Here is a 72,089-nt window from a genome sequence, read left to right on the forward strand (position 1 = left end):
AGCAGCACGAGGAGCATCTTTGGGAGCTATTGGGAGTCTTGAGACGAGAGCGGATTTATGAAAAGTTCTCGAAGTGAGAGTTTTGGTTACGAGAGGTTCAGTTCCTTGGACATCTCGTTAACCAGGAGGGGATTTTGGTCGATTCGGCCAAGATCGAGGACGTCATGCAGTGGGAGGTTCCGAAATCTCCCTCGGATATCATGAGCTTCTTGGGGTTGGCAGTGTACTACTAGAGATTTATACATGATTTCTCTAAGATTGCAGTACCCCTCACTCGTCTGACGAGGAAGGGGGTGGATTTCCGGTGGGGCCCTGAGCAGCAGAGGGCATTTGAGACCCTCAGACAGCGACTTTGCGAGGCTCCAGTCTTGACTCTACCGGAGGGAGTTGAGGATATTGTAGTGTTTTGTGATGCATCCATTACAGGACTGGGAGCGGTACTCATGCAGATAGGACGATTGATAGCCTACGCGTCGTGGCAATTGAAGCTGCATGAGACGAGATACCCCACACACGATTTGGAGTTGGGAGTGGTGGTATTCGCTCTCAATATTTGGAGACATTATATCTACGGGATCCGCTGTACCATATACACGGACCACAAGAGTTTGAGACAAGTCATGGATTAGCCGAACCTGAACATGAGGAAGCGCAGGTGGCTGGACGTAGTAAAGGATTATGACTGCGAGATCCTTTACCATCCGGGTAAAGCAAACGTTGTGGCAGACGCCTTGAGTCGCAAGTCGGCTGGATCTTCTACTCCAGCGACATGTATGAGGATATCAGTGGAATCTCCACTTGTGAGCTTGATCAGGTAAGCTCGGGCTGAGGGTGTATGGCAGGAGAACTGGAAGCTTGAGAAGATTAGGGGTGAGATCACCAGATTCGTGCAGGATAGTCGGGGATTGTTGACCCATTGTGGTCGGGTTTGGGTTCCGATGTCTGGTGGGGTCAGACAGATTGTACTAGAGGAGGCTCGTAAGTCTCGCTTCTCTATTCACCCGTGGGCCACCAAGATGTACCGGGATCTGAGTTTGAGTTACTGGTGGCCGTACATGAAGCGAGAGATCGCTTGGTACGTCGAGAGGTGCTTGACCTGCAAGATGGTCCAGGCCGAGCACCAGCGGCCGCATGGCAAGCTGCAGCCACTAGAGATTCCCATGTGGAAATAGGAGCAGATCATGATGGACTTCATCACCAAATTGTCAAGAACGACAAAGGGTTTCGACGCTATATGGGTCATCGTGGATCGAATAACCAAGAGTGCCCATTTTCTGCCCATTCAAGAGAGCTCATCAGCCGAGAAGCTGGCCGATGTGTATATCCGGGAGATCGTTGCTCGCCATGGGGTATCGTTCTCTATTGTCTCAGACCGTGATGTGCGTTTCACCTCCCGTTTATGGCAGAAGTTCCACGAGGAACTGGGCACGCAGCTGCATTTCAGTACCGCATACCATCCGCAGACAGACGGCCAGAGCGAGCGGACCATTCAGACCCTCGAGGATATGTTGAGGGACTGTTTTATTGACTTCGGTGGGAGTTGGGACTCCTACCTACCCCTTGCAGAGATCTCGTACAACAATAGCTATCACTCCAGCATTGGTGCTCCACCTTATGAGTTGTTGTATGGACGGAGATGGCGTACCCCAGTCTGTTGGGGCGAGGTTGGTCACAGGGTGATGGGTCAGATCGAGGTAGTCCTGCAGACTACCGAGATGATACAACAGATCAGGCAGCATTTGCAGGAAGAGTGGTGTGGTACTACTGAAGGTCTCACCCTGGAAGGGTGTGATACGCTTCAGGAAGAGGGGGAAATTGGGTCCCCGATACATTGGGCCATTCAGGATCATTGCCAGGGTTGGCAAGGTGGCATATAGACTAGATCTTCCAGAGGAGCTCAGTCAGATTCACATCACTTTTCACGTCTGGCAATTGCGGAAGTGCATATTAGATCAGGAGGCAGTGGTGTTATTAGATGATATACAGGTCGATGATCGTCTGAATTACGTGGAGAGGCTAGCGACCGTTCTGGAGAGGAAAGTGAAGGTTCTACGGAACAAGGAGGTACCTTTGGTAAAGGTACAATTGGAGCATCGGAGGGGATCCGAGTGGACTTGGGAGCCGGAGGCCGAGATGCGGGAACACTACCCGGAGTTGTTCATCGCATCAGACTTCGAGGACGAAGTCTAGATCAAGTGGGGGAGAGTTGTAACATCCCGAGATTTATAGGTATTTTCGAGTCCTCTTTTATTATTATTTTGTCCTTTGTAGTCCCTAGGGATGGAAGAGTGAAGCCATGAGAAGCCTAAGGACAAAAGTTGCAACTTTGAGACCAAGAAGAGTACGTTAAGCGTACATAAGGTACGCTAAGCGTACTATGTGTGCCCTAGTACGCTGGGCGTACACTTGTGTACGTTGGGCGTACTCACGACAGATGGAAACCCTAATATTTAGGGTTGGGTGCTATATAAACATCCTTATGAGCTCAAAACCCTCCATCACCTCAGACTCCATAGCTTTGGGCCGTTTTCCCCAAACCCTAACCCCTTTCTTGAGTGTATGAGCTAAAAGTGTGTGTTTTGAGTAGTTGGAGAAGAAGGTATTGCATCTAGAAGTTGGAGAAGGAAGACAAGCTTGCAGATCTGAGATTACTTTGTGCTCTAGAAGCTCCAGGAGGTAAAAAGCTCTAACCTTTATGCTTGTATGATGTAGATCTTGCCATATTAGCTTTATGAAACCATTTCTTGTCCCAAAAGTCCCAAGTTGGTGCATGTTATGATTTGAACGTAATAAGTTTGTCTTTTCAGACCCTAGGAAGGGTCCTAAGTGATAAAAATGATGTCCCAGTGGCTAAAAGTGTCCTATGCATGTAGTAGAAAGGTCTTAATGGGTTAAGACCATGTATTAAGAACTTTATGGACGTCCAAAGTATTAAAGTTCGAGACTTATGGTTCTAAGACACATTTGGTCGATGGATCTGGAATTTGGGCTAAAGTGCTTAAGCCATTAAGCACTTTATTAGAGTTTTGGTGAAACTTGCATACGCCTCTCGTAATTTCTGTACGTCCAGCGTGCTGGGTCAACCACCCTAATGGTGGTCAATACAAGGCGGAGTACGCCCATCGTACCAGAGGAGTATGCCCCGCGTACCAGAGGAGTACGCCCCGCGTAACACCCTCTGTTGGGCTTTTTGCGATTCGGGCTTCGGGATTGGGCCACTTTTGGGCCAGTTTGACATGGGCCTTGCTGGACTTTCTGAATAGATGTCTTTTAGTCCAGTTTTGGTAATGGATCTTCAAATGAGGCCCAATTAAGGAGTTGGGCCCAATTGGGAAAATTGCGCCAATGATGGGCCTTGGGTATATGGACTCTTGGATCATGAATTTGGTATTGGGCCTTAGCCCAAATTAGAGAAAAGGAAAAATGGACTATGTGGGACCCTTAGTCAAGATTGATATCCAAATTTTTAACTTAGTATTCGTTATTTTGGATAGTTTGGGATTTTCGGTGAGACAGCGGTCGGAGACTTTCAGTCCAGTTCAGCACTACTTGCGAGGTGAGTTCTTCTCACTATATCAATAGGGTCTAAGGCACGAAGACCGGCCCTTTTTGGGATTGTTATCCTGGTTATAGTATGCTTGTATGTCGTTATGATTTGTTACATCGGTATCCTGGTAGATAGGATGTAGTTATGCTATTATGATCTATTAGATCGGTATCCTGGTAGATAGGATGATGTTATGCTTAGTGATCTGTATGATTTGTGCTTGTTTGTTGATTGTTATGTGTTATGAGTATGTCGACATATGTGTATATGGTTGGGTTGAGGCGGTCCTGCTTTGTGTTGAAGGCCAACATACCCAAGGCGGCCCGAATAGACTGAAGGCCCTGCGAGGTGGTCCAGTCAGGCCGAAGGCCCGGCGAGCGGTTCGGATAGGCTGTAGGCCCTGCGAGGCGGTCTAGACGTGCCGAAGGCTCAGGAGCGGTCCAGATAGGTTGTAGGCCCTGCGAGGCGGTCCAGTCAGGCTGATGGCTCAGTATGCATGTTGTTTGTATGATATTGTTATGGTTTGTATGGCGTTGGTATTTTGGGGGAACTCACTAAGCTTCGTACTTACAGTTGTTGATTTTGTTTCAGATACTTCAGATGATCGCGAGAAGGTGAAGGCGTGACCGTACATTTCCTCAAATTTTATGATTTGGATTTCTGGGATACTCTGATGTCTAAACTATTTTGAAAACACTTTGTAATAATTAATTATTTTAAATGGTTGAAAAAGTTTTAAATTTGCTTGAATTTTTATGGATGTTACAATTTGGCGGCCAGAATTTCTGAATCTTAGCGGCGACACCGTCACCATTATTGATGTCGCCGCTAGTGGTATGTACGGTATCAATTTCCAGTCCTTGGATTAGGGACAAAATCAACAGATAAGGTTTCACCTCATATTTTGACGCGGATCCGGGTCGATAGGCATTAGCGGCGACGCTTTTAGTGGCAACAACCATCTTTAGTTGCGACACATAACACGAAAGTTACGTGTCGCTGCTTAAGTGGTTGTCGCCGGCCAATGCATATTATTCTCGTAGTGTAGAAAACAAATAAGTTTTTTATATAATTCTGTACAAGCATACCAACAATAAATATTATAATTTGAAGGATGAAATTTGTTATTTTGTTCTATGTTTTTTGTTTCACTATTGAATCTCTCTCTCTCTCTCTCTCTCTCTCTCTATATATATATATATATATATATATATATATATATATATATATATATATATATATATATATATATAGGCTTAGGTTATTTTGTTTTTACTAACTATTGTGTGACAGAATGCACAGATCGGGACCATCGAATGGAATAGAATCAAAGGTTATGATCTGAGAGTCTATAATATTATAATAGGGTAACATGTACCATATAATCACACAAATTTCAGCATAAGGTCATTTTAGTCAATTAACATATATTAAAAAAGGAAAATTTCAGATTTTTAGGGATAATTAATTCCTTTATTTTTAAAAATCTGAATATTTTAAATTAATTCAAATTTAAAAATCCGATTTTATTCTGTCAGAATGACAGAATGGCAACCATAAAGTAGTAAATATATTTTCGATTTTATTCTTGCAGAATATATTTCCAATGAAGATATTTTTGATAATTAACTTGATTTAAGAATTCTAGATATTATTCATATACATCTAAGTTGGGTCTATGATTTTATTCTTAATACACATCTGAAAATAAAATACAAATTCATACATATTCTTACAAACTAATATTCTTATACATTTTAATATAGTTATACATATTCTAATAGAATATCATCAAAAATGAATACAATTCTTAAAAAATAGCCTTCTTGAATATAATTCACTTGATCTTCGCATATATACTTGTTGTTGAACTCGATTCAAAATATTTCTCTTGTATGATCAATATTGAATCCTTCTCCATGCAATTCTGAAAGAATAAGATACATTACTCGTTAGTATTACCAGTTAAACAAATATACTTGTTGTTAACAAACATTCTCAAAAAGACATTCTAACAGAATGCATTTTGTAACGCCCCGATTCCCGGGTATCAATTTATGGTTATAAATTCTCATGATTTCAAGGTCTACTCGACGAGTTGGTGGCCTGAATCGTCGAGTAGCAGCGGGTTGGTCCGCGAGTTTAAGTGACCTACTCGCCGAGTCCAAGAAGGGACTCGACGAGTAGGAGCTGGCAGATGAAACCCTAAATACCGGGGTTTTGCACCCTATTTAAGAAGACTTATGCCTCCTTTGGCCTCTTTGCAGTTCTAGAGAGCTCTTAAGAAACCCTAATTCGTGTGGTGCTCTATTGTGTGTGTATTAAGCTTGGGAGGGAGATCTTTGGAGAAAAGGAACTTGGAAGGCAAGGGAATTGGAGCAAGGAAAGTGTGGAAATCAGAATCTACCTCAGTTAGTATCTTCCAGAGGTATCAAGTCGCCACCTTTACTTCTTTTCCCTTCTAGATATCTTTTTGGTTGAGTTTGGGGCTTTTATGGATCCTTGAGTTGATAAGGTGGACTATGGGCTAGATCTGAAGTTGTAACTTCAGATCTGGACCCTTCTTAAGTCCTAGAGTCATAAAGTTTCTGGTTTGGGCGTGAATGAAGCCTTCCTTGGGTAGGAAACCCCATTTCGGGCTTGGATTGGACATTTGGAGCCTTTATAGCTATGCATGCACGTAAAGTTTGCAACTTTACGTGAAAAGCATGCCTTAGAAGCTTGGATCTGTAGTTTGGAGCCGCTACATGGCTCAAATGAGTCTGTATGGCAAAAAGGACTGAAGGGACTCGGCGAGTCGCATGGTCGACTCGGCGAGTCATATGAAGATAGGCATGAACTCGACGAGTTGGAAGAACAACTCGGCGAGTCCGTTGGAGATTGCCATAGACTCGACGAGTCGTATGAACAACTCGGCGAGTCGGATGAGATTTCCCCAAGTTATGTATGCGTGCGTATCCGTCGAGTTGCATGAAGGAAACTCGACGAGTGGCCTTAGAGTTTCGACCGTAAACCGAAGGGACTCGACGAGTCACCCCGATGACTCGGCGAGTGGGCAAGTACTTCAAGGAACTCGGCGTATAGGCGAGGGTACTCGGCGAGTTAGGGTCAACATGGACTGTTGACCTTGACTGATGACTTTGACTTTGACCAGGGTTTGATTAGCTGACTTATGGGGGTACCTTGAAAGGTTGGGAACTTATGGGTATTTATGATTGGATCATTGATGGATATAGGTGTTGGAGTTTGGGACAGTGTTTCGGGAGCGTGTTTTCGTGGTTCAGTCCGGCATTGCAAGGTGAGTTCTCCTTACTATATCAACAGGGTCTATGGCACCAAGGCCGACCCTTTATGATTTACATCCTGGTTTAGGATGGTTGCTATGTTGTTGCTATGCTAGATTTCATCCTGGTTTAGGATGGTTGCTATGTTAGATTACATCTTGGTTTAGGATGGTTGCTATGTTAGATTTCATCCTGGTTTAGGATGGTTGCTCTGCTAGAGATCAGTTAGATCGGTATCCTGGTTATAGGATGGTTGCCATGTTAGTGATCTGTTAGATCTGCCTTTTGTACTTGTTTATATATATGTGTGCACATGTTTGTTGGTTGGGGAAAGGGTTGAGGCAGGTCCTGCTGTGTGCAGTAGGCCAAGACACCCTGGGCGGACCGAGTAGACTGCAGGCCCGGGCCGGGCAAATCTAGTCAGGTCGAAGGCCCAGCGAGCGGTCTGGATAGGCTGAAGGTCCCAAGAAGGGCGGTCCAGACGTGCCGAAGGCTCGGAGAGCGGTCCAGATAGACTGAGGACCGGGATTCGGTCCAGTCAGACTGATGGCTCATTATGCATATTGTTGTTGTTTGCTTATATGATTATATGATGTGGTTATATCTGTATGGCGTTGGTATTTTGGGGGTAACTCACTAAGCCTTCGAGCTTACATTTATCGATTATTGTTTCAGGTATTCTGATGAACGCGAGAAGGCGAAGGCGTGATCGTGCACCTCCTTACATTTTCATGATTGATTCTGGGGATACTCTGATGTTTAAATTATTTTGAAAGTAAACTGTAATAACTTGATGGTTTTAAATGTTTTAAAAAGTTTTAAATTGGCTTGAATTTTATGGGTGTTACACATTTATATAAATAAATTCTAACAGAATACATTACATAATGCACTTAAATCATAGTCTTTTCTTCTATACGCATAAACATTCTAAAGCATGTATAAATGTATTTTGTCAGAATTACTAGCAACACATGTTTTATGTAATATTTATATTCTCATAGAATAAACATGTGTTTGCATTCTGATATGAAAAAAAAATCCCCAGCTTAACCCTTTTCATCAAAGACAAATTTAGAACAATCAAGTATCAAAAACAAAGTAGTATATACTTTAATTCTAACAGAATATTTCAACACAGGTATAAACATATTAGTATAACTCTAACAAAATAGTATATTGTTTACCTTAACATATTCTGACAGAATTTCCCAGATTATCACAAACTTTATACCTTCGGTAAACCATTTTATGACAAAAGGAAAAAAGTGTGCATCGTTGAATTTATGTTAAAATTTTAATTGTATCATGCAATTATAGCCTCTAGCAACTAGAAATATCAGGCAAATTAAAGAAATTACTAATTGCTATAAAAACAACTTTTTTTCGTCCAAGCTTTTCTTTGGTGTAATTACTAATTGCCACAAAAAAAGAAAATAGTAATTAGCAAAAAAAACAAACGTCCAACTACTTGGTTTCACCGTCAATCTGGGATTGGCTTTCTTTTTATATTTGGCGATATTAACCTTCAAGATACAGTGACCACATTTTACTTGATTTAGTGATTTTAATAGTACCTGGATATCTTTGACACCTTCATATTTGATAAACGCGAAGTATGATCCTCCTTTGTCTTTCCTCCTCGGGATGTATGTACCGACGAGTTTCCCAAATTTCCAAAAAGCGTTGTATAGCATGTCGTTGGTGGTGTCATGCTGTAAGTTTGATACATAGAAGGATGTAATTTTCTTGTTCGCCTGTTAATTTCTCCGGCACACCTCCGTCCAGTCGCCGCTAGTTAACAACGGATTAGGGTTAATGAATTGAATCGATAGATGGAGGCGGAGGAGTCGACAGATGGAGGAGGAGTCGACGATTATAAACCCTACCATAGCAAAAAGGATGCGGCTATTTGACTTTAATATCCAATATTTAAAGAGATAATAAATATATTAATTATCTACCATAATTAAATATGCAAAGATTATAATAATACCCTTAAATGATTTATTTAATGATTTATTATTTTCTCAATTCTCATTGGTGCATACATGCACACAATAGTTGCTAGAAACATTTAAACCTAACTATATATATATATATATATATATATATATATATATATATATATATATATATATAATTGAAAGTCAATTTTACATTATTATTTCAATTTGATAGCAAAAGATGTCAAATAAAGACTTGTATCAATATCATATGATCCAACGATACACATCAACCTGATAACTTTGTGGCCGAACTCATTACCCTTATATCATTGATCAAACGATCAAAGTTCATAGACGACGACCCCATCTCAGTTACCGACTCTTTCGCCAAAATTTTCCAACCGTCAACACACGGTCTAAACATGTTTCCTCCCGTTTTCATGACATCCTTCACTGCCTTTTCAATAATTAATCGATCACAAGTATCTTTGATGTCTATTCCAAGCTTCCATACTTCTCCCACAAATCGACTATTCACTTGTTGGTCGGAAAAGTAAGGCCAACAAATCATGGGAACCCCCTCGGCTATACTCTCAATAGTCGAGTTCCACCCACTATGTGTTAAAAATGCACCAACAGCACGGTGACCGAGGACATGTTCTTGTGGCGACCAATCTATGATACACCCAATTTCTTTTGTATGCTCAAGCAATTCAGTCGGGATCTGAGAGTCTTCATACCCACCTGTGATTGACCCTGGGCGTCTCACCCATAAAAAAGGTTTCCCACTGTTTACCACACCATGCCATATTTCTAGCAGTTGATTTACTGTAATGGTGGCTAGACTTCCAATGCTGACGTAAAGAACGGTTTTTGGAGCGTGTTTATCGAGCCACGATACGCAAGTTCTATCTTCCTTCCAGACACTGTTCGAAAAAGTTGTTTTCGGGGACATCAATGTCGTCTTCTCCCTAAGGCGAGCTTTGTGGAGAGAGTGCAATGGGCCTATGGGATAAATATTTGGACAAAGTTTTCGCATGTGTGGTAGTATGAGTGAATCCAACTCTTCGAACGTGTTGAGTATGAAACCTTGAGCTTGAGGAACAGTTCGAGCTTCATTCAAGAGGAGATCAATAATGGGTTCAGACAAGTCATCGCTACGACAAAAGCTTGCAAGATCTCGTCTCCGTATAATATGTTCAGTTCCTGGCACACTTTTTATAAGCTCATCTAAATCACCCCCTGAAGAGAAATAAAAGACGTTGTCAAACACCATTTTAGTTTTGTACTTAAATATCAAATTTAGAAGCCACTAATAACATCAATACATCGTATTTATGTTACAATTGTGTAGTTTTTTATATAAATTATTTTTTAATTTATAAAGATTTAATGAATACTCTTATAATTATTAGCTTTTTAATAATTTTATTCACGAATTATATTATTAAACCATTGTAAGAAAACAAATTATATAATTAATTCGAACTAACTATCATGCATATTATTAAAACATCATTGAAAAATATTTTACAGTAACACATTTGAATTAATCCTTCAGCTAAGATATAATAATGCAGTAGAGCTCTTTCCAATTCACATCATATATGATTCTTTACATTGTTTTAGTTGTAACCTACTAAGTGTATCATACTAGCTATTATAAAAATCTTTAGTAAAGTCAGTTTTGAAGCAACTTCTATAATGATAGCATAGATAATTATGAAAAAACTTTCATAAAGATTGAATATTTATAGATATGCTAGACTCATACTCATACTCATCTTACCATACATATTTAATAATTTAAAACTACTTGAAAGTTTCAAAAGTTTTTTGAACTTATTCCAAGTCTGAAGCTACTTGACATCTTCAATATAGTTTCATAGTTATGTCTCAACATAGTTAGAGATCCGCCGAAGCTATAAGTAAAAGTGACAAAACGTACTCATCCAAATCTAGCTTATGTGTTAAATGGTCGCTGTACACGTATCAATACATTATTTGACTAATTGGTGCATCAAATTAATTTTATTAACTTTTTTATTAAATGGTTGTTTTGCCATTTTCCAAGTAAATATGACTCACATGTATCATAGGATTCCAAATCGAATAAAGCCAAAAGTCCATCTAAATAGAGTCCAGGATTTATATTTGATATTTGTATTGCCTTACCAAAAATGAAAGAGTTGAATTATAAAATCCTGTTTAGATAATCTGATGTCATCATTCACGTGTTAGATATATGCTATGAATTAATGAAACAATTTTTAGTCCAGTTAGAAAATTCTGAGAGTTTCTCAAGCAAATTGTGTTTATGAGATCCTATGGCAATAGATGTAACATTTTCATCCACTGCCAATAAGGGCTCTATTCAACCTTTTAACGACTATGCTAATATGGAATTATGGATTCTATAATTTTCATCCAATACACATATTCTAAGAGGATGTTGGATGAATTTATTGTCATCCAAAACGTCAATCCAATGGACAATTTTTTGTTCTTTCATATGTTTGGGACATTACGTTTTTTTGTAACCTAGTCAAACCATAATGAAAAATAATTCCTAACGTTGGGCATCACAATTTAAACTTGATGGACATTCCATAAGTTTTAGCCTATGATTTCCTAGTGTATTATAGATCCTTCATTTGCATAACCATTAGAGCTTTCTTTAGGTTTTACATATTTCTGAGGACGTACTTAAAGGTATCTTTAATCTAGGAAAAATGACTTACCAATATAATCATCTTTGTAGTTTTGTTCAAATATAGATAACTTCTTTATTTTTATACACATTTGACTATTTAATTAATTATGTGTTTATATATTGTCATTATTACTGGTTATAACATGTGATAATGGTAATATGTGAACAAATTAACTAGTTAATGATTAAATATGTATAAAAAAAGAAAATTGTCTAAATATGAACAAAACAAAAAGTTAAGTACTTTGTTATGTCATTTTCCTCACTTTTAATAGTGATTTTATTTTTCATATTTGTTTGTATTATTTTTTTCAAACGTTATTTTTAAAATATCCATAATTTCCTAAATATTAATTAAATATTGTGCAATTTTAAACTTTACTTTTTAATTAATAAATATGTTTTTGTTTTGTGAAATATTTTATATATATAGCCTCTTATATTTTTTTTCTTTTGTTTTTAAGCATATACAATATTTTTAAAGTAAATAGTACCTAACAATAAAATTAAATAAATTAAATATGTAACAAAAAATATGGTGGATCTTTTAAAAAAATAAAAAGAAAATATTACTTAGCAAATAAAAAACAAAAAAAATTCATATAATGTAAATGTTTTAAAATTATTCCAACTTTTTAATATTTTTTAATTAGAGTTTATAAACTTTTAATTTTTTTAATACAACGTTTTAAACTAGTATTTACTGAAAATATTTTAAAATGTTATCAAAAAATATTAAATTGTCATACACAATCTGTTAAACACTTTAAAAATGTTGTAAAAGAAAGTTTAGAAATGTACGTATGAAAGTTATAAAAAAATTGTATGAAAATATAAAAAACAAGTTAAAAACTTGTAAGAAAATTTTAAAACATTTATAAAATATTTGTTTAAAAGCACTTGTATTAAAATTATATGGAAGTGTAAAAAAGTTTAAAACATTGTATTAGAAAAACTATAGGAAAAAAATATTATAAAAATGTTTTAAGAAATTATAAAAATTTATAAGGAATTTATAAAAAAAAAAATTGTTCACATTTAGACAACTTTCTTTTTTTCGTATACATTTAACCATTTAATTTGTTAAATGTGTTCATATATTACCATTGTCACCTGTTATAGCAGGTGACAATGATAATATGTGAACAGATTTAATAAGTTAAATGGTCAAATGTGTACAAAAAAATGAAGTTACCCAAACATGAACAAGACGAAAATGTAATTACCCTCGCAAGTCATTTTCCCTTTTAATCTATGCTACTCGCAGTAGTTTCCTTATTAACTTTATTCACAAGTAGTTAAAACACAACATTTAGTTTTATCGATCATCAAATCTAATAAGGTACCAAGTAAGACTTGTGTTTATCATCAAATTAGTCCAAAATCCATCCGACTAGACTTTTGGTATTTCTCAAAACCTTACTTGTTATATAGAATCATAGAGTATGAATTATTATAAACGTTTCATGATGTCACTTAAGACTAATGATAAACTCATTTTCTTTTAGTTTATACTAAATCTTCTACAATTTCAATCATCCAAAATTATGTAGTTATGCTATTAACATATGACATCTTAATGACATAAACAATTTATGACAACAATGTCTTCTTGGAATGGTTCTGTTAAAAATATAATTCATATTGCTACAAAGGACTATCATTTAGTATAGAACTATTAAAGGAAGTCGATTATGTTCGTCTTTTTAGAGTGTTATAACATTAAAGTGTATCGTTGACATTTATAGAAAATAAAGTCTTTTATCTGATACATTTAGATTGATTAAACTTCTGATAAATATTTATAACTCTTTATTGAGATTTATTAACTAGAGTAATAGCATTCACAATGATGAGTTCAATGAAAGTTAAATAAGGTGACAAGTCTATGTATCATTCAATGTCAGTTTGGCATTCTATGGTTTTAGAGTTCAATGGCCACTGAACTTTTCAATGAAAAAAAATGAAAGTTTTTAATTCTTAAATATATACTAATAATTACATTTTGTAATATTCTAGTGAACTTTATATAGAGTTTAATACATTGTAGAAAAAAATAGAGTTGTATGAATTGTAGAAAAATGATGTGGCAATCCATTGAACTTTATAAAGTTCAGTGCATTTTGGATTCCCTAAGTTCTGTATTGCACCCCGCTAAGTTCGGGTCTTGTGACTGTCGTAGATTACACTTAATTTATTTCTGGTAGGTTGAGAAGAACTCTTTTTTACCATTATAAACTCAAGGCTACAATTCTTAGATATTGTAAGGTCATTCATAGTTTTATCAAAAGTATAGTTCACTATATCGATGTCTTATGGTTAGTACGGGGAAAATCACCGATATAAGTTTCATACGGCTATGCACTGTTATCGACTGTGATCGGCGGAATCGCACTAATTTCGCCTAGTTTCCATCCAAATGCTTATGTATTAGCCGTCATTGGCAGAATCACAATAGATAATATTTAAATGTATTTTGGGTACCCGAGAAGGGTGATATATAACATATGATGAAAATGATTCTTATTAACTTTAAGTTAATTTCATGACTATGCAACATTTTTTAGTAAACGTAGTATTAAATTATTGAAAACAATACTTCATAAAAGTGTTATATTTTCCCTACTATATATTATATCTATTGAAAATTTCTACAGCCTTTTTGCATAAAGTGTTAAAGTTGTAGTGATTCTTTTATAAATTTTTGCTTCTTGAAAACTCACTTTTAAATCTTGTTTAAAAAGACATGTATTGATTTTGAAAAATAGAAAACAATTTTTTGTAGAACGACATCAATAATATTGAAAGGCTATATAACGAATACGAATGGAAATACCAACCCAAATCCGCTGACCCAAAACCAAACCCAACCTAGTAAGTAATTAATAGGTTGGTTTGATATTTTCAACTCACTTAATTAAACGAGTCAACCCGTCTAACCCGCTTAATTAAATGGGTAGGGTTAGGGTTGAAATTCTCATCATATTTGCAACCCACCGACCCGTTTAAATATTCTAAATATATTTTAATTTTTTATTTAGACGGAATTTCATAAATGATCCTTATGGTTTTATATTTGTCTCTAATATTGTCCTTATGAAACCTTTTCTTAATTAATTAATGGTCTCTTTTCACAAAATTTTGCACACCAATGGTCCTTATGAGTAACTTTGTTCACATATGTTGTTAGATGATTGTAAAATAACAAAAAAATGCTCTTTTATATTTTTTATATTTACTTTAATACCTTTATAATTTAAAATTAAAAAAAAAATTGGGCCCACCCACCCCACCCATACTGGTATCCTCTTTCTTTCTCTCTCTCTCTCTCTCTCTCTCTCTCTCTCTCTCTCTTCAATCCCCACACATGTTTGTCTCTTTCACTTTCCTCCTCCATACCTAGTACCACCACCGACGACTCCTTCCCCCTCTGAAGCCCATCCACCACTGGAAGCACCATTATACAAATACCTTCGAGCTGCCATGGATTCAAAACCAAAATAACACCCATAGAACATAAGAATCACCACTAAATCAACAATAACTTTTTGTGTGACTCTCTATTCTTCACCTTTTTTTACTTCATATAGAGGATCATAATCAAAAATTGAGGAAGGTGTTAATCGATTGAAGGAGTTATTGGGACGAGGAGATAAGCATACATATACACACACACAAAGGGACTCTACCTTGTTTTTCCTTTTTTGGGAGACACACATATCAATTCAAAAGGGGGAGGGATTGAGAAACAAATTGTTCCCCTAATTTACATATAGAGATTCATTGTATGAGTGACCAGAGATATAGACCAAGATATGGGTTTTTTAGGCCTAGGGTTCTTATAATAGTTATGGTGGTGGTGGCAGATGATGATAGCAGAGGAGATTTGGAATGATTTTCTGACGAAGATGGAAGTGGTAGAGGAGATATATATGGAGATAGAGGTGGTTGAATGAGGTAGTGGTGGTGGCAGGCATATCGTTGCCATTCATTTTGTGTGTGAAGCGTGTATGTTTTTTTAGTTTAGTATGTGTATATGCGTGGTATGAGTTGTAGGTAAATAAGTGAGAAATATGGAGTAATGTTTATGCGGATGAGAGAGAGTAAATGAGAGGGACGGAGAGGATACTTTTGGAAGAGAGAGTGATAGATGTGTGTGTATGTGTGTGTGTGTGTATATATATATATATATATATATATATATATATATATATGCGTGAGAGAGAGAGAGAGAAAGAAAGAAAGAAATAAAGAAAGAAAATGGGAGGGAGTCACTAGGGGTGGGGTGGATGGGTCTAATTATTATTTTTTAATTTTAAATTAAAAAGGTATTGAAATAAATATAAAAAATAAAAACAATGGGTATTTTTGTCATTTCACAAATATCTAATAGAATATATTAACAAAGTTAGTCATAAGGACCATTGGCGTGCATAGTTTTTGTCGAAAGGTATCATTCATGCTAAAAAGTTTCATAAGGACTGTAACGGGGACAAATTTAAAACTGTAAGGACCATTTGTGTAATTTTGTATTTTATTTATTTATTTATTATTATTATCTAATTTGTTAATATATTTTGATTATGTTTTATTTCTAAAAAAATGTGGGTTAGTAATCGAATAGATGAAAATGAAAGTCGAACTTCGTATAATTTAGAAATTAAACATTTATAATGTTTTATGGTTAAAATGCTTGATTTATGTTTATGTTATGGACTTATAAACCTATGCTTATATTTTTCAAACTTATTTATTAAATAGATTGGGTTGAGAAAATAATAAATTGATCAACCCAATTTCCACCTATTTACTGAAAATGTGGGTTAGGTTGGAAATTTTCAACCTATTTACTTAAACATGTTGGATTGGATAGAAATTTGCAACCCATTTAATTAAATAGATCAACTTGTTTATGATCCAACCTAATAAATTGTCACACCTAATAGTGAATCGCTAGAATAACATATGCAAGAAAAATAAAACTCTAATTATTCATATCCTCAAAATCATTACTTTCTTTCTACAGTGGTGCGATGAATTGTATAGCAAGCAAAGATTATATATATATATATATATATATATATATATATATATATATATATATATATATATATATATATATATATATATATTGTTATGAATTAAGCGTAATTAATGTAACTATAAATCAAACCAAACTAGTAAACTTTGATAAGAACTTTAATTGAGAAGAAAGAATATTTAGAGAGAATATGAAAGTTATATCTCTTATAACTTTTGGTGTATCACATTCTTTACAATGGAAGGATATTTATACTACAAATTTTACTAACATATAATTGTAACTAGTTAGAAATGTTGACAAATGTACCATGCACCAATTATTATGTCATCCACCAATTATTTACAACACCACCAATTATTTACAACACTCCCCCTTGGATGACATCATTTTAGCGTTCAACTTTGACGTACTGCCTCATTAAAAACCTTGCTAAAGAAAACCCAGTGGGAAAAAAACTTTAGCGAAGGGAAAAAGAGTGCAGTGTATAGTTGACTCCCCCTTATTTAGACACCCGTCACATTATATTCTATGCACATGTCGCATTCCGATGCCATGGACATGTTTCCTAAAGATTGCAGTAGGAAGTGCCTTCGTAAAAAGGTCTGATGCATTGGTACTGGATTGAACATATTTGATTTCAACTTGATGGTTCTTTATAAGCTCTTGAGTGTACTCAAAAAACTTTGGAGGTATATGTTTTGTCCTGTCGCTCTTGATATATCCCTCTTTCATTTGAGTGACACATGCTGAGTTATCTTCATAAATTAAAGTTGGACATATATCCTTTTCAAGTCCACAAGAAGTTAAAACTAGTTGTGTCATCGATCTTAACCATGTACATTCTCTACTAGCTTCATTTAGTGCAATTACTTCAGCATGATTTGAGGATGTGGCAACAAGTGTTTGCTTTTGAGAACGCCAGGAAATTGCAGTACCTCCATTCATGAATACATATCCAGTTTGAGATCTAGCTTTATGAGGATCAGACAAATAACCTGCATCTGCATAACCAATCAAGCCTTGTTTTGAATTGTTAGGGTAAAATAACCCTGAATCACTAGTTCCTCGAAGGTATCGAAAAATATGTTTGATTCCATTCCAATGTCTTTTTGTTGGGGCTGAACTAAATCTTGCTAGCAAGTTTACGGCGAAAGAAATGTCAGGTCTAGTACAATTGGTAAGATACATAAGAGCTCCAATTGCATTTAGATATGGTACTTCTGAACCAAGGACTTCTTCATTTTCTTCGCATGGACGGAATGGATCCTTGTCAATATTTAATGATCTAACAACCATTGGAGTGCTTAAAGGATTTGCATTTTCCATATTGAAACGTTTCAAGACTCTTTCTGTGTAATTTGATTGATGCACAAGTATTCCGTTAGGCATATGCTCAATCTGTAAACCAAGACAATATTTGGTTTTTCCAAGATCTTTCATTTCAAATTCTTTCTTTAAAAGTTCAATCACTTCAAGGATTTCTTTATTCGTTCCAATGATGTTCAGATCATCAACATAGACTGCTATGATCACATATCCAGATGTTGTTTTCTTAATAAATACACATGGACAAATAGTGTTATTTTTATAACCTTTACTTGTCAAATAATCGCTTAAACGATTGTACCACATTCGCCCAGATTGCTTTAAACCATACAAAGATCTTTGTAATTTTATAGAATACATTTCTTTGGGTTTTGCACTTAACGCTTCAGGCATTTTAAATCCTTCAGGGATTTTCATATAGATATCACTATCAAGTGATCCATACAAGTAAGCTGTAACAACATCCATAAGACGCATCTCTAAATTTTTAGATATTGCCAAGCTGATTAAATATCTGAAAGTAGTTGCATCCATTACCGGTGAATAAGTTTCTTCATAATCAATTCCAGGTCTTTGAGAGAAACCTTGAGCAACAAGCCTGGCCTTGTATCTTACAATTTCGTCTTTCTCATTTCTTTTTCGTACGAATATCCATCTATATCCTAATGGTTTCACAACTTCAGGTGTGAGGATAATGTTCCCAAAAACCTTTCTCTTGTTAAGAGAATTTAATTCAACTTGCATAGCTTCCTTCCATTTAGCCCAATCATTTCTTCTTTGACATTCAATGACAGATTGTGATTCGGGATCATCAGTCATAATATCACATGCAATTGAATAAGAAAATATTGCACCTATATTGTAAGTTTCATTTTGGTCACATATTCTATTTGTCTGACCATAATTTAATGCATTATCCTCCTTTCCTGGGGGAATTTGAATAATTCGTGTTTCTCCAGGAACACATTCATCGTGATCTAGTGCATTTTCTGCTCCTCTTCTTTTTCGTGGGTTCTTATCCTTAGAACCAAATGGCCTTCCATGCTTCAGGCGTGTTTTAGACTCTTGAGTGACTTTATCATCAGATTGTCCATGTGGAATGTCAATTCGAGCTGGAACATTGACAGCTGGTATATATGATTTAGTCACCATTTTTGTGTCAGTAAATGCATCAGGTAATTGATTTGCCATTTCTTGGAAATGCATTATCTTTTGAACTTCCATGTCACATTGCTTTGTGCGAGGTTCAAGATATGATAAAGTAGGCTCATGCCATGACACATCCTTTTCCAGAATCTTATTTTCTCCACCTAATGATGAGAAATTTGCCTCATCAAATTGACAATTTGCTAGGCGTGCTGTGAAAACATCACCTGTTAATGGTTCAAGATATCTTATAATAGAGACTGACTCATAACCAACATATATTCCCAACCTTCTTTGAGGACCCATTTTCGTCCGTTGAGGTGGTACAATAGGGACATATACTGCACACCCAAAAATTCTCAAATGGGATATATTTGGCTCTTGACCGAAAGCAAGTTGTAGTGGAGAATATACATGATATGAACTTGGTCTCATGCGTATCAATGATCCAGCATGTAATATTGCATGGCCCCAAACAGAAACATGAAGTTTGGTCCTCATTATCAATGGTCTAGCTATTAGCTGGAGACGTTTAATCAGTGATTCAGCTAAACCATTTTGTGTGTGTACATGAGCAACTGGATGCTCAACAACAATTCCTACAAACATACAATAGTCATTAAATGCTTGTGAAGTAAATTCACCAGCATTATCAAGTCTCACTCTTTTGATAGTATAATCAGGGAAATGTGCCCTTAATTTAATAATTTGGGCAAGAAACTTTGCAAATGCCATATTACGAGTTGATAATAGGCAAACATGAGACTATTTGCTTGATGCATCTATTAAGACCATAAAGTATCTAAATGGTCCAGATGGTGGGTGAATCGGTCCACATATATCACCTTGAATTCTTTCTAGAAATCTAGGTGACTCCCTTTCAACTTTCATTGGAGAGTGTTTTATAATTAACTTTCCAAGGGAACAAGATGTACATGGTTTTATGCTATTGGATTGAGGGAACTTTTGGTCCTTCAATGGATGCCCATGTGTATTCTCAATTATCCTTCGCATCATTGTTAATCCTGGGTGGCCGAACCTATCATGCCATAAACTGAATGTCCCAGGATCACAATGTTTTCCTTCGACTACCATATTTGTTCAATCATATGTATATATGTATAATGCAGAACAGAATCAAGTGTTGGTAGTTTTTCAAGCACATGGTTTGTGTCTATGATATACATATATTTCTTATTTTCAATGGTCACAGTTTTTGTGTCATATCCTTTGAAATATATGTCATTGAAACTTAATAAGTTTCTATTAGACTTTGGAGAAAATAAGGCATTTTCTATACAAAAGCTTGTACCATTTGGTAATATAAAATTGGCTTTCCCGGTTCCTTCTATCAAGTCTGCTGGACCTGATATTGTATGTATGACTGTTTTTGTTGGTACTAATTCTGAAAAATATTTCTTTGATTTCAGAATAGTATGTGTACTACCACTATCTGCTATACAAAGATCTCCAATCTTTTCTTGGTGTTGTGTTCCAGTTGGACTCATATTAAACTTCACATATAAAAGGAATAATAAGTGAATACACATAATCATAATTATTATTAAAAATAAAGTTCATTTATTGTAGGAAAGACATTACATGAAAAACAAACGAAGGAAAAACAATTTTAATAGAACAATAATAGATTTTTTTTAGTTTATGTCTTTCATGTCATTGCAGAAATCAGCAACATTTAGCGGAGTGAATTCAACATTATCAATGAGGTTTGCTTCTTTTCCTTTTTCTTTAATGGACTCTTGATAAAGTTGACAAAGATGTGCAGGTGTGCGACAGGTCCTTGACCAATGGCCTGTGCTACCACATCTATAACATGAACCATCAGATTTTTGTGATGTCCCAGTGTCATGCCTTGCCACTTTGGCCTTATCTTGTGTGTGTACATTGTTTCTTTGTGAATATTGGTAATTATTTCTTTTCTGGCCACGACCACGATTATTACCTTGTCCACGACCAAAATTATGGTTCTGATTATGGCTTTGGTTTCGATTAAAATAGCCACGGCCTCGCCCTCGTCCACGTGTATTGTTTCGATGACCATCAATATTTGTAGCATTTGCTTCAGGAAGTGCTACTGATCCCGTTGGACGAGATTCATGGTTTTTCATCAAGAGTTCATTGTTTTGCTTTGCAACGAGCAGACATGCATTCAATTCAGAATATCTTGTGAACTTTTGCATCCGATATTGTTGCATCAAAGTAATGTTTGTTGCATGAAATGTTGAGTAAGTTTTCTCCAACATATCTTCATCAGTAACCTCTTGTCCACAATACTTGAGTTGTGAACATATTCTGAACAAAGCTGAGTTGTATTCATTTACTTTCTTAAGTCTTGAAACCTTAGTGTTCTCCATTCATCTCTAGCATTTGGAAGTATAACTTCCTTTTGATGATCAAATCTTTCTTTCAAAAGATTCCAGAGAATACTTGGATCAGTAACATCAAGATATTCAAATCTCAACATTTCATCAATATGCTTACGAAGGAAAACTTGTGCTTTTGCTTTGTCTTGTGCCAAACAATTATTAAATTCATATATAGTATTTGAGATACCCATGGATTCAAGATGCATTTTTACATCTATCATCCATGGCACATAGTTTTTCCCACTAACTTCAAGTGCTGCAAACTCGAGCTTTGCAATGTTGGACATAATGTAACTATAAATTTTAAACAAAATAAAAATTAAAATTAAAATCCATTTATTTCAATAAATATTACACAAAAAAAGAAGCGGTAAAGCTAACATTGCATACAAACCTAAAAGTAGATGAAATTCCATATTATCTTCGATGTTAAAGATTGGGATGAAAAGTAACATGACTATTATAGTCATGATTATCACAAAAGGATGAATCATCTTGAAGCTTGATTTCTTGAAATTGATTTATTTGATACAAGAGAGAAAAATTTGTTGTGGGTAAAATGAGCAGGATAAAGATGTTTATTTATGGTAAAAAAAATATAGCCGTTGTTTTTGCTGTTTATAACCGTTGCATATATATTCCCGTTGTGTATATATGTATATGTATTTTATAAATCATTTAATAAGACTTATAACTAATACATAACTTTACTAATTAGAAACATAAATAAATATTAGTAAATGTTTAAATAAAATTATGAAGAATATCTAAAATATAAATAAACATTGACATATATAAATAAATATAATTTAAATGTTAGTATGCACAAATAAAAGTTAGTAGCATAATGTAAATGTTAGTTTGCATAAATAAAAATTAGTTGCATAATGTAAATGTTAGTATAAAAATTAGAATACATAAAGAAATGTTAGTATAAGAAATAAAAATTGTTAGTAGTCCATAATGTCCATAATGTATAAGTTTCATTAATTCATTAGTATTATTATTATTTTAATATGATTGAGGTTTTTATAATTAATAGTGTTTTTAATAAGTAATACATACCTTGATTAAGATAGATGTGATTTTCCACTTGTTTAATAACCTTGATTAGAGCTTTCGTGCTGATAACGTGTTATTAATTAAGCGTAATTAATGTAACTATAAATCAAACCAAACTAGTAAACTTTGATAAGAACTTTAATTGAGAAGAAAGAATATTTAGAGAGAATATGAAAGTTATATCTCTTATAACTTTTGGTGTATCACATTCTTTACAATGGAGGGGTATTTATACTACAAATTTTACTAACATATAATTGTAACTAGTTAGAAATGTTGACAAATGTACCATGCACCAATTATTATGTCATCCACCAATTATTTACAACACCACCAATTATTTACAACATATATATATATATATATATATATATATATATATATATATATATATATATATATATATATATATATAACCTAACCAATTGTCACCCATAATACCAAATCGCTACGGTAACATGCAAGAAAAATGAAACTCTAAGTATTCATATCCTCAAAATTATTACTTTCTAGAATGAATTGTATTGCCTTAAGATTAATAAGAGCAAGCATATATATATATATATATATATATATATATATATATATATATATATATATATATATATATATATATATATATATATTATAAATTAAGGTTTCCCTCATAGATGCACTAAGGAATGGAGGAAACCCTTGATGGTCTCTTTTCTTTATCAAAAGAGATCCTTTATGATCTTCTAAGACCAGTCTAAAACTCCTTTTAAATCTATAATTCTAATATAATTCCTTATGTATATTCTATTAAATCTTTTAGCTACTTATTCCTTATAACCTTTATATGAATAAATAACATTAGCTAATAATCATACTTGTTCATTTATTTCCTTTTTTCTATGGCCAGGTTAGGATCAACCAAAAAAAGTCGACAATACATTCAGTTTTTTATGACCATGCACACATTCTAACACTTATTTTTTCTTCATGGAGGGTTGTATTGCTTAAGCATGTTGATTCCTCATTATGGTCTTCCTTTTCATTATTTTCATATGTGTTCTCTCATTCTAATTTTTCTCATTTGATTTATTCTATTGTTTTCATTCGATCCTAAGTTTCTTCTTATTCAAATACAATATATTTGTTGATAATGACCTTCTTTGAGACTAGATCATATATATGTAAATTTCATAACTTCCTTATCTCTCAATTGAGAATTATAAATGAATATATAAAGGAAATACCCAAACCCTGAGGGTCTTAAGCCTAAACTCTAACCCAACACACTAACATTCCCCAAAAATTTTATAGGTATCAAACTAATCTTGGAAAGAGATAGTAGATTCGCAGAATGAAAAAGGACAAGTCGATAGAGATGCATAGTCGAAGATCAAGAACACGAGAGGCAGCTTCAATGGCTAGAACTGGAGAAAACAATGATGGCTACGAAAACACTAGATCTACAAGAGGTGGCAAAAATGATGGTAAGGGCGGCAAGATCTTGAATGAAGGTAGAAGTAATGAGAACTAGAGGCGGCGGTAGCAGTTAGATCTTGATGTAGCAACAAAGCAAAGAAGAAGGGCAACAAATTCTCATAAACGTGGAAGGAGAAGGAATCTCTGGTGGTTGGTTATAAGAGAGAGGTTATTTTTGGAGGAAAAAGAGGATATTAGAGTTGAAAACGGAAAATATTAGACATAGAAACGAAAAACAACAATGACAGCACGAGAAGGCACCTCCGATGACTAAATAAGGTCGACATCCAAGGGTTATGGTCAGCAGCATAAGGTTTTACCCTAAAGCTCTGATATCATGTAAATTTTATAACTTACTTATATCTCAATTTAGAATTACAAAGGAATATATAAAGATAATACCTAAATCCTAAGTGCATTGGGCCTAAGCCCTAACCCTACATACTAACAGTATACAATATATCCCTTGGATTCCTCACCCACTGCTAAAATAATATATTTCTTGCTTGTATCACCAATATTTTTCCTTCTTTAATCCAATATATGTATATTTTCTATGCATAGAAGAATACAAAATAATCCACTATTGATTTCTTATAACTCCATGCTTCTTATGGAGTTTCGTTTTCAACTTCTATTGTTGTACTTTGATTTTTGAATACATATATATATATATATATATATATATATATATATATATATATATATATATATATATATCCCTACTCTAATAAAAGAATAGATTTATTCTCCTACTGACAAGTGTCATTATATTAGACATCCTCATTAATATTATATGTTCCCTATCATGCCATCTGTCAACATATTAATTACCCCTTTCAATTTTTAAATTTTAAATTTCCTATCCTAATTACATTATATTTTAAATTTCAAATTTTAAAATTTTTCACTTTAATTATATTAAATTAATAACATTAGATTAAAAAATAAAATAAATTTTATACAGATTATAATGTGATATAACTTCACGTATTTATTTAAATCAACGATTATAATTTTATATAACTAAAAAAATATCTTTTAATTATAATTTATTTAAAATAACTTATTAATAATTTTGATTTTTTAATATTAATGTTTACTTAATTTTATAACCGTGGTTCTCAGGGGTTATAAACTAGTATATATATATATATATATATATATATATATATATATATATATATATATATATATATATATATATATTATATATATATATATATATATATATATATATATATATATATATATATATAATTGAACAACATTAGGCAAGAATGCTTTGAGGACCTTCTTCTCATTTAATATCAACCAAGCAACATTCATTATTGTTACATTTCCTTTTAACCAGTTTGTTCTACCGAGGGATGTAGACTTGTTAATTGCCTGTTCATGCCTAATGTTCGAAAAAATCATCAAACTCGGTAGAAGTGAACTTGCCACCCGTATATATGTCTTACGACATGTTATGTGTATATTTATCTCCTTTTCAACAATAGTTTTAAAGTTTTTGAAGATAACACATGTTTTTAATTTCATAGGTTTGATCTAATCGCATATTTTTCAAAAGAAATAATTGATTAAACTTAGGACATACTTGTTGGTGGAAGTTGGCTTGATAATTCTCCATACACCTTAATGTACTAGCTAAAGTTGCTTTGAAGCCCCACATAAAATCTTTTTTGTTACATGTTCGTTAAGGTTTTTTATGTTCAAATAAGTAGTCCATCTTTTTGTAAAAGATCATTGTCATCCTTTGTTGTTTAGGTGGCCAAAGCGACAACGATACAAGTGAGATTCTTTCTCCAGTACTTCTTCATATTGTATATAATGAAAAATAGAACATCATGTTCTTACTTATATTTATGTGTATATTCAACCCTAATTTAGAGTGAAAATGTTTAGAGTTCCATCATATAGAAACATGGATAACCCTTCTTCCCTTGAATTTGTCCTAAACATAAAAAATTGTTCTTAAGTTTAGAAATGTAATAGACACCAGAGAATAATACTTAGGTGATTGTATTTATCACATCCTTATTCTTCTTTTGGCTACCATAGCAATCTCCATATCATTCTCTATGACCATTTTTTTTACTGAAGTCTTCATCTAAAATTTAAAATCCATTCCTTTTTCTTAGTTATATGATTGTTGTAGAATGTCTAGGAACTAAACTTCTCCTTTTTGAATTTTATGATACTCTTCATAATACATCAATAAAAGTTCATCTTAATCTTCCTTGAATTCAACATAGTTAGCCCAAACATGACATTCATATTGGAAGTGCTCGAACTTATATGTATTTTTAATGCATTATGATTGCTTTGTTGAGAGGTTTTCTTCATGTACCTTTATCATGTCATCCTCTAACTTAGCCTCGAACACCACCTCATATGTCTAATTTGTTTTCTTAAGAAACTTTTGACACATGTTGATCATCTTGGATTCGTTACATCATTTTTTTATGAACAATAACACTTTTATTCACCTCATCAACCTTGAGGATACTCAATGTAACATCTGTTTCAGGTATTATTCTTTTGGCATTTGATTATTCTTAAATCTTGGATTTTGGGATTTTGGTTGAACGTGACGCAGTGGTGGAGATCCATCGTGACACGGTCATGTCATTTAAGTTGGGGCGTGTTCAAGTGATGACGAGGACATGGTGGCGGGTGGGCACTAAACCCTAAATCTCGGTCCTTACACCCTATTCAAAGGCATTAACTCCTAGGGTTTTGGGAATACATCAGCCTCAATCCCTGAGAAACCCTCCCATGCAAGCCTTATCATCCATACTTCTGTTATGATCTTTTTCTCTGGTTTTTGTGAAGTTTGGTAAAGAAGGAGTTCTCTTTTGGTTCAAAGAAGTGAAGAGCCAGCCTAGATCCAACATTTTCTTCATATCTTTGGACATTTGGAGATCTAAAGTCTTAACCTTGATCTCCAGTTCATTAGATATTGTTTTGAGTCATTTATGATGGGGTTGAGTCCTTTTTCTTGGTGTTCTTTGAGTTTGGACAAATATAGAGCATTTGAGTGAGTATTAGAACTTCTAAACTTGATTGTTGAAGGAAAAAGTTATATGCATGCTTTTTCCTTGATCTATGCATGAGTTTTGTCCATGAAAGAGTTAGGTTTTTGAGATTTGAAGAATTTGAACCATGGGAATTGATAAAGTTGGAAACTTTATTTATTAAGTCATTAAGAAAGTCTAGATCCGATATTATAAGCTTTGGACATTAAGGATTAAGTCCTTAATGGATTATGTTGTTATGGCGATTTGCCACGATGCGGTGGATAGAGAACCGTGGTGTAGGTCACGAGACCCAGTCGCGACTATTTTTCCTTTAGCGACTGCAGTGCAACCAAAGGGTCTGGTCGGGCTCAATGGTCGATGTTGGTTAAGTGTTGACTTTTTTAACCAATTTGACTTTCAGTCAAACTTAGGAGTTTGATTAGTAGACAGAGGTTGGACCTTTGTTTGGTTTGGGTAGCATGTGTAGCAGAATATGTGTGACTGTGAAGATTGTCTTTTCAGATCTTGATTTAGGTGAGTGTTCTCACTATACTGTATGACACTAGGTGTCAATATATGTTCGTTGTCTTCGTGACTCTTATTGGTTTGATGATACACTTGATGGGTTGGGCCTATTTATAAGATTGATGGGTTAGGCCTGTTGATATGTCTGTTGGGTTGGACCCTTTGGGTTGGGCCTACCTATATGCTTCTTGGGTTAGGCCCGTTATTATATGGCATGTGGTATTTTGGGGAACACCTAAGCTCTATGATTATGGTTGTACGTTTCAACGTTTCAGGTATTTCTGGTTGCAAAAGGAAGAACATGATCTGATTGTATCGTATCCACTGGAGATTTTCCGCATTGATGGCTTATATATTATTTACTATAATATTTGATTTTGGAATTTCAAACTTATAACTCGGTTACTTTTGTGGAATGATGATAGGTTGGTTTTATTATAATTAAAAGTGAAAATTTTACTCTATATTTTGGGACGTTACACTTAAGTTCTTTGAATCTTCTATCGAACAAATAACATAAAAAAGTTTAGACAAATTTTAAAAATTGGTTCCTGTGGTTTCTAAAAAAATATCATTTCAAGGATAACTATAAAAAAACATCAAGCTAGTGGTCCTTGTGGTTTAAATTTCATATGTAGTTGGCCTTGTTGCATGTAAAATGGCATGTATGCCCTTCTTAATTTTTTAGTAGTTTATTATAATTTATAATATGAATCCCAAACCCCACCTACACCCCTTTCTCCACAGTTAAGTACAACAAGAACATCCTCATCACCGACATCATCTTCTTTCTCCTCATCCCCGTAACCTAGAACTAGTATATTCAAAGAAGTCCAAAGTGGTTAATCATTTTCTAAAACGATAACTAATTCTTTCTTCAACAAATCTCCCATAAAAACTACCCAAAACTATACTGATTCGTGGGTATCTTGCTAAAAATTGTATTTTGCTTCATTGCCTCACTAAGAGACTATCCTTGCTCTCTTATTCCTTTATTACCAATATATTAGAATCATTCATGCATTATGCTCTTTTAAACTTTTTGGTTACTTGATACCCTCTTTTTCATTATTTCTCATATTTTCTTCAACATCCCTTTATCAATTTATTATTTCTATTCTATTACTTTGCTAGAATAGGTTGTTATTAACCTTAATCTCTTTGATATTAACATGCTCCACAAACTTCCATTGTGTATCATTAGCGTATGTCATCCCAAATGTTAATGTGTGGATTCCTTCGTCCATCAAGTTCTACATCTCCTTGTTTCTTAAAAATTTCTCAACCGCAACTGACCAATAATCATAACAACCATTGAACTTTAGTAGTAATATACACAAACTTTTATGATGATAAAGTTAGCATTCTGATCTTGTTACATGAGATTCATGCCTCTTGGAAAATCTCTTGCTTTATCAGCACACTCTGACGCTCAATTACACCCTTCAAATAGCTTTGGTTTCAAATGTGAAAATCAAAATTTTAAAGAGCGGCTTAAGGGATATTATTAAAACCACTAAACCGAGGGCTATTTTTAGCTTTTACATCACTAAACTAAAATAGCCCCTAAATAAACTTAGGTCATTGTAAAGAACAACTTCTCTTATGGGTATCCACAATGTAGTGAACACAACATAATTTAATGAATTACCATATCATCTAACTACTTTTTATACAACTATAATTGTTTCCTACAATCAGTGTTGTAAAACCCGGCCAACTCGACCGAGTACTCGACCCCTACTCTGAAATCGATCATTGTCTAAGTTGGTTTATAAAATCTTAGGCAAGTTACTCGGATCCGGTCAAACTCAAAACAACTTGATCAAACTTTGGATTCTATGTTTTACTTTATATTTTTACTCTATCTAATATTCTAACTATATAACTAATCTAAAAAATACCACATAAACATATCATATACACTTTCTTACTCTCACCCTAAAGTTTTTTAAGATTAAAATGTTTATTATTTGAACTAGTTTACCATTTGAACATGTATACTTTTATTGCTATTTGTCTATTTTGTGATGAACTTAATAACCTACTAATGTTTTTCATATATAACAATTCCTGAAAATGAGTAGGCTTACAATTTACTCTAGCCGAGTACTCCCTAAGGATGCATTGTGTCATGCATTTTTTGTTGATGGAAAACAGACATGGACATTCTTACCGACGGTGAACACCGACTCATGTTTCTTTTTTTGTCGGCGACAATATGCTGGATGCATGTTTGTGTCGTTGTGTTTTCCGTTTAAAAGGAAGAAGATATCAATTGGGATCAATTTTATTTGAAATTAATATCTATTGGGTTGAAAGTAAAGCACATATAATATATGTGGGTACTTTTTTTGAACGGCAGTTTAGTACGCCTTAGCCCATGATCGAACTTGGGGCACTACTCTAAGAGGAAATACCCTCTACCAACCAGGCTAGCCGTTGTTGCCCAGTTGCTTGACATAGTAGCACCTAATAAGTTTTTCAACATTTTTTACAATACATTAAACTTACAAAACTTTTTTTTTCACATTGAAGAGTTTATTGGTCATTGACTCCACATTTATTAAATGTCTACTAGTTTTTTCCTTCATTCAAACCTTCCATTAAATTCGCAAAATAATATGGATGCTCTAAAAACTAGTAATTAACTATTAAACCAAACATAAATAAAAGCACTTTGTTCCTAATTAACATGGAACATTAAACTATCATAATAATATGGATCTAAAAACTAGTAATTAACTATTAAACCAAACATAAATAGAAGCGATAAAATTACAAAAATAGTCATTTTTGCTAATCTGTTTGTAGAAAAAAGCCAAAAAAACCCAAAATTACAAAAATAGTCACTAAAATCACAGATTGATTAGGGCCATCTATGATTTTGCCTTCTCGTCTGCGAACATACAAGTAGTTAAAACGGTGTCGTGTATAAACGATTTGTACGTTTGCAGATAGACAAACATGGGACCATCTATGATTTTAGCTTTTTCAAGGTAAAACTACCTTAATTTTTTTAGAGCACTCATTTTTTCTTGATTTTTGTTGGGAAAAAGTCTCTCGGAGGGAGTTATGTTATAGAAATGTGATAATAATATGATTTGTGTTAAAAAAACTGTTTTCTGATCCATCTTGTAGTTGTACCTTTGTATTTGTGAGGTTATACATTCGGTTTTTATACTTTATATTTGTAGCCAACTGATTTTTGATGCAAGTATTATGTAAATATGTTAGACAATGTGATATAAATATGATTTCTGTTATAAAACTGATTTCTGATGCATCTTCAGGTTGTACCTTTGTATTGTACGTCAACAATTTTTTTTTCACGTGGAAAAGTCCGTCCGAAAGACTTTCCCCAACAAAAATCAAGAAAAATGAGTGCTCCAAAAAAATTAAGGTATTTATACTTCAAAAAGCTAAAATCGTAGATGGTCTCTCATGTTCACAGGTAGACGAGTCCATCTACAAACGTATAACTCCCCATTGCACGAGTCTGCTTTAATAACTTGTACGTTCGCAAAAGAGAACGTGAAATCATAAATTATTATAATCCATCTGCGATTTCAGTAGCTGTTGTAATTTTGGTGTTGTTTTTGTTATTTTCTAAAAAAAATAAGAAAAAATAACTATTTTTGTAATTTTCTCAATAAAAGCACTTTGTTACTAATTATCAAATTCGATGTGGAATAAGTTTTGGTACAGAGAATATATAAATAATATTAAAATTGAAGTAACCTTATGTCACAAAAGCTCAAAAGAATTGTCTTCTTATGCCATACTTGTCAAAATACGACACTATATACTTAAAAAATAAATAAATAATAAGAGTACCTGTTTATGACGCAACCGAGTAATTAAGAGAATACACACCTTGGAAGGGAACTTCCCCAGCTTCAATAAGTGTAGGAAGATTCAAGCAACAAGTCCACAAGAAGCATGGACTTACCGTCTCGAAGAAAACCACAGGAATCGACGTCTCGATAGCTACATCCAAACCAAAACTGAAGAAAGCATCAAGTATCATCACCGTCACCGGCCGCACCGATCTCGAACTCAGGCTACCGGAAATCATCATCTCCCGGAAAAGGGGTCTACTCACAGTATCTATACCTTCCATCACCTCCATGAACCGGTCAGCGGAGACAGGATTTTCATGTTCAACTCCATCAGGGATTGTCTCAAATCGGAAGTTTGGGTAGCGGTTGAATCGTGATACGACGTGGGTATGGAGGAGGAGAGGGCGGTGGATGTGCTCGGTGTTCAGGAAGGTGACATGGATGCCGGAAAGACATAGGAGTTCGGCTAACTTTAGAGCACAGTTAACTGGTCCTTGAAATGGTAGCGAAAAGATTAATACATGAGGTTGGAGGGGGCTTTTAGCGTCGGTTACTTGATGGTTGTTCTCCATTTCTTTTCGAGTTGGAGTTGTTTGATGATTGTTTCGTGAAGAAGTTGGGTGATGGACTATGAAACTGTGGAAACAGCATACGATATATAGAGTATAAGTTGACCCTGAGATCAGGAAGATAAACGTTTTAAAAAGATATTCAGAACTTTTTTAACCAGCTGCAACATATGTACTTGCTCACTACGAGTTGAAATAGCCAATGAAGAACTTGTCATATTCTCCTAAAATATCAAGGGAATCCTTTGATCGATAAATTATAACAATAAATATTAGTAAAATACTTTTAATTAAGAAGAAAACAAATTAGCTAGAAGAAAATAAAAATGACTGATTTTAGGTAACTACATGAGGTTGGATCGAGAGGCCTTTTAGCGTCGTTTACTTGATGGTTATTGTCCATGTTTTTTTCGAGAATCGGATCGGGTTATTTGATGATTGTTTTCGTGAAGTTGGATGATCTACTATGAAACTGAGGAAACTGCGCGCATACGAGATACTGGGTATAAAAATATAAATTGACCCGGAGATCATGAAGATACAATGTGGCGAATCTAGAACAAAAAATAACGTGGTTCCTAAATTAAGTGAGACCAATAAAAAAATCAACAACATTTGGGGTCGGGTCAGGTCGGCTCATGTACCTTAAAAAGAACTGAACCAGTTCAATCGGCTCATGTACCTTGTGCCACCGATTAAAAATTTTAAAAAACTGATTGAAATATAACTGAAAAATACGTACGGTTTAACGAAAAACTAGTTGATTATTAGTCCATTGATAAAGCGGCGAACGGAGAATGAGAGTCTTTGGCATGTGGGCTTTCATTTTATTAAAAAAACTTATTTATTTATTAATATTTTGAGAGTGCCGATTAAGAGTGGTTAACTTTTGTTATCAATCTCATAATTTAAAATAACAAATTGCCCTAATAACTTATATATTTCTCTTTTTAAAATGGTTTTTTAAGAAATTTTTGTAAAAAACAAACTAAAGGTAGGTCTTTTATTTTTTCTAAAGTAGTTCCTAATTTTTCTATTGTATACATTCTAAATGAAATTGAGAACTTAGGTAGGTCTTAGGACCTACCTAAGCATATGGTGGATACGCCCCTGAAGATACACCGTGTTTTGTAGTTTTTTTTAAGAATAAAATGAAAGGATTTAAAGAGATAATAGTGTTTGTTCTTCAGGAAAGGAAATAAAAGGATTAGAAGGGATAAATTTAAAGATTTTCGACCTCAAAAACATCCATCCATTTTTGGGCTAATTATGAGTGAAAAAAATAAAATAAATAAGTGCTATATAAAAAGGGAAAATTATATATATATATATATATATATATATATATATATATATATATATATATATATTAGTTTATAACCCGTGGGAACCACGGTTAGAATGTCAATTAAACTTATATAATAAAAACTTAAAATATTAATTACTTATTTTAAATAAATTATTAATTAAGAGATTGTTTTTAGTTTTATAAAATTATAATCATTGATTTAAATAAATATATAAAATTACATCACTTTATAATTTGTATTAATTTTATTTTAATTTTTAATCTAATGTTATTAATTTAATTTATTAGAGTGGAAAATTTGAAATTTGAAATTTGAAATAGAGAATCAATAGGTTGACAATTGACATTCATTAATTATGAGACATAATAGGGTGACACATCAAAAAAGAATAAAATATGCATTAATTATAATGCCTAATATGGTGACATATGTCAAAAAAAGAATAAAACTATTTTTTTTATTAGAATAGGGATATATATATATATATATATATATATATATATATATATGTATATATATATATATATATATATATATATATATATATCCCATTCTAATAAATAAATATGTTTATTCTCCTATTGACAAGTGTCATGCTATTAGAACTTTCATTAATATTATATGTTAATTATAATGACACGTGTCAATCTACTCCCTCCGTCCCAAAATAATAGTCTACAGACAAAAACCACACAGTTTAAGAAAACATTAATTACCATTAATTTTATTAAATAAAATGACAGTCTTACCCTTCTCTTGCATTTAATTCTATGGTAGTTGCATTTAATTTTATGGTAATTTAACTAATAATGAGGGGTATTATGGTAAAAGAAATATTTATTTTTAGAAGCAGACAATTATTTTGGGACAAACCAAAAAGGAAACATGGACTATTAATATGGGACGGAGGGAGTATTAATTATCAATTTCAAATTTCAAATTTCAAATTTCTCACTCTAATTAAGTTAAATTAATAATTCATTTTCCATTTTAAATTTCAAATTTTAAATTTTTTCACTCTAATTATATTAAATTAATAACATTAGATTAAAAAATAAAAGAAAAGTAATACAGATTATAAGATAATATAACTTCACGTATTTATTTAAATCAACGATTATAATTTTATATAACTAAAAAATATTTCTTAAATAATAATTTATTTAAAATAATTGATTAATAATTTTGATTTTTAATATGAAAGTTTAGTTAGTTTTATAACCGTGGTACTCACGGGTTATAAGCTAGTATATATATATATATATATATATATATATATATATATATATATATATATATATATATATATATATATATATATATATATATATATTCTAATAAAAGAATAGTTTTATTCTACTTTTGACACGTGTCACCTTATTAGGCCTCTTAATTAATGCATATTTTTTTTGTCACGTGTCACACTATTATATCTCGTAATTAATATTTGTCATTTGTCAACCCTTTGATTATTCATTTTAATATTTAAATTTTAAATTTCTCACTCTATCTAGATTAAATTAATATCATTAAAATAAAATTTAAAATAAAATTAATACAAATTATAAAGTAATATAATTTCACATATTTATTTAAATCAATGATTATAATTTTATATAACTAAAAAAATCTCTTAATTAATAATTTATTTTAAATAATTGATTAATAACTTTGAATTTTTAGTATAAAAGTTTAATTAAGTTTGTTACCGTGGTTCCTACAGGTTATAAACTAATATATATATATATATATATATATATATATATATATATATATATATATATATATATATATATGTATACACTTTAAGTATTACGTTAATGTTCTTAGACTAAAAAATCTTGCTCCAAAAATAAAATATTGCTCGTATTTTTTCCACCTAGGACATCGGACCAATAATTTCCAACAATCGTGCCACTTGAATGGTTTCCCAACTTCCTCAAGGTAAAACTGCAAAGCTTCTTGAAGTATTTGTTCGTCGCCTTGGCCACTTTTTCGTTGGGTTTTTAGGTTGTTGTACAACCCGTTTATTTTTTAAACCCCCTTTCCTATTTCTCGAAACTTCAAATTCAGTTGATGTTTCGTACGGTAGTCGTCACCTTTTTCTAGCTCCTCTCGAAACCGTTCTAAAATGCGAAACCAAAAATGGTCTCCCGGTTGTGCGTTTCCTTGAATCGAATCCTCAGAAATGTCAGTCCAAGCTTTGACCAAAACTAGCTCTTCGTGTGGAAGCCATGCTGTCGGCTTTTGTCTTCCCGGTTGTGCGACACCCTCGCGTGCTTGTTGTTTCCCTTTACGTCTTTGTGGGGGTGGTGTGGGTTGAGTTTCGGGAACCATCTCTTCTTCTTCCGAGTCATCCAACTCATCGAAAAGTTGGCGTTGTTGTTGGGTTTGGGTTTGAGTTTGAGTTTGGGTTTGGGGTTGAGGTTGATTTGACGATTGTTGATCCGGAAACACAACAAAGTTTGAAAACATTTGCGGCGTAACATTTGGAACTTGGAGCGGGTAATATTGTCCAACATTTTGGTATTCAAATTGTAGTTGGGATTGAATGGGAGCATCGAGTTGGGGGCGATAAACTCCTTGTGGTAATGAATCAATAGCAAAAATGTTTCGAGTAGGGATGTTTAAACTCGAACCATGGCTTTTTTTCCTTCGATCAGAATTTGGGGTTTGATTGTTGGGATTCATTTTTTTTTTGAGAAGAAAATAGAGAGAATAGAGGGTTTGTTTGAATGTTGATTGAAGGTAAATAGTTGGGTATTTATAGGTGTTTAAAAAGGTAAAAAAAAAAAACAAAAAAAAAAACAAAAAAATTTGGGTTTAAATGCATATACCCGTTGGTAAAAAAAATTATTTTTACCTTTAATAAACGGCTATTTCACAAATAAATAAATAAATAAATAAATAAATAAATAAATAAAACTCTGGCCAATGACAGAGAGAGAAAGAGAACGCGAGGTATCTTCCCATCCCCCATTCCCGCACATCCGCCTCCCGCAGCGACGGTGCGGTGTTCCGTCGTGCGGGAAGGCTCCCGCCCCTTCTTCCCGCTATGATACCGTCCGGCTTCACAGTTTAACCATCATCTCCACACCGGTCGATTTTGCTTTACAAACCTCGAATTCCCGTGATCGTCCCTTGGATTGTTGATTCAGGTATGAGAAGTACAGATGCCAAATTTTGTTTTCAAACTCTTCAAAGCCGGTATGAGAAGTAATTTGATGGTATAAATTTCGTTTGACCTCGATTTCCCGTCGCCCTAATCCAGAGTAGCTTTTAATTGTGAATTCCGATTCTTTTCCCTCTGTTATTTCCGCTTACGCTGGTTGCTTTTCGTGATCATTGAAGCCTCGATAGCCTCTATTTCCCATTTGTTTATCCCATCCTATATACTAAGGAAAAGGTAGCATGACCTTCATGACCGATCGAACCCTACTAGAAACGATGGTATAATTTATCTCTGATCACTATTTTTTTCGTTTATAAATCTGAATTTTTTCATTAAATATTCTGATTAGTTTTTTTTTATCTTTTTCTGTACGAATTGTTCATATTTGCTTGTTTTCATTGATCTGTCAAGTAATTGAAACTCACTCCTCCACACATTCAGATTAGATTAAAAACTAGGATCTTCAAGGTGCCTTCTATGATTTTGACTTATTCGTTATTCTGATGTATTGATTCAGTGCTGGAAGCCAATCTAGTTGGTGGTCTTGCTTATTATGTTACTGCACCTTCTCAAGGTAATGACTGACTCCATTCCATATTTCCATTCCATTCCATTCACATTCCTTGATTTGTGATGATTTATTGTTTGTTTGTATGTGAATATCATCATCAGCTTGGCTGATATTGCAACAAATTCCTTCCATGCTCTCTTCTTTTTTTTCTTTTTTTTAATATTTTAGTTAATTGAGTAATACTTAAAGGTTTGCAAACTTTAGCTTTAAATGGTTTCAAACTTTATAATTTTTGATTTTCACTTACAGTAATATAACTTGTTTGCTTTACCAACTGAATGTTAACCTGAAAATTCTTTCAGAATGAGGGCAATATTCTTTTAAAATAAAGAGGACTTTAGTTTGAAGAAGGCTACTATTCTTTCAGAATGAAGAAGGGAAATATTCTTCACATGTAATCCTGGAAATTGATCAGACCTAGACAACCAAAAAAGGCAGGAAAGCTTTAATTTTATTCTTTTACAATGATTGTTCTCTAAGAATGAACTGGAATTTTATTCTTTATTTTTTTCATATCAGAATGCAAACACAAGTGTATCACTACAAATTACTTGGCAATGAATTTCTGATAGAAATGGCTTGAAGAATGGCTTGAAGACCTGATGGGAAAGGCTTGAAGAATGAATTAAAGAATGATCACACTCATTGTTTAAGAATGTTGTTATTTTTTAAGAATTATACTTGTTATTCTTTCAGAATGTTTGTTATTATTCAATGAATCACAATCATACAATGTAATTATTTGGTATATTATTAGTTCAAGAATCGATTTTTTGTATTCTTTCAGAATATATTTACTAGTTTATGGTTGACAATCTGTCATTCTGACAGAATACAAACGAAAAATATGTTTAATTATTTATGGTTAAAATTCTATCATTCTGACAGAATAAAATCGGATTTTTAATTTTAAATTAATTTAAAATATTCATATTTTTAAAAATAAAGGAATTAGTTATCCCTAAAAATCCGAAAATTTCCTTTTTTAATATAGGTTAATTGACTAAAATACCCTTATGCTCAAATTTGTGTGATTATATGGTACATGTTATCCTATTCTACTATCATAAACCCTCAGATCATGACCTTTGATTATATTTCATCCAATAGTCCAGATATGTGCATTCTGGCACACAATAGTTACTAGAAACAAAATAACCTAACCCTATATATATATATATATATATATATATATATATATATATATAGGCAGGTTCAAATGTTTCTCACATCTATTGTGTGCTAGAATGCACCAATAAGAATTTAGTATTGATTATATGTATATTAAATGTTATACATACTTATAATTCATTTTTATGGAAACTAATTAAATTCGTCATTAATGTCAACAATAATATTCTTTAAGAATGAATACATATCTAGAAGAATGAGAGTGTATTCCAACAGAATGAGAGTAGAATACACTCTCGTTCTTCATATTCCATTCAACTTTATTGTATTTTAAGTGAGTGAGTTCTGAAACAAAATACGAACTCATATATAAAAACATAGATACAAATTTATTCTGAAAGAATGTTATTGTTGACATTAATGACGGATTTAATTAGTTTCCATAAAAAAAGAATTATAATTATGGATATCATTTAATATACATATAATTATGGAAATCATTTAATATCCATATTTATTTAATTAAATAATTATTTAATTTACTAAATTTCGATTGCTGATATATATATATATATATATATATATATATATATATATATATATATATATATATATATATATATATATATATATATATATATATATATATATATTAAAGCATATGGATAGTTTTAACAGTAACTTTTCCCAATTCATACTTTTGACACTTTACTTTTATTTTTTTTACATTTTTGCCTTAACCTTTTCCAATTCATATTTTTGCCATTTTTAACTTTTCCCCATTCATATTTTTGCCACTTTACTTTTATGTGCTTACACTTTTGCCTTAACTTTTTCCAATTCATACTTTTACCACTTTAGTTTTATTTCTTTACACTTTTGGTTTAACAGAAACCTTTTCCAATTCATATTTTTTCCACATTACTTTTATTTCTTTACACTTTTGTCACAAAACTTTCATTTTTACTTATTTACACTCTTCGCACTAAAGTTCGATGATTCTTTTACTTTTATTTCTTTACACTTTTGCCACAAAACTTTCACTTTTATTTATTTACACTCTTGGCACTAAAGTTTGAAGATTTTTTACACTAACGCCACTAAACTTTGACAATTGTCACTTTTGTGCCAATTTTTTTTAGAAAACTTTAAATTATTTCCAACCAATTTTTTTTTAAGAAACTTTAAATTATTTCCAACCCATGCGAAGCATGGGCACTTTCCTAGTTTTAACTAAAATTAAACTAATATAATATTAAAAAATATATTAAAATTCAAAATTGAATAGGATATAACCGAAATAGTCTTCTAAGTAAAAGACTTAATTTAAACCATTATTATATATATATTAAAATTGTGAACAAAAGGAACAGTTAACCTGAAACATTTTGGCCAGTTTTGGTCCCTTAAATTACATTTCTGGTCCTTCTATTTTTGTTTGTGTGTCTCTGTTAATTTATATATAAGGAGGTTATTTGTCTCTTTTAGTCCCTGTAGTTGCATTTGTTATTGGCCTCTTTCTTTTAGGGGTATATTTTGCCATTTTTTATAATCTTGGTGGAGACGTGTTGTTTCTGCTTAGCTTCACCGCTTCTCGACCCAATCAGATTCTGATTAGTGCCTCTTCACGTGTTCTTCTCTGGGGTTAATCTGTCCACCGATCAACCGCCTCAGATGCTTCTCCATTCTTATCCCCTCTTCTCCTGTTTCTCATTCGACTTTCGCTTTCTTCAATCACAGTTGTAGTACACGATGCCAAGGCGCTTCTTCTCCACCTTCTGGCTTACCTGTTACGATCGAGACACCACCATCAAGTATTACCATTAATTGAAAAAAATTCAAGCGTTTCCAATCATTCGGCAACCCACGACGACTTCACAATTTTCAGGTTTCTGGCTTCAATTTTGAAGGTATGTGAAGTTCTACAGCCACGATTTTCATCTTTTTAGATCGATTTTTATCTGCAGCTGCTCCACCATGTCGCCATCGTGGACGATGCAGCATCGGAGGCTTCTCTCAACAAAAAACATTGCTACCAAAAAACCCTAAAAGTCAGGAACGAGGATGTCTGCCACCGATCGAACCATCTTCAGAACGACCGGTAACCACAATATCCATTAAATCCTAAATCACTTCTCTTCCTTCTTTGCTTCACTAAGGTCACTCTTCCATTTAATTTCTTTTCATTAATTTACTGTATTACTGGTTTATACAGGAGTTTAAAAAGTCAAACAATGAAGAAGCTGCAGTTCTATCTGCATCTCGAGCTGCCTCTACAGTTGTTTATGCAACTAATGCTACCGAAGTTTTCAGGTTTGTAATTTCTCATATCTATTTTTTTCAACTTTGCGGACTTATTTTGGGATGTTTGAAATAATCTGTTAAAGCTTTTTGAGCGACGACCTCCTCTGGAGTACAAACCACCTCCTGAGAAGAGAAAATGTCCACCATACACAGGTATGTCATACATGTTATACTATTTAAATTCTAATTCATACATTGTAGGTTGAAAAATCTAATTGATTTGCTTCTATTTTCATTTGAAAATGCATGGCCCAATTTGTTACCCACTTTGCTGAGCCCACTGATCCTGAATATGCTCCACCAGTAGTAAAGGGTGAAACACCTGTAAGCTTCTTCATTTAGCAAACTGTACACATGTAAATCATCCATTGTATGTTAGTTATCTTTTGGTTGATTCTTGATGTATGTGTATGAATCAGGGCCAAAGGAGGGCTAGGATTCACCGGTTACGTACAAATTTCGAGTTTATAACCTTAACACTGTCATTGTGGTTGACATTTGTTCATTTCGATGACAGGTGATGTTTCTTATGGTTAATTGCAGGGAATGCTTGCTAACGTGGTTAAATAAAAGATATTTTGTTGTATAATTTATTGTCAGTATTGTGAGTATAATTTATTGTCAGTATAATTTATTCTCATTTGAATGAAAAATGAGTATTTGATTTGTTGTGTGAAAAGAGGTTATATATATATATATATATATATATATATATATATATATTTTAGTTATGAAATGGTTAAATAAAATATATTTTGTTGTATATAAAACAGGGATCTTTCATACAATTTCTTTAATGGATCCATTCCTGAAAGCCTTGGAGGTTTAACATCACTTCGAATATTGTAAGATTCTTTTCTCTAACAATAAATATAAATATATAATTATATAAAACATATGAATTATTGTTTTAACAAATTTGGTTTAATTAGGAATCTGAATGGGAACTCCCTATGAGGAAGAGTCCCAGCTGCAGTAGGAGGGACGCCTTTACAGAGAGCAAGTTTCAAGTAGGTTTTTATTTTTTTTAATCATAAATAACTTAAATAAAAAAGAAAAATACATAATTATTTATTTACTAATTGTGGGTAATATTAATATATTATGCAGTTTTACTGATAATAAAGGTCATTCTGGGATACCTAGATTACAACATTTTCTCTCCCCTTTTGTCAGACAATAGAAGGATCGGGAAGAAATGAATAAAAGTGTCTGTAACTCAGAAGCGACTACGACATGGTAAGGGGGTGAAAATTCTTGAGTGCGTTGGAAAAGAAACTGTTGATGTTTTGATTGTAGAATCAGGAATGGAAGTTGTCTTAACAAAGTTAACAGTTCCTATCCTCTTGCTGCTAAGTAAGTGCAATCCAAATACAGAAACTCCATTTGAATGAAATCACTAAAATACCCCTATTGCTAACTTTTTTTAGAGGGCACAAGTGGTGGGTTGGCCTCCAGTTACATCTTTTTACAAGAACATTTTGGCTACAAATTCAAATAACAATTATGAGGTGGATGGGAAGCCTGGACCTGGTGCTTTACAGTCAACCTACAGACAGAATCATTAATTCCGTGGAATGAAGGGACGATGGGAATGGAGCTTCAAGCAGTGGAAGTAAGCATAAAAAATCTTATTTTTTCACATTCATTAATCTCGATTCTTGATTTTGTGATGTTTTTAAAGACACCCGTATTGAGTAATTTGCCAAAAAAAAAAAAAGGATAAAAGATAAAGGTTGTCATTTAAAAAAGATTGGTTTTGTTTAATTTGTTAATAATTTTCAACTTTTAAAAGCTCGATTTCTAATCCTAATTTTCTAATTTTGTTTTTTCTTTTTTTTACCTTGACGAACAAAAACAAGTGCATACATATTGTTTTGTAAATACCTATAATTCGATTCAGTTTTCATCTTCGTGAGAATCATATTCAATGACATTTTTCATACTAAATGGTGAAAAGAAGTTAAACTGTGAAGACTGATGTATGTATTTTTTTGTTTTTTATTTCTTATTACTAGATAAAAGAATAATAGCAAGTTTAACAAACAGACACACTTGCTGAAATGGGAACTTAAATAAAAAACAAATGTAATCAAAAGCAAATAAAAAAAATCCAAAAATAATTACAAGATTACCCCTTGGTTATTTCCATTTTCAATCCAACCCTTTTTCCACATAAGCTGGGTCCTGCACCTTTGGCAAATCGATTTCTTTTCATTGATGGTGAGAATGGGTAAGTTAAGGTTGTTAATATCATTTTTGTTCATCATTGGTTTTCAAATGTGCGTATGATCTCATAAAAAGTTATTTAGTAATGGATTCCATAATTTATTGTCTTCCATTCTTTTTCAGTTTCTTTTAATTATTTGATGCATGTATGAAGGTTCTTAGCTTGGTGTTAATGGACTGTAATAGAAATTACTTATTATTTCTTACATAGATTCAACCATTGTAGTATTGTTTTTTATAAAAAAAATTAGGTATTAAGCCCCTGATGTTTTTTGGAAGGTGTTATATGTTGGATCCTTAGATGGATCCCGTTATTTTAAAATACTCATGCCAGTTCGATTAATGCAAGTATGTTGGACATTCGCAACCGCAGGTGATTTTTTATCTATTTTTTCATCAGCTATTTTATGATTTTCATTTTTTATAAATACGATGACATGATGATATGATGACATGATGATATGTACAAAATTCTTACAGAAAAATCGGAAACATAACAGAACAAGCCATAAATTCAATCAAAATTGTTAATTTTAGAGTTTGTTCTTTTAAGTCGTACCAGTTACATTATTCGTACTCTTATTATTAGTGATACCAGTATAAGATGGTTGTTTATGGAATTGCAGGAGCTCCCTGGACAAAGGAAGAACATATGACCTTTCTACTGGGGTAAAAGGAGCTGATGCAAGTTGATTGGTAAATTGGTCAAAAGCTGAATTTTTTTTTTTGTTTTTTCGCATCAATAGAATGTTCTTTCTACATTTGTTGTAGATTATATTGTACTTCCATTTAAAACTACCCGGATATAAGACTGTGTTTTCATTGTTTTTGAAAATCTATTCAAATATAGCATTGTACTTCTTTTACTATCATGACTTACATTGCATTTCTGCTCATCCGATCGATGGCGGTTTACACATAATAGCAATGTACTTTACTTGGATATCAATGCAAGCAACATATTTCATTTGACAAAACGAACACCTTCCGTCCCGTGCAACGCACGGGAAACCACTCTAGTTTTAATTATGAATTAATCAGACTGAACAAGGACGATGTTGTTGCATTGTTTCTTCCTCAGGGCAAATATCAATCTGCAAAAGTCGACTACTCTATCCACGAATGAAGGTCCTTCAATTAACACAAAATCATTAACAATAAGAGAAGTTCTTTACATTTTCAATATTTTCCAGTGGATTCTCTGCTCAATTGTTACTCTGCCACCAAGAATCCTTCTCCATTTGAAACCATTTCGCAAGGGAATTCAAGTACATTTTGGGTTGTGGGTTTTTTGAAGCGAATAGTTACTCTCATCGTCGTCATTATTATAGATTTTAACATAAATTCTCCCATCGTTTGCGTTGTGTCTACCCTAACCAGGTTTCAGGTAGTTTCTTCACAATTTTGATAGCTTTTGATAAATTTCTTTCATTTATGTGTTTTAGAACTATGAGTTTATTGATGGTATTGATTCGGGCCATGAATTCTACTATTTCATCTTTACTTGGGTATTATCAGGCTTACTTGATTCTATGTAGATGGGTTTCTTTATTTTTGCACATTAGGTGTTTGACAAAATGTCTAAAAGAAACATTATAGAGCTAACATAACAATATGTGTTCTCCAGAGAAAGGGGAGACTCGGGGAACAAAATGAAGTCAATGACGTCTCATAGGAAGGTTCAACTGACTCTCCGGGTAAACCATCAACCGACATGGAAAAAAGAAGAATCCATTACATTTGACAATAACCAATTGGGTATGTGACATGAAATGTGAAGGGGGTGAAATTTCTGAATTCAAATTTGTAAGTGAACAAATGGACACGAGCATGATTTGAGAAGGTGGTGACAGCCATGTCTTGAAGTTGCCAAAATCTACTAGTTTTAAGACGGATGGTGTACAAAAGACTCCAATTCAGAACATTTTTAGCCTACAACAATAAATTCCCTTCTAGCTATAATCATAAGGCCAATCCCTCAAGTAAAATCTTTTGTTTTTGGGCATGATGCTCCTGTTGGTTGGTTTTATAACAAATAACTTAAGAGATATTGGGTTTGGTTTGTACAGTTGTATGTAGATGCACATTTTCTTTTCCTTATCGTACTATAAACAATATAGTTAAGCCAGGGAAACAAATTTAGATCAGATTCAGTTTGATGTATGAAACAGAAATGAGAGATTGAATTTATACATTTTTTTCTTCTTAAATAATGGTTTTAGATGAATCACCTGTTGTAGATCTACCTTCTCGATCTCTAATCTAATTGAAAAATGGTTATTGACATAGAAGCACAAGAATGTTTTCCATTTGGTTTTAAAATGTTCTTCAACTAATTTTTGTACATCTGACCTCACTAAAGTGACAAATTACCTACTAAAATTAGGATTTCTTCGTTTTATTACTGGTTACCCGTTTGGTCAATGAAATTCATACGTGACGAGGTCTATGGAATCATTCTAGGTGTCCAGTCAGCGTACTACATAATCTTCGTAAGGATTCAATAGATCCACTCTCACAAATTCCTTACACTCCGACGAACACCAACCCTTTCGACGATGTCTTCCTCCTCAGAATCCTATAACACCGTCGTCATTTTCCATGTTGAAGTGAATCCTCCCTGCTTGTTCCGCGATCAGCCTGTGTCGAAGCTCAGAGAAGCCTAACAACCCAGCTCGTCGCTTCTATAATTATGCAAAATCAACGGTAAGCTATCCCTCGTTTACATTTGATAGCTTTTACACCTAAAGTTGTGATTTTTCTATTGCAAACCCCCATTTCGATCGACAAAAACCCCATTTACAACGATAAAACCCTAAATTACGAACAGTAAACCCTTTTTCTGGTGTGTGGGTTTGTTTTGTAGATATCCAACGACAATTGCAACTTCTTCCAGTGACTTGACCCGACATTACCAAAACACTACAAGGATACCTTATGGAACATGGAACTTAGGATCGACGACCTTTTGGTTAGGAGTGCTCAAGTTGTTGAGCTGCAGAAGAAGGTTGAGAAGCTCAAGCTTCTTAGGAAAGCCGAGAAGGAACTTGCTGAGGCTAGGATCCAGGAGCTACTCATTGAAATTCAAAGTCTGAAGAAGATGTTGAAAAAGGTTGTTTTAATTGTTTTGGTTTGTTTGTTGTTTGTGATCCTGTACTTTAAGTTGGTGTAGGTGATGTAGGATGTTGGGTCATGGTGTATAGGTGGTTTTTGGGTCATGGTGCATATGGGAATGTTCTTTTGGGTGATTAGGTATTTGGCAATCAAGTTAAAGTTGTGTTAGGTGATGCAGGGTGTATAGGGTTGTTTGATGGTGTAATGGTGGTATATGGAATGACGATCCTTTTGACAATTTAGTATAGGCATTGTACTTTAGCCACATTACGTATGGTCATGTAACACCTTTTGTATGGACTAATTATATAATAGAAAGCTTGGATTTTTGTTTTTGTTTTAACATTCCTTTATGGGTTCCTTCATAGTATACTTCACGAATTGTTATATGGTCCCCAAAGAATGCAAGTTATATGGTCCACTAATTATATAATATCATGCATGATATGGTCCACAAACAATTTTTTAAGTAGCATGGTCCACCTAACAATTCCAGGAGGGACAAGAGACAAGGGACCATATAATGCTCATGTATAAAAAGGACACAAAGGACAATGGATCCCACAAGAGAATACATGACCAGGTGGAATCGCTTCATTCCTAGAAAGGTAAACATATTTATTTGGAGATTGTTAATTGATCGTTTACCTTCCAGGTGGAATATTAGCATCAAAGGTTTAGATATCCCTTCGTTGCTTTGTTTGTTATGTGATAAACAAGTGGAAAATTCAGATAATGTGTTTCTTATTATGTGAAAAAGTTTATGTTATCTGGAAAAGGGTATTTAGATGGGTGGATTTGGTGCTTCCGGGTGTGGATATACTACATGATCTATTTTTTTTGGTTGGATACGATCTCGGGTAATAAAAAGACGGTTTTGGAGACTATTATTCAAACGACATTATGGGTGATTTGGATATATCGTAATGGTATCATTTTTAGAGACTCTAATCCGATTAAAAATCAGATTTTTGAAGATATAGTTGATTTTTCCTATAATTGGTTTAGTTCTAAAAATTTTAAAACTAAAACTAATTGGGTTGATTGGCTTAAAACCCCAATTCTAGCTATTTCTTTGTAATTTCTAGCTTCTTGCTAGTTTCATTTTAATATTATTCAGCTGTTCAAAAAAAATCAGTGCAAAGCATTACATAACCATTACGGCATATAATCTTTAAAAGAAAACATCCTAACATATTTTTACTACATATGCTAGTACAAAGCATTACATACAAAAGCCTACATAATAAAGGACACATCCCATGCACTTCCCATGCAAAAACTACTTTAAGTTTACAGGTTTTTCTGAAGTTTTCCCCTCTAAATTCTTTCTTATAACTTGGGTCGCCAATTTTTTCTTGATGATTCTTTCACTCTTTTTCCTCCTCTTAACCTGGGTAAGTAAAACATTACTCCTCTCCCTTGTCACTTGTGTAGTCTCACTCTCCCTAATACCTTGTATATCCCCACCTTCCATTCTTGTCCTTCTTCTACTTGCTACTTCTACAATCCTTTTCTTCATATTTTCACCCTTTTATACACACATAATATACACTGAAATGACACATATTGATTAACAAATAAGAAAATAATAAATGAGAAGTTGTATTTACCTTTGTTGTCTTAGTCCTCTTAACCATACTACCTTGTGTATCCCCACCTTCCATTCCTGTCGCACTTCTACTTGCCACTTCTACAGTCCTTTTCTCCATATTTTGAGTCTGTTATATTCACATAATATACAATTAAATGACACATACTTAATAATGAATAAAAAATAAGAAATAAGAAGTGGTAATTACCTTTTTAGTCTTAGTCATGTTAACCCTAGTTGGTAACTTCCTTGGTGTTGGCCTATCAAGAGTTGGGAATGTCTTCTTGTTATGTCCTTCCACTTTGCACAAGCTACATGATATCTTCTTACCCTTCTTAGAAACTCTATGTTTTCCACCCTTTTCAATCATATCTCTAACTTTTTGTTTTTGGCCTACTAGGCATCCTTCTATTCTTGGGGGGTAAAGGTGGAATGTAATTAGTTTCAGGCCACATCTTGCTTCCATTCATTGGACAAATTTTGTACTGGTAGGTCTTCATATACATTGCTCTACAAGAATAAGGATCCACGTATTTATGCACATCTCTATTAAGGTAGCTAATGGCAGCCACTAAATGAACACACCCATAACCATTAAGTTGCCACATCATGCATGAACATGTCCTCTTGTCTAGATCAACATCATATGCCTCACTTCTTGACCTAGTCTCAAATTGGTTGAGTCCACTTGACAATACGTTCCAAAACCTTTTATTAACCTTTAACTCATTCAAGCTTAGCCTTATTTCAGGTGAAACATCACTTGACCATCCATTAAGTTTTGTTGTGAACAATTTGTTCATCATATACATTGTCAATTCTTTAAGCATTGTGATGATAGGTTTCTTCCTGGATTCAACTATGACTGCATTGAAACTTTCTCATCCTCCATTCTCCACACTAGCACAACATCTACCAACTTAAGAGTAAGCTCTTGACCATGTTCTAGGGTCCTTCTCCATCAAGTAGTTACTTGCCTCTGGACTCATAGCTCAATATCCTTCATTATTTCCATGAAATATTGTTCTATTGTTGCATTAGATGCAGCCCAAAACAAATTAACAAACTCTGCCCCTAGAAACTTTTTACTAAAGTTGGCAACAATGTGCCTTGCACATTGCCTATGCTCAGCTTGGGGTAGCAATTCCTTGACAATTTCCATAAGACCCTATACCAACATACAAGTAGTTAGATATGAATTGGGTAATATACTTTGTGAAAGAGAAGTAATAAAATGTTTTTGTTACCTTGTGTTGGTATGACATAAGAGTGAAACCTTATCTCATACCAAGATTGAGATCATCACTTAACAATAACAAAAACCATTTCCAGTTTTCCTTGTTTTCAGCACATACTACTGCCCGGGTAATTGGGTATATTTGGTCCCTAGCATCTTTCCCCATAACACATAGCAACTCACCAGTAACATACCCTTTCAATAAGAAACCATCAGTTCCAATCACCTTCCTACCCTCTTCTAACCACCCCTTCTTTACACCATAAAAAAAACATAATACTTACTAAAGTGATTAGTTCCATTTGGAATTGTAAGTACATCCATGCTGACTGTTGAACCAGGGTTGGATCTTCCAATTTCATCTCCAAAAGACCAGAGCTTAGCATAATGCTCAATAAGGGTACCTTCAATAATATTTATAGCATACTGTTTGGCCCTTCTGCATTGGATGATACCGACTTCAATACCAAATTTCATGAATACATCCAATCTTAGTTGCCTAATTGTCATTTTTTATCTATGCAAAATCTTCTTGGTGTAGTGGCTACCAATCCATTGGTAATTGACAATTGAACCTAGTTTGTAGTTCCTAGCACATTGATGCTCACTTTTTAGAGATTTGATTTGAAAACTGTGTTCTGTACTCATCCAACTTGCCCATATCCTGAAAGTACAAGCACCTTTACAGCACAGTACTAGAAGCCCTTTACTGCCATTCTTTTTAAATCATAGTTGATAGTCATTCTTAACAACATAATTACATAACATGCTTTTAAGTTGTTTTGGATTCTCAAATCTCATGTCTAAAATTGGTTCTTGCTTCTTCCAATGTACATGAGGATTGAAGATAGGATGTTCCTCAAGAACATCATTGTCCAATTCCTCACTATTATCCATTTCTTCAACCTTTTTCTCTTCTCCACCTTCTGGGCATAACTTGTTAAGAAACTTATCTTCCTTGGTCTTTTTTAGAGGGGCACAGTCTTCCCTATTGATTTCATCTTCCAAACCAGCATCAAACATATAGGCTGGTTCAGGATCAGGGGTTCCTTGTGAAGGCTCTTTGTCATCCCCCTGGATCACTGAACCACTTTCATCATTTTCTTCATCCAACCAGTCCTAAAATCCTCCCCCAATATGATCTAAATACATGTCTATTGGCCTTTCTAGTACTTGATAAGCAACATCGATAAAAAAAAAGCATAATCCTTTCGTTGGCTATTAACCTAAGACCATTTGCCATAGTTTGATCACGTGTTGAGTGTAACAATTGGTAAAAATATGAACAATTATAGGATGCCATATACTGATTCTAATCCATATGATTAGTTTACCAAAAATGGTTTAAGGAATTTAACACGTTTTATTTAGAAAATGTCTTGTGAAAATAAAACTGGTGAATAATGATAAATTCTTTTACGTTGTATTATTCCGAACTAAAACCGGTTCGTGAAATCTATCAAATAATGTCATTTGAATACGGAATTTTAATTTCCATTTCAACACGTCTCCGATTAATGAGTAACTTAAATTCCATCTACGAACTCGTATTCAATAGTTTTGAGGAATCAAAAGTTGACTACATTACAAACCAAAACGACGAAAAATGGTTAAAAGCTATGCTTCAAGCGGTTAAAAATCACAAAATATTACATTGGGAAATCAATATTATATTCATCTTATAAAAATATAAAATGGATTATTATGAGGCATAATTGAAAGTATCCAAATGTTTATAAATAATACAATCAAATATAAATATTTAAATACCAATATGTATAAACTTCATTGCTATTTCTCAACAATACATATAGATTCATATTTATGTGTATCATGATATGATAAAATGACAAGTTATGGATTCGTAACTTAAAAATAACTAAAAAACACATAATATGAGGAATATGGTGTTTAAACCATTTGATAAGGTAAAATATTTGACTTAAGATCATTGAACTAATGCCCTTGATACATTGAGTCACTAAGAAAGCTTGTTTCATTCCTAAATCTCGAAAACTTGCTCCTTACTCTTCCTTAATACATCTTTTAACTAAATCCTATCTCTAACTAACTAAACTACCTTCCTATCTCTAAGTAACTAAGTCTTATCTCTATGTAACTAAACTTGCAAGTCGGGATGCAAGTTGCAAGGTGAATCTTATCCTATCTTGGATAAGATTTGGAAGATATTTTACACCTCTCTCATTCCCCTGTAAATATCGAAACCTTCCTCCTAATTTCTCCTTCATATTCCAGCCAAATGCTCTAAAGAAATCACTCCAAGATCACTCTCAAACCCAGCCATTTTCAGCTCCACTTTTCCTCTTCGTGATCTACCAAAACCGAGAGCAAGAAATCTGTTGCTGCCTTTGGGATTTCTGCTACCATTTCAGCCCCTTCCACCTTCACTTTTCATGGTACTTTCACCTCAAATTACCTCTTAAAGTTACTTGATTTGCTTCATTAAAATAGGTTATCAAAACAGTGAGTAAACCACTATTTTTCTTACTTCTTTGCTGGAAAAATCGTGACAGCAACAACCCAAAACAGTGGTTGTTTTTCGAGTGTTATACAACCCACAAAAATATCAATTTTTGCTGCCATATTTCGAGATCTAAACAACCTCATGAAGTTCTGATTTCTAGTGTCTATAAACCCAAGAAAACCTTCATCTTGTTCCTTAGAATCGTTGTGTTTCAACACTCTTTTGGTAACACACTTTGGATCCAAGATAAACTAGGTGATTATATGATTTCTACTTTGTCTATTTTATCATAAAACTCACTTGTTTTAAGTGAGTTAAAGCTTGATAAAATTCTAACTTATTGTTAATGAATGTCTTTATGTGTTAAGACATCCCAAAAATCATTCAAATCTCAAGCTTCGTTGGAACCGGAATTTTCACGAATCTTTCTCGAACCGAAAAATGTTACGCGACAAAAGCAAGTTTCTATGGCTCCTATTTTATGTTTCACAAGTTTTGGGGGAGAATACATGCTAAATGATTTCTATTTAGGTGAAATAAAGGCTTGATAAACTAAAAATACAAGTTATTTCTCTAAACATTTCTAAGCTTAATTGTCAGCCTTTTTTACAGAAAAATTGTGGTCTGTTCAAGAACTATTTTGCCCATATTAAACCTTATGGTTTGCAAAACTGTACAATATGAAAGTATTTAAGATTAATACCTTTTCATGGACTACTCGCACATATTCATACGATTTTTCTACAATTTATGATGATTTTTACAAAACTGCATATCATTTTAGAACATTTCGAACAAATCTGTAAAAACGGACCTTTTTACCGTGGTTAGGATTCACATAAAGTCATCGAAAAAAAATCATGGACAAAATAGACTCAATTTCTAAACCTCGAGAGTTTACGGATCCTAATTCCGACCCCCGATGATTTTTCTAGAATTTTTCTAAAACAGAGACAAAATAGACATTTTAGATTAATTTCCCAACCTTGTCTCATTGGGTTAAATTGACTTTAAGTGATATAGATGTTGTATGTAGGTGTTGATTTTTAAGTATATATACATATTTTATCACCCAAATGATAATAAAATATATACATATATATTGTTATAAAAAAAGGTTTTCCATATATATATATATATATATATATATATATATATATATATATATATATATATATATATATATATATATATATATATCAAAAGAACGTAAACATAAATGTTATATGTGTTCATTAAAATGTTTGCCTTGTGTATGTACACATTTAAATTTCATTATTTTCGCACGTATTTTACTACTATAGTTGTACAGGTTTAGATTGGTAAGGTTTTTGTTGGTTTCAATTAGGTTGAAATTTAGTTTTAGTCAAAACGCAGTCGTTATGCTGTAAAAGTCAACCGTCATCAGATTTTATAAAAATGTTACTTAGGATTCATTAAGCTTTACAACCAAAAGTTTCTGAACATAAACACTTGGAAATTGTAACTAAAACTTGGATAGGAAGACTTTGTAGCTTTACACATGTATTAAGCTTTACAACCAAAAGTTTCCGAACATAAACAATTGACAATTGTAACTAAAACAAGGGATTGTTGTGGGAGTTTCTCATTCATCAAACTAAGAACACCAACTTAGTGAAGTCCTCTGTAATAACCGTTAATCCTTTGTGAGCAGAGAATGTTGTGTATAGATCTATACGTGTTGACAACTCCGTCTGTATGGTTGTTAGCCAGTTTGGTAGTATAAAGATTGTTAACCAGTTTGGTAGTGTTTATTTATATAAACACTTAATATTTCACTTCACGAAAATATGTTAGTTTTTACTTATTCATTATAAGTATATTAATATGAATACTTATCTCGGATTACAAGTATTGGGTCTCACACGGTGTACATCGGTAACATTATTGACTATGCGGATAAACATTCTACGTTTTATAAACATTTACTCTCAGATCAGGATTAATTGTAGTGTTTTATTTAAATAAAATAAACACTTAAGAGTATAGAATACGAAATCATGTTGACTTCAACTTATATTTCATAAGTAAATCAACTTCCATACTTGTATGGGATTTCAAGTACATTTACACTTAGGTCAGGATGACACTTCTCATTACTGTTATACCACTCTGAATTATAAAAGTAACATTTTTATACAATCTGATAACGGTTGACTTTTACACAAAAATCCTCTTTTAAACAATACAAATAGAGTCAAAACCTATAGAACTCACCAACAATTTTGTTGATGTATTCTCGCATGTATTCTCAGGGAAATAGAAGCTGGATGATAAGCCTCGCGAGTTGGAATAACCTTTCTTGGCTAACCTCTTCAGGGCTTTTTTTGTTTTTGTTAAAGTATGCCTTGCTGAACTTGTTTTGTAAACTTGTATTTCGAAGCTTGACTCAATGAAATCCTTGTATTCAAATCTATGAAGACATGTAATGTTCTTCAAGTCTTGTACTCTTCAATGTATGTCTTGTAACTGTGATCCAATTTTCAACGTCGCAACCTCGGCGCTTCCGCCAGCGGCTGGGGTGTGACACTGAGTAATAAAGTTTCTCAAAAGGTTCTCCGACAAACCTTTCTAGAAATTCACAACACCCATGTCAATCCATTCCAGAGAAATCATGATCAGTAAACATGAACGTATCACCTCCAATATATCTATGTGGGTGTCTTGTAAAAACACCGTTATAGTGCAAATGCACGTTCAAGTAAATAGCATCAGCGTTTTCGTTTGCCATGCACTTTCAATTGAATACCATAAAATCTACAACAAAAGAACCCTAGATGAGAGAAAACTTACTAAACTGGGAGAGAAAAACCCTAGAATCTTGAGCACTTCAACACGATTTTGATAAATGACTCATGTAAAGCCCTTTTTAAATAGTTATACGAATGAAAAGTTGACGTGTCATTGATGACATGCCATTTAATTGAAGAAATCGGAGGTCAAAAGGCCATGTTACATTTAATTATCGGGTGATCGGCTCGCATCATCTAAAAGGGTGTAAATGACACATAATTTGTCACTTTAGTGGGGTCATAGGTACGAAAATTAGTTGAAGGACCTTTTAAAACCAAATGGAAAACATTATTGTGCTTCTATGTCATTAACCCTTGAAAAAACTAGATTATTAGTGAGTCAACACTTCTATTTTGGTAACATATATTTGCAGTCCTTTCGTTTTCTTTTTACATATTCATCTACGCTCAGCTAGTGTCATTGTTTCAGGCAAGTATTTATAAAAATAACAACGTACTTACATTTTTTTTATAAGAAATAGCAACGTACTAGTAAGTTTTAACATAAATAACAACATGATGTGAATTCATTTTTAACTTGTCTAAAATGATTGCAAGCACGACCCTGTGGCAAAAAAACTTGACTGGAATGTTCCCTATGTACAAAAACATTACATAATTAGTCCCTATAGCAATATCCTAATCACTAAGATTAGAGATCAGATATATATATATATATATATATATATATATATATATATATATATATATATATACGCACGCACACACATACATACGTAAAACCTGCTAATATACATAAGATCCCTGATAACATTGTCATATGATTATAATAAAGAGAAAATACAAGGGTTCTCAATGAAAAGCATAAAGCTACAAAGAAGAAAGTGGATATAAATACTAGCTAGACAAAACCCTAATGGGCTAAAGACTAAAGGGCCCATAAGCAAGTGGGCTAATAATATATAGGCTAACATCCGCCCTCAAACTCATAATGCCGCAACAATAAGCATTGAGAGTTTGTCACATAAGAACCGAAACCGAGAAGTCGATAGAGCCTTTGTAAAAATATCCGCAATCTGCAAGGTTGATGAAACAAACGGAAGCGATATGGTCCCGAGCTGCAGGTGATGACGAGTAAAATGACAATCAATCTCAATGTGCTTCGTCCGCTCATGAAAAACAGAATTCTTTGCAATTTGTATCGCACTTTTGTTATCACAATGCAAGGGAGTAGATAAAGAAATATGAACTCCCATATTCGCAAGCAGCCACCGTAACCAGATAATCTCACATGTAGTTACAGCTATAGCACGATATTCAGCCTCCGTGGAAGATCTAGAGACAACGTCCTGTTTCTTGCTCTTCCACAAAATGAGAGACTCTCCAAGAAATACGCAAAATCCAGTGGTGGAATTACGATCATGGCGATCACCATCCCAATCAGCATCACTATATGCACGTAACTCAAGAGAAGACGTCGAGGGAAACAAGAGGGTCTGAAACTGAGTGCCACGAAGATATCTCAGAATACGGAGAACAGCTCCCCAATGAACAGAGGTAGGGGCAGTAACAAACTGACTGACAACATGAACAACATGGGCAATATCTAGACGAGTAACTGTGAGATAGACCAAACTTCCCACAACAGTGCGATAAAGGTTCGGATCAGACAAAGGAACACCATCAGTAGGAGAGGAGCGTGTATTGGTTTCAAGGGGAGTATCAACAGTCCGATTGTCAGAGAGGCCCGCCCGTGTAAACAAGTCAGATATATATTTAGTCTGAGAAAGAAGATACCTTTCTTAGACTGAGCTACCTTAATACCCAAGAAATAACGCAGCAAGCCCAAATTCTTCATAGCAAATCGATGAGCTAGATCATGCTTCAAAGACCCAATACCACCGTGGTCATCACCTGTAATAATCATGCCATCCATATATAAGGATAGAAGAATCCGTCCTGCACTCGAGCATCTAACAAACAAAGCAGGATCGTGATTACTCTGTACAAATCCAAGAGAGGTAATCACTGTGGAGAATTTCTCAAACCAAGAATAGGGGGCTTGCTTGAGACCATACAAAGGTTTGCGAAGCCGATAAACCTCACCTGGCCGGTGCTGAATTCCTTGGGGAGGAGTCATATAAACCTCTTCATGGAGATCACCATTCAAAAAAGCATTCTTGACATCCATTTGAAAAATCTTCCACTGTCGAACGGATGCAACTGCAATCATAGTACGGACTGTCTTCATCTTTGCAACTGGGGAAAATGTCTCCTCATAGTCAAAACCATACTGTTGAGAATACCCTTTTTCTACAAGCCTGTCCTTGTACCGCTCAACAGACCCATCAACTTTTGTTTTTATATTATACACCCAACGACAACCTATCGTATGTTTCCCAGGAGGAAGGGAAACCAAATCCCATGTATGAGTCTGATGAAGAGCAGTGAGTTCCTCAGCCATAGCGTTCTGCCAAAGAGGATCTAAAACAACTTCTCTATATGATTCAGGTTCAGACAGATGATGGATACTCGCTATAAATGAAGCAAATGGTCCTGAATATGTAGAGTAAGTAAAATCTGGAAGCTTGGTGGACTTGACAGGACGAGTAGATCTCCTGAGGGGTGGTGGTGGATGTGGATCCTCAATTTCAACAATCGGAGGAGCAGGCTCAGGACCATGGGGAGTTGTGGAACTCTCTGAAGAGGTGGGTGTATCATGAGCTGAAGGATCAGGTGGCGTAGATGGATCTCGAGCCTCTATCTCTTCATTAAAAGGATCAATATGCAGAAGATCAGACTTCTTTACATTGTGGGCTGTAGCAGGAATTGAGTAGAAATGAATATGTTATAAAAAAGTGACATGACGGGAAACATATAACTTCTGACTCACAGGATCATAGCAACAGTATCATTTCTGTCCAATACCATACCCCAAAAAAACAGATAGCAGATTTCGGCCCCAACTTGTTCCTCTCAACATGGGGACGAAGAACAAAACAAGTACATCCAAAAACTCGTAAGGAAGAATAGTCTGGTAGATGACCATATAGCTTCTCAAAAGGAGACATTCCTGAATTCAATGAAGTAGGGATACGATTAATCACATACACAACAGTTAGGACTGCTTCTCCCCAAAAGGCACTAGGGACCTGCGCAGACAAGAGCAATGAACGGGCAGTCTCAACAATATGACGATGTTTTCGTTCTGCCACACCGTTTTGTGGAGGTCTGTTAGTACACGAGGACTGGTGTATGGTACCATCAGAAGCAATTAATTGAGTAAAATAATTAGAGGTATATTCACACCCTAAGTCACACCTGAAGCACTTAATCACAGCCGAATGTTGAGTTTTAACAAGAGCTCTAAAATTACTGTAAATATCAAAGAAATCAGATCTGTGTTTCATAAGATAAACCCATGTATATCGAGTATAATCATTTACAAAAGATACATAATAGGTTAACCCACCCTTTGTGGATACTAGTGTAGGACCCTATACATCAGAATGAATAATGTCAAAAGGGGCAGTAGAACAAGACATACTTTTATTGAAAGGTAAAGCAGAGAATTTTGTCAGTTTACAACCACTGCAATCAGAAATATCACAAGTGTCTAAATGACCCAAAACACCACTAGATGCTAAAAAAACTCAAACGTGATACATACACATGTCCCAAACGAGAATGCCAAAGATAAAACTCAGACGACAAAGGACTCAAACAGAAATAAGATAAATCAATGCTGGAGGCAGCAACAATAGGCACTTTGAGAACCTCCAAGACATACAGTTCCCCCACCCTACGGCCGATCCCAATCACCTTCTGGGTGTGTTGATCTTGTATAACACAGACAAAATCAGAAAAGAACACCCAGTTACCAGACTTACATAACTGACTGACTGAGGCAATATTCAAAGTAAGTTTGAGAATGTAATAAACATCAGGGAGAGTGATATGAGAAATAGAGACAGAGCCAACACCCTCAACTAGCATAGATGTATCACTAGCAAGCTTAACAGAAATAGATGAAACTTGTGACAAAGAAGTAAATGATGACAAATGAGGGGTCATATGATGGGTTGCACCAGAATCTAAAATCCACAAAGATGAGGGAATACCCGATGTACCAGATGAAGTAGGACCAGAGTGAGACATAGATGCAGACATGGCAGTGGGGTTAGAAGCCAAATACTGCCTGAAGCTCTCAAATACCTTGGGATCCAATGCAGATGGGGGCATGTTTCCAACAGAATCTGTATCAACTGGTGGGATAGCAGCAGCAAACTGTGGAGGACGAGGGGTCCATAGAGGAGTACCATATGAACGTGGTTGAAACTTCTGTTGACCAGACCTATTTTGTTGTCCCAACTGAGGTTGACCAGATTTACCCTTGTTGACTAACAATGGACACTGAGCTTTCCAATGATTCTTCTGTTTGCAGAATGCACACTCATCATAAGCAACCCTTGAAGTTTGTCGGGATTGATTAGAGGAGACAACAAGCACAGCAGGAGCGGGAGTAGGAATAGAGGTTGCTTTAAACCCTTTATCTGCATGAGACTTGATACGAGTCTCTTCTACAATTAACTCATGGACAACAGAATCAACTGGGGGGAAGAGGAGAGCGATGAAGAATTGTTCCACGTAGACCTTCAAAATCAGAATGCAAGGCCATCAAGAACTGGACCAAGCGTTGTTCTTCCCTCCTAGCAATGTAAGTCTCAAAATCTTTTAACTCTTTAGATTCAGTAAGAGCCAATTGATCCCACAGATCAGACATAGCAGCATAGAAATCTTGAATACTCAGGTCATTCTGTTTAAGGGCACGAATATCATATTGTAACTGGTATTGTTTAGCAAAATTAGATTGAGTATACAGTCTCTCCAAGTGATTCCAAACTTCCTTTGTTGTGTCATACTTAGCGAACTGCATACCAATGGACTGAGTAACAGAGTTATTAATCCAAGTAATAACCTTGGAGTTATCAGTCTCCCAAGCATCAAGCAACAAATCAAAATTCTCAGTTTGAGGCACTCAGGGTTTGGCTTTAGTCCCAGTGACATAGCCCCACATATTCTTCCCATGAAGGAAGTTCTTCATAACGTAACTCCAATACGTATAATTCTTTCCATCTAGACGAGTACTGATTGACTGAAGGGAATCATCCTTTCCAGTCATGTTGGCAGTGAATAAATAACCACAATAACAATATAATAATCTGAGAATAAAAGGAGTAACAAACCAGCGGAAGCAATCAATCAGACAACGAATCAACAGCGACAACGAATCAACGTAACAACGAATACTGACAACAGCGAACGAATTAACAACAACAACGAACGAATCAATAGCAACAACGAATCAACACTTCAATCTGCTACGAACGAATCTGCTACAGTAACCCTATAAAATTTCGATCTGCGCCACAGATGACTGCTACAAAGGCTTCTAACAACGTATCAAACCTCTGCTCTGATACCATGATAACATTGTCATATGATTATAATAAAGAGAAAATACAAGGGTTCTCAATGAAAAGCATAAAGACTATAAAGAAGAAAGCGGATATAAATACTAGCTAGACAATACTAACTAGACAAAACCCTAATGGGCTAAAGACTAAAGAGCTCATAAGCAAGTAGGCTAATAATATATAGGCTAACAATCACCAAGATTATTGGTTCAAACGTTGATAAGATCTGATGTTGGCGCTGGTGGTCAGCGTGTAGTGTTTGACTCATCAGATCATAAGGTGTGACATTACATTAGGAAGTGGTTATTTGACAGCATTTGAATTTTAAAATGTCTGATTTTTTTAAGACTCTTAATTTTTAAGATGTCGGAGAGAAGAGTGGAATGGAAAAATGAGGCGATCGTATGAAATAGAAAAGGAATATGGAAAAAGGTTTGCTGAAAAATTATGGCATTTCAATAACATGCTCGTTTTTTTATTATTTAGATATAACTCATTCTTTTAAAAATTAAGAGGTACTAACAATTAAGAAATACAAATTAAGAGCCTATCAAACGTTTTGAATCTAAAAAATTAAGAGTATGCCTCTTAATTGAAAAATAAGAGATTGCCAAACAATAATTCTTTAATTACATTCACTTTAAAGGATTAGAGTTGATTTCTTTTGATAAATTCATCTTTCGTTGCAAACAATGTTTCTTTTTCGAATATCAATAATTTGTCGGATTAGAAAGTAAATAACAAGAGATTTCAGTTACGATAATTCTAACTCTAATTTTAGTTGGTTTAATACCGAATTCTATAAAGAGTAATAAGACAAATAAGAAAATAAAAAGGCAACACACGCTTTCCAGACATGCCATATTACATGTCCCTTGTGCAATATATTTACCTATAAATTGTCAATTTTACTATTACTTTTGTTTTTCTTTTATAGGGAATCATCTTTATTGTTTCCCTTTTTTTTTGTTGTAGCAATGTGTGCGTGAGTGTGAGTGTGTCATACCTCAACATAAGCAGCCACCCATGGTGGATGTTTCAAACAAACCATTTTTTCATTCTTTACTATATCTCACAAAATTCCAATTACCATTATCGAAATAATGGATTTTGCTTTATTAGACAATCTTAAAATATATTAGTTCCAACTCGAGTGCGATAAAACGTGCCTCATTTTAAAAAGCTCAAACCCAGTCCTAGATTAATTGACCCGATCATTTTATGTATTAGATCTTACTTTAGATGAAGGACCGAAGAAAACCCGTACGAATTAAAAAAATGTTGACACAAATTATTGGATGCAATTTGACACAATAAACAGATTAATAAATCATTAATAATTATAATAATAACTTAACATAAGAGCCTAAAAGAATCATACCCGGCCGATATTAGAGTATTTTTATTTATAATTATATCCATCCCAACCATTCAGTTAAAAATATTTTTTCTTTCATCCAACTAGAGAGGTTATCATCACAACTTTGGCATCTGAAATAAAACTAGTGAAGCGGTCCATGTTTCGTATGGGTCGAAAGTGTTATTGTTTTTCATGGTGCATTCGATTTGAATTTTATGAACAGACAGAAGGTAAAAATCTAAAATTGTAATTGTCACCAATGCAAAACAAGCGTATTTAATATGCATATCTTTTTAAGAACTTTGGTGTGAGTTCACATGAGGAACCAAAATTGCTTTTTTTGATAGTTAAAATCTCTTTTCTCAAAAATTCTTAAAAATCATTTATTCAGACAACATTTTATTAGATACGATGCTTTGAAAAGTCAAATGTAAGTCCATTTGCAAAATAAGACACTAACATTGCATGGTGAGGGTTCATGACCATTCCATAATTCATACATCTCAATCATATCTATGGCTCCTTCTTTTGTTGTTTTCATCAACCTGGTTCAACTTGTAGCCTTGCACTCTCCGATTGATGAGAAACATCAAAACATAATTGAAAGATCAAAACAACCCCAAAAGTGGAATGATTTATTAAATTTCATTGTCATGTTTGTGAGATTTGGTATTTTCCCTTGAACGTATTCATTCGTTAAAACCGGAATATATACATCTTAAAAATGGGCTGAAATACATAAAAGCCTAAATACAATTGGACTCACTAAAAATACAATATATAAACAAATATTAACACCTGCTAACAGCCCCCCCCCCCCCCCCATCATCGCAGTATGAACGGGAGAATCACGAACGTTTAGATTCGACCGAAAATCAAGGAAAAGTGGAGAATGTAGACTTTTGGCAATGATATCTGCATATTGAGACGAATATGGAACATGAAGAACTCAAACTTGACCAGTGGCAATCTTGTCACGAAAAAAATGAAGATCAATCTTAATATGCTTGGTCCTATGATGTTGAATCGGATTAGACGACATATATATATATATATATATATATATATATATATATATATATATAACACTCACATTATCACAATAGACAATAGTAGCCCGATAAGGTGAGTAATGAAGCTCAAGTAACAAATTTCGTAACCAACATGTTTCTGCAACAGTATTAGCAACACCTCGATACTCTGCTTCCGCACTAGAACGAGAGATAGTATGTTGGCATTTAGAGGACCACAGAAGAAAATTATGTCCTAAAAAGACACAGTAGCCGGAAGTGGAACGTCTAGTAACTGGACAGCAAACCCCCCCCCCCCCGGTCAGCATCAGAGTATGCAATGAAATCACGGGAAGGCGAACTATATAGTTGAAGACTGTGAGCAGAGGTACCTTTAATGTAGCGAATAATGCGCTTGAGAGCAGATAAATGAGGCTCATGAGGATCATGCATGTACAATCATATCTGTTGAACAACATATGTAATATTCGGTCTTGTAAAAGTGAGATACTGAAGCGCAACCGCTAAACTACAATACATGGTTGAATCAGCAACGAGAGAACCAAACCCATCCAACTTGGCAGAAAAATCGGTTGGGGTGTGATCAGACTTACAATTAAGCATGGAAGCACGATCTAAAATGTCAATAACATATTTCCGCTGAGAGAAAAATAAGCCCGCATCATTCCTGGTGACAGAGATACCCAGAAAGTAGTGAAGGTTACCTAGATCAGACATAGAGAACTCGCAACTGAGAGTTCAGATGATGCTTCTCAGAAAAGGAGATGAAGATCCAATAAGAATTATCTCATCCATATATAGCAATAAGTATGCAATGTGACCTTCATGTCTATAAATAAAAAGTGATGAATCACACTTGCTATGAACAAAACCAATACATGAGAGAAACAGAGCAAATCGCTAAAACCATGCACAAAGTTGCTTGTTTTAGACCTTAGAGTGATCTCTGAAGTAAACATACATGATTCGGTCTAGAATGGTCTTTGAACCCAATAGGTTGTTGCATATGAACAATTTCTTGGAAATGACCATGAAGAAACACATTGTTTACATCAAGCTGTCTGATGGGCCACTTGTGAGTGACATCAATACTAATAACAATGTGTATGGTGGCCGGTTTAACCATGGGACTAAACGTCTCATCACAATCAATTCTAGGTATTTGACTTCTACCATTAGCTACAAGACGATCTTTGTAACGGGATAAAGTGCCATATGCATTAGTTTTCTTTGTAAACAGCCAAATACAACTGATCACATTAGCAGTATGAGGTCGAGGTACAAGCACCCAAGTCTTATTATATATAAGAGCAGAAAATTCATCAGTCATGGCATTTAGCCAGTTAGGATCCTTAAAGGCTTGAGAGTAAGTGTAAGGAACAAGAGAAGAAGAATCAACATGAAAATTCATTTTTTCTAATGGCTTAAAAATGTCATGTTTAGCACGAGTTTGCATAGGATGAACGGAAGAATATGGGGCTGTGGTGTTGATGAAAGGAGAGATATTTGTGGTAGGAGAGGAGACAGTAGATGTCGGAGTATCCAAAGAAATATTTGGAGTGGATGAGGCCAAGGGATAGGTAGTATTAAGAGGAGAAGCAACCTTGGATGAGAAAGGAATAGAGGAGGGAGACGAGGTATTGTTTTCGGCAGTAGCGGTGGGAAGTGGTTTAGATGAGGGTGTAGGAGTAATAGTGGGTGTAGGTGTAGGATGAAAAGTGATATTTGTAGGTAATGTGGTAATATGATCAAGAAATGTGTATGAAGGAGAAGAGTCAGGGGACACAGAACCGAAAGGAAAATTTGACTCGTTAAACACGACATGACAAGATATAATAATAGTATTGGTGTGAAAGTTAAGACACCATCCCTTATGGTGAAAGGGATATACCAGAACAACACAAGGGGTGGATCTTGGTGATAATTTATATGGGATGACAAGGTGAGGAAAGCAAAGACACCCAAAAACTCGAAGGTGAGTGTAGGAAGGTTGTTTGTGAAATTTTTTGTGGAAAGCAGTGTCATTGTTTAAAGTAGTGGTGGGAAGTATATTTAGGAGGTGAGTAGCCATGTGAAGAGCTTCCACCCAAAATGTAGGAGGAATTCGAGCATTAAAAAGGAGGGTACGTATGACATTGTTTATAGTCCTGAGCATACGTTCAGATTTACCGTTTTGTTGAGTGGTATGAGGACAATAGAAGCGTATGTGAATACCATTCTGATCGAAAAGTTCATGAAATTTACTATTATTTTACTCACCACCATTGTCACACTGAAAATATTTGATGCCGATTTTGAATTGGTTTTGAACATAAGCGCGAAGTTGAATAAATTTAGAGAACACATCAGATTTAACACAAAGGGGATACACCCATAAAAAATGAGAGTAATCATCTAGAAAAATAACATAATACTTAATACCACTAATGATTGTAACCAGAGATGTCCACACATCAGAGTGTACAAGTTCAAAAGGAGAATGAGAAACAGACTCAAATATGCTAAAAGACAATTTAACATGTTTGTCCATTTGACATGCATGACAAAGACTAGTGTTTTCAATAGAACACGAAATTAAATTGTTATTGACTAGGTGTTGAAAAACATGGTGACCGGGATATCCAAGAAGTTGATGCCAAAGAGAAGAATCAATTGATGTGAAGGCTTGAGGAGTCGACTTTGTAACAAGACAGAGGTCATCAGAGCTGTCTCATCGCATGAGAGTGCGTTTACTCTGTAAATCCTTCACAGAAAAACCAAGCGGGTCAAATTCAATGGAAACCATATAATCACAAGTAAACCGAAAAATAGAAATGAGATTTTTTATGATTTGTGGAGTAATCAGGATATTTTTAAGTGTTAGAGTACAATAAGGATTAGAAAGCAGAATAGTGGCATGAACTTGATTGGTCACGGGAATTGAGGATTCGTCTCCAACTAAAACTGATGAAGATAAATAATTGCTTTTATCTAATAAAGATGAGTATACCTGCATCCAAGTGAAGATGAGAAGTGGCTTCGATGTCCATGTACCAATTTACATGCTCGGGATCATTTAGAGACATGATGTTGAACATTTGCGGGAGTGTAGTAGGCTACTCGGAGGATCTCGTGGACTGTTGGACGGTATTGAAATTTTGCTGAGAAAATGGACTTTGAGTAGGTGGCCCAAAAAATTAGTGAGAGTTTTGTTGGACTGGTGGCAATCTCGATCCAGCGGACTGATGTGGGGTAGCAAATTGGGCCGGAGGTGTAGATAGAATACCCAACTGACAAGAGACTTGATACCACCCGAAGGCCCAACCTGAAGGCGCGCTAAACATCTATTGTTGTGAAACGAGTGATGTCGCCGCCCTCCGTGATTTTGACGACCACCGTGTCTTCCTCCGCCACGAGTACCTTTGTAGTGTTGGATTTAGTGTCTAAGCCCATAACTATAATTGGTATGTACTTGACCCGAGAGTAGCATGGTCCATTTGGGTTGCATGGCACCGGAACAATCTGAAGGATGGACTTTCGAGAAGAGGATTTATGATTTATTAATATATTATAAGTTCTAATATATTAATATGAAATCATATTATTTAATTAGTATTGATCAAGAATTAGTTTGGAATTAATTTTGTGATCAAAAGAGACTAATTAAATAAATGGGGATTGATTGTGTAAATCATTCATTCTTATATAATGGGCTTATGATCCATAATCCTTTATGTTGGGCTAAACCTATGTGGTGACCCATGGATACTCCATGGAGGTTAAAACCCATGGAGCATGAGGAATGTGGAAAGGCATGCACATTAGGGTTTGCATGGTGTAACCCTAGTTGTGTCACACTATATAAAGGACCCCATAGCAACCAAAATCGGCACTTAAGTGAAAGAAAAGAGGGATAGCCGATTTTGAGTGCAAGTATACTTCTCTCAAGTTCTTCCAATTGTTGGTGGTGTTGTGTGAAGCATTTGAGGCATCACACTTGGGGTGCTAGGCTCTTAAAGGCTTAAGGAATCAAGCTACAAGAAAAGGTATGTCATTATACTAGTTTTTTGTATTACATATACTTCATGGTATGCTAGTTAGGATGAAACCTTGGAAAAATGAAAGTTTGCATGTATAATAGAGAAAACATAGATCCAAGGTTTCTAGGGTTGCATGCACACCTTAGGAGTGTTAGAATGCTCAAAACCCTTCATGTAGTTCTGACCGCCCCATCCTCGACGGAACCCGCCACAGTTATTGTTTTGATGAGTGGAGTCAGCTGTGATAACTGTTGGTGATGAAGAGTGATCAGAATGAGAGACTGAGGAGGAGTGATTCTGATCTTGGGTGAGATGTTGGTCTTCAAGAACGAGCATAAATCGAGTGTCCCAAAATGAAGGGACCGATCGCTTATGATGGTTAGTGGTGTGATGTGGCAGTACTTAGAGAATAGCCCATTTAACATATAAGAAACAAGATTGATTTCTGGGATCTTTGCATCCATATTCTCTAGAAGATCAGCAAGTGACTTGACTCGATTGCAATAGGCAACCATAGTAGAATCGCCAATTGTAATATTTCGGAGCTCATTGTCAAGTTGAATCACCTTGTTGTTTTTATTGTCACGGAACACCTTTTCAATGGTTTCCCATACTTTATGTGTAGGTGTTTGTTTCTTGAATATAAGGTGAAGTAATAGGAGAGAAAGTGTGCCATAAAGGCAAGATTTAACAATCGTATCGTTGCGTTTCTAGGTTGTTGTTTCTATGATCGGAAGATTATTCTCAGGTGTTTTCTCAGTCGATGAATAGGATGGAGTAAGAACCGGAGGTAGAAGATGACCAGCTACCCCATAACCAATGCAGTGGATCTCGAATAACTCTCTCCAGATGTCATAATTCATCTAATCAAGATCAAGAACAATAGGAACTGCATGTTTGATATTAATGGTAGAAGATGGCTATTATGAGAGATTAATAGAAGTCATAATGAAGAATGATCACAAAATAATCAATGATGAGGAGAAGATCAGAAGAAAACGGCTAGGGTTATGAGGAGAGCAGGATTTTTTGGCTCTAATACCATGATATTTGGTATTTTCCCTTGAACGTATTCATTCATTAAAATCAGAATATATACATCTTACAAATGGGCTTAAATACATAAAAGCCTAAATACAATTGGACTCACTAAAAATACAATATATACACATATATAAACACCTGCTAATAGTTTGGCTGGAAATGAATCAGTCATATTGTCTGTTATGCACAACTAAAGACCTAAATGAAAGTAGAGATTTAAAATTTATACATTTTTGGATACAAATATCTGTAAGGTAATCCCAGTAGAGTAAGGGACTGAAAGAGTGGAGGCATTGGCAAGTCTTTTGTGACTTTATCCTACCAAATTACATATATAGGTCAAAACATATAGATAAGAGTAATGATATAAGAACCGGGTTTTAAATTTCATAAGACTTTTTTTAGTAATGGTATAATACCTTCAACCGATGCCAACAACCCCAAAAATGATCTCTAATAATTTTATCCAAAAAAAAGTTATTCAAGAAAACCGGATTATAGCCTTGAATTCTGAATGTTATGTATTTGATGTCTAATTCTAACGATTCTATCAAACATGAAAACATAATTTCTCACAAACATAATATATTAAAAGCAACGAGGCCCTTTTCCTGAAGAACTTAGGATCCTCACAAGCACGAAAGTCACGAAAGGTGAGAGTGTGTGCCCCAAATTGATCAGCTGCTAGCTCCGCCCGGAGAGTTAGCATGTGCTTATCCATCATCTCAATCAGCCCCTCCTTAACTATATCGAACTGGTCAGGCATGTCCTCAAGAATGACTCTCAAAACCTTTTCAGCAATCAAGTCACGCAACTCAGCATCCCTTGGCTCAGAACCAAAGCCTAAACCAGAACCATAACCAAAAACACCTCCATGACAGGTTATCACCATTTTGAAAAAGAATGTTGTAACATCCCGAATTCAGGAGGTCTAGAAAGGAAAGAAAACCTCAAATTGAGGAAGGGACTCGTCGAGTAGATGGAGTGACTCGACGAGTAGGAGCGCGGATAGGGTCGCGAGTTAAGTGACCTACTCGACGAGTCAGAGGACCGACTCGGCGATTTGGCCAGGTTTGGGGAAAACCCTAAATGCGGGCCTTGCAACCTATTTAAGGAATATTATAAGCCTTCATCAGCCTCCTTGATGCTCTCTCAAGTCCAGAACGAAACCCTAGAGCCTCCCTTGAGTTTGTGAGCCATTTTGTGAGTCTTGGAGCATTTTGAAGCTTGAAGGAACAAGAAGGAGGTTGGACGTTCAAGGAGGAAGGAGTAGATCCAGAAGATTCACTCCATTTGCTGCTCATTTTGGTAATCAAGTTCCTTCCTTGACTTCTAGTTTGTTAGATCCATTTATGTCCCTTTTTATGAAGTTTATGGACCAAGAATGATGTCTTTTGGGATTTGGACGTCCCCAAGCTTAATCCTTTCAGATCCAGGGGTGTCTAGAGTAGTAAAGGCATAAAGGTGGAAGCTTTATGCCAATAGAACTCCCCATGCAAGGTTTGAGTGGTTTTTATGGCCTTTTGAGCAAAAAGGGCCATGCATGGGTGCAAAGGCAGCAGCTTTGTGTGATATCCCGACCCTAGGAGGCTAGATCTGGGTCTTGGATGTGTTGAGCTTGTCTGAAATCGTCTGAATAGTGTTGGACATTGAGAGACTCGGCGAGTCGGTTATGGGAATCGACGAGTCAGGCCAGTTTTTTCCCTAAAACCCTTCTGTTAAGGGTATGAGTTGAGTTGGAAAGGGACTCAGCCAATCTGAGTCCATAATGGTCATGAAGTTCATCATACTCGATGAGTTCAAGGAAGAACTCGGCGAGTCCAAGGCAATCTTCTTAGTTATGAAGATGGACTCGACGAGTTGTTCATATAACTCGGCGAGTCATGGCCTAGATATTCATATGTGGATGATGAACTCGACGAGTTCAAGGATGAACTCGGCGAGTCAGTTGAAGATAGTCCCGAAGTGTTAGACGAAGGAGAACTCGTCGAGTTCTCGCCAGACTCGACGAGTGGAGTCAGGGTTGTTTTGGGACTTGAGGAGCATGGACTCGGCGAGTTGGCAGAACAACTCGGCGAGTCGAGTCAACTGGAAGTTGACTTTGACTGTTGACTTTGACCAAGTTTGACCAGGGTTGACTTTTGGATTATTGTGGTCTAAATGTTGCTTGGGTATTGATAGTTCGGGAAGCCGAAGGGTCAGCGGTTCAGAAGTTGCCGGTTAGCAGTCAAAAGTGTTCAGCGAGTTTTCAGCAGTGCGAGGTGAGTCTCCTCACTGTGTGCATGGGTCTACGGCCACAATGTCGGCCCATTATGTTCATGTTCATGATTATGCTTATGTGTAGAAGGAAGACCCGGGGGTTAGCCCTAGGCACTTATTGATATATATTCCGGGTTACGACCTGATGTCGGGCGAGGCCCGATGAATGTTAGGATGCTAGAGGTCTTTGTGATTCTTGCATGTGTTGGTACGATAGGATCCGGACCGAGGGTCCGATGTCGGGGTAAGCCCGCAGTACGTTAGACAATAGTATGTTTCCGGGCCGGAGGTCCGATGCCGGGGTATTCCCGAGGAAGATTCTTATGTAGTGCGTTAGATTATACATGTTGTCTTCGTGATACTTGTATGTGCCTGGTAGGGAGGTGAGTGTGGGCGAGGTCCCGTATCTCATCACTAGCTGAGTATGGATGGGGTTCCATATCTCGATATTAGCAGAGCAGGGGCGAGGCCCGTGATAGGAAGGATGTGAGTGTGGGCGAGGGCCCGTATCTCACTACCAGTAGGGGTGTGGACGGGGTTCCACTACTTCAGTAGCAGACCAGGGGCGGGGCCCAAGATAGGCGAGGCCTTAGAGCAGGGAATGGTTAGGGAATGATTATGTATGTTTCAGTATGTTATTTAATCGTATGTATGTGTATGGTGGGCGAGGCCTAGAGACAGGCGGGGCCTAAAGGAAACATATCTATATACCGGGCGGGGCTCGATGCCAGGCGGGGCCTGATGACGAACGGGGTCCGATGGCGGGCGAGGCCCAATGCAGCGGGCGAGGGCCCAGTATGTGGTTATGTGCTCAGAATTATGTATGGCATGTATGGATCAGTAGATATGTATGGTATGTGGTAGGTTGGGGAACTCACTAAGCTTCGTGCTTACGGTTTTCAGTTTGGTTTCAGGTATTCAGTTTTCAGTGGAGGAGCTCGGGAGGGTTGCAGTGCACACACCATGACAAGTTAGCATGGGATGTTTACTCTGATAATTGAACAAGTGTTTTGGAAAATATACTCTATTTTGTTATATAACCCTTTTGTATGTTTGAAACGAATTAATGCCATGGTTTAGTAACATTTTAAAAAGAAATTTTTGGACCTGATTTTTGGGATGTTACAAGTTGGTATCAGAGCCTTGGTTTGAGGGATTCGGGCACACTCTCAGGTGTGACTGAACTCAAACTGACGGCTTGGGAAGGAAATTTTCAAAAGAGAATCATTTTTATAAAAAGAACTTTGAAAAGAAAAAGGATTTCGAAAAAGGAATAAGAACTTTGAAAAGAGAAAAGGGTGTGGTGCATGCAATTAGCCGAACTCAAGTAAGTTCCCCCAAATTACCCATACAAGTTTATGTTATGATATGATTATGTGATCAGCATGCTAGATTTAGGGCTAAGGATCTAGGAGGATGCCTTATATGCCTGTTATATGTGTTTGTGAACTGCATGCTAGTATTGGTTAGAAAGTGGTAGGATAGCCTATTTAGGTTATGTCTGATTATATGAGCTTAGCATCGCACGATAGTGCAGATTCTTGTTATTTGGATAGAATTGCTTGATTATGTTCTGGTTAGATTTCCCCTTATGTCTGAATGTTGCTTGCTCTGTGCTTTGTGGGACTCTTAGTAATGTGAGCTAGCTATTAAGTGAATATGCTAGGTCACATGTGGCACAGGCTGGATAATCTCAGAGTGATAGATTTGACCCTATTGCGCAGCTCTTGTTTAAGTCCAACCGTTCTAGGGATGGGTCTATTACTCGAAGGATTATCTGATCTCTGTTGCATGTGGCTATATTCATGAGGTAGCTGGTTGATATTACTGGGAATCTTTCAGCAGCTGGGGACTGGTTTAGGTCAGAGATTTCCCTAGGGTAGGCCTAGGATGAGTTTAGTGCTGGGAGCAACGGTGGTAGTGAAAGGGACTTGGTGTAGTTGAGGTAACTCTTGAGGAAAGTACAGATAGATGTGGAAGGTAGTATGGGCCCGTACTACTGAAAGCAGAGGATCCGTACTCGATTCAAGAGGGGCCGAGACGAAACCAGGGAACTTGTAGAGTGTGTGTGATCCCTATGCAGTGATGTGTATTTTGATGATTGTTATGGCATGTTTTCAGTATGGCGACATTGCAAGTTGGACCAGTGGATAGGTCAGGTGTCAGAGAGGGATCAGGCTCGGGTTCAGGGACCGAGCAGCTCGAGGAGCGGATGAGAGAGTTTGTATCAGCGGAGGTTACGCGCAGTATTCTAGACCAGACTCCTGTGATCTTTGGCACGGTCAAGGAGGGCATCCTGGAGATTTTGGATGAGAGTCTTGGAGCCTTCCGCACAGAGATGATGGCCTTGTTGGGAGCGCGTACATTGACATTCCGGGAGTTCAGAGCTTGTGGAGCTCCAGACTACCATGGGGCTAGGGACCCCATTGCTAGTGGCAGATGGTTGGCTGATGTCGCCAACGCTTTTCGTTTTAGCCGGTGTCCCGAAGGGGACAAGGTTCGACTCGCCTCCTGTCTTCTGAAGGACAGAGCACGGGATTGGTGGGAGGAGGTTGGTCATGCTATCAGGGATGATGTCACGTTGGACGCGATGACATGGAGTGATTTCTCGACCCGATTCAGGGCCTAGTTTGCACCGATGATTGAGGTGCAACAGTTAGCACGAGAGTTTCAGGATCTGAGGCAGACTACTGATACAGTGGCGGAGATCACCGCCAAGTTCAGAGAGAGGGCTCTTTTTGTTCCGCAGTATGTCGTGGATGAGGAAATGAAGAAGGCCCGATATCACGAGATGTTGAGAGCTGACATCAGGGAGTTTGTGAGCAGGTCCAGCTGCAAGACGCTGGAGGACATGATTGCTCGGGCCAGGGAGAGGGAGATTGATCTGGAGCAGATCAGGAAGAGGAAGCCGGATGAGATTCAGGTAGCCACAGGTTCGGGCAAAAGGCCCAAGGGGTCAGATTCGAGATCGAGGGATTATCAGAGCCGCAGCCGGTGCGGGAAGTGTGGCAGGACGCACGAGGGTGCGTGTAGGAGTGGCAGTGGTGGTGATTCTGGCTGCTTCAAGTGCGGCCAGACTGGTCATTTCAGCAGAGATTGTACTGCTACC

At 35.0% G+C, this 72,089-nt stretch overlaps 1 protein-coding gene and 1 long non-coding RNA gene across 10 annotated transcripts; one reads left to right on the forward strand and one right to left on the reverse strand.

Moving 5' to 3' along the window:
- Positions 1 to 8,995: 8,995 nt before the first annotated feature.
- Positions 8,996 to 32,047, reverse strand: LOC145132278 (7-deoxyloganetic acid glucosyltransferase-like). The gene is made up of 2 exons (XM_079067007.1): positions 31,335 to 32,047; positions 8,996 to 10,022 (listed from the first exon to the last, which is right to left on the reverse strand). Exons 1-2 carry the CDS (start codon positions 31,870 to 31,872, stop codon positions 9,067 to 9,069), a joined length of 1,494 nt encoding a protein of 497 aa, XP_078923133.1. The 5' UTR covers positions 31,873 to 32,047; the 3' UTR covers positions 8,996 to 9,066.
- A 7,600-nt stretch (positions 32,048 to 39,647) lies between these two features.
- LOC145129542 (uncharacterized) lies at positions 39,648 to 44,799 on the forward strand. 9 transcript variants are annotated; one of them, XR_013717537.1, is made up of 14 exons: positions 39,650 to 39,941; positions 40,021 to 40,154; positions 40,269 to 40,366; positions 40,441 to 40,510; positions 40,606 to 40,681; positions 40,777 to 40,874; positions 41,131 to 41,202; positions 41,290 to 41,367; positions 41,534 to 41,713; positions 41,788 to 41,972; positions 42,866 to 42,959; positions 43,213 to 43,282; positions 43,668 to 43,973; positions 44,214 to 44,799. It is a non-coding gene; the product is annotated as an uncharacterized LOC145129542 (long non-coding RNA). The 9 variants fall into 9 exon arrangements; XR_013717539.1 differs by having other exon boundaries at positions 39,651 to 39,941; positions 40,441 to 40,681; positions 41,468 to 41,713; positions 43,668 to 43,714; positions 43,780 to 43,973; XR_013717535.1 differs by having other exon boundaries at positions 39,651 to 39,941; positions 41,468 to 41,713.
- The last annotated feature ends 27,290 nt before the right edge of the window (positions 44,800 to 72,089 follow it).

Source organism: Lactuca virosa, chromosome 8 (assembly GCF_052849685.1).
Source record: "Lactuca virosa cultivar CGN04683 chromosome 8, Lactuca_virosa_CGN04683_v6, whole genome shotgun sequence".
Classification (NCBI taxonomy): Eukaryota; Viridiplantae; Streptophyta; class Magnoliopsida; order Asterales; family Asteraceae; genus Lactuca; species Lactuca virosa.

What these genes read in the sequence shown, in the direction of transcription:
- LOC145132278 (XM_079067007.1), bottom strand. Translation starts at nt 31,872, where the DNA reads ATGGAGAACAACCATCAAGTAACCGACGCTAAAAGCCCCCTCCAACCT. An exon ending in TGGGGAAGTTCCCTTCCAAG is followed by an intron (nt 10,023 to 31,334) that starts GTGTGTATTCTC and finishes ATTTCTCTTCAG; the next exon opens with GGGGTGATTTAGATGAGCTT.